A 72,089-nucleotide genomic window follows, 5' to 3' on the forward strand; every position below is an offset into this window, starting at 1 on the left:
TAGTTTTGCTTATTTTTGCTCAGTTTATTTCTCATAAGATCTTTTCTGATTCATAACTTGGTTTGCTGATGTGATGTTTGTTTGCAGAGATGATTAAAAATAATGAATCCATGAAGGCCTTTAAAAGGGCAAGGAAGGCTACTGTAGCTCAAAACATCTCGGCCAAGGCAGTCGGGGAGGGATCATCTCAGGTTCAGTCGAAGCCGGCCGTATTGAGCTCACCAGGGGCGAGAAAGGTAATCCCTACTCCCCGGGTTCGTTTGGTTGATCCTCCGCAAACTTCTATTGCTACCTCTGGCGCTCCTCCAAACAAAAAACAAAAAACAATTGAGCCTTTTAACCTTGATGCCCCTAACTTTGATGCGATTGAGTTTGTCGATCAGCAGATTGGTCCTTATGGTACCATCCCTACTGACGATGTTTCTCTCCTTCGCCATTTGGATTTTATTACTCAGAGCAGCATTAAGATGGCACATATGGGAGCTGCCATGTACCGAACTGCCCAAGATCTTCCCCTTCATGCCACCAAAGACTTTATGGAGGAGGCTAAGCAGAAGTTTGACAGAATGAAGGGTTTGAAGGAGGAGCTCCAAGTGAAGGTGACCAAGCTAGAGAAGGAGTTGGAGGGCAAAAAAGCTAGTTCAATTGCCTTGACGGCTTCTGTGAGGTTGGCTGAGGACACGGCATTGAGGCACAAGGATAGCTATGTCACGACCTACAGGGAGGTGATGCGTCTTAGGGAGGAGTTGGAGTCTGCTCGGGCTGATTATGCCGAGCTCCAAGGTCACCTTGTAGGCAGCGTAACTGCTGCTTATAAGAACCTGAAGGAGCAGGCTCGGGTTCTTGCCCCCGAGCTTGACCTTACTCTTTTCAGCCTGGACAATGTGGTAAAGGATGACCAGATTGTTCCTGATGACCCTGATGAGGATGATGTTGCGCCCCCTTCTGTGCCTGCTGCCAAAGCTTTTATTGGGCCGACTTCTTCAGTTCCTTCATCTGAGGTTCGTCATCCCGAATCGGAACCTGATTATCAGATCTTAAACAGGGATGACGGGACAGTGGATGCAGTGCCTATTCAGACTCGTCCTCCCTCACCCCGTGCTGATGCTTCCAAGAAGCCTTCGGATCTTTAAATGAATTTTCTAAATGTTTGTGTAAACAGCCCGGCTTGTGGGCTTTTGAACTCTTTATTTTGTAAATGATAGTTGTAACTCTGCTACATTCCTAGTTGCTTGTTTAGCAACTTTATTTTGAAAAACAAAGTAGTTTCCAAGCTCTTGGGGCTAATTTTGACAGCCTCTTGAGTTTGCTATTATAACTTTGTATTTTCTGTAATATATCTGTCTGTACTCGTCTTAGTACCTTTCTAGGTTTTGGGAGTTGTTGGAACTTTTGTTGTCCGACCTGTTTGGATTGGCTTGATTCCTTTGTGCCTTGGCCTGAAGTTATTTCTAGTAATTCGTTTTGTTTGGACCTTGTTCAGGTCTTTATTAGGAATTACTTTGTATAACGCTAAGGTTTTCGGGAGGCCAATTTCATCATGTCGGTTTTGTCTAAGTTGTTGTTAGTAATCCTCCTTTTTTGACCTTGTTCAGGTCTCTTTCAGGGATTACTTTTATAACTTTTATGTTTTGGGCCGACTTCATCGTGTCGGACCCTTCTAAGTTATTTTTGTAATCCTCTTTCTTGGACCTTGTTCAGGTCTCTTTCAGGGATGACTTTTATAACTTTTATGTTTTGGGCCGACTTCATCGTGTCGGGCCCTTCTAAGTTATTTTTGTAACCCTCTTTCTTGGACCTTGTTCAGGTCTCTTTCAGGGATTACTTTTATAACCTTTATATTTTGGGCCGACTTCATCGTGTCGGGCCCTTCTAAGTTATTTTTGTAATCCTCTTTCTTGGACCTTGTTCAGGTCTCATTCAGGGATTACTTTTATAACTTTTATGTTCTGGGCCGACTTCATCGTGTCGGGCCCTTCTAAGTTATAGTAATCCTCTTTTATAGGGCTGGCCAGACCTCTTTCCAGGGATTTTCTTATAACTTTGGTTATTGCGACTGGTCCGACTTCTTTATGTCGGCCAGTCTTTAAGTTATTTTTTTAGCAATCCATTTTATTAAGACCTCGTCAGGTCCTTTCTATGGATCACTTTCGATAACTTCTTGCATTATTCTATTTTTATCTTTGCCGATTTTGTAGGAATTGGGTTTAATCCTCGTTTGGTCGACCTTTTAATGAATTTGGTTTTCATCTCAGTTGGTCTTTATCGTGATCGTGCAGTGAATTTGATTTTCACTTTTTACCGATCTGTAGCTTTATAATCGGGCGATGAATTTTTAGTGTTTAAGATTAATGCATCTTGGGAATTTTGTAGGAACTCCAAAAAACTTTATTCAAGTGAAAATGCCGATATATACATGTTGGGATTTTATCCCTCTAAGTCGGGCAACTTTTAGATCTTTGGTTTGGCACCTCATTAAAAAACCTTTTCAGGAAAAAGAGTGTGCCTTGTCCTAAGATCCTTTATTACCCCTAACAATAGTACCTTCTTAGGTTGCAGGCATGCCATGACCTAGGAAGCTCTCGCCCATCGTGTTCGGATAGTCTGTAGTAGCCCTTTCCAAGTACTTCTATGACTCGATAGGGCCCTTTCCAGTTTGCTGCCAACTTTCCTTCCCCAGGTCGAGTTGTTCCGATATAATTTCGGATTAGGATGAGGTCATTTTCATCAAAACCTTATGGCACGACCTTTTGATTGTATCTTGAAGCCATTCGACGTTTTAATGCCTCTTCCCTGATCCGAGCTCTTTCTTGGACTTCTGGAAGCAGGTCGAGTTCTTCCCTTGGAAGTTGGGAGTTGGCTTCTTCATTATAGTTGATTACTCTAGGTGACCCTTATTCAATCTCCACTGGGATCATTGCCTCCATTCCGTATGCTAATCGGAAGGGTGATTCCTTTGTGGTGGAATGTGGCGTTGTTCGATATGCCCATAGGACTTGTGGGAGCTCTTCAGCCCAGGCTCCTTTTGTGTCCTGTAATCTCCGTTTTAGCCCAACCAATATGACTTTGTTAGCAGCTTTGGCTTGTCCATTGGCTTGGGGATCTTCTACGGAAGTGAACTGGTGTTTTATGTTCAAATCGGCCACTAACTTTCTGAAGCCTGCATCGGTGAATTGGGTGCCATTGTCTGTGGTGATGGAGTATGGAACTCCGAACCTTCTCTCAATGTTCCTGTATAGGAATTTTCGACTTCTTTGAGCAGTGGCGTTAGCTAGAGGTTCTGCCTCGATCCATTTTATGAAATAATCTACCTTTACTATGAGGAATTTAACTTGTCCCGATCCCTGAGGGAAGGATCCGAGAAGGTTGAGTCCCCATTTTGCGAATGGCCACGGTGAGGTCACGCTGATGAGTTCCTATGGTGGGGCGATGTGAAAGTTGGCATGTTTCTGACATGGTGGACATATCTTTACGAACTCCGTGGCTTCTTTTTGTAGAGTTGGCCAATAGAACCCTGCCCGGAGTACTTTCTTGGTAAGTGCTTACGCTCCGAGGTGATTGCTACAGATGCCACTGTGTATCTCTTCTAGGACTTCTTTTGTGTTGGAAGTCGGTACACATTTTAACAATGGTATTGAGATTCCTCTTTTGTATAGGGTATTGTTTATGATAGTGTAGTATTGTGCCTCCCGTTTTAACCTCTTTGCTTCCTTTTTATCTGTAGGAAGTGTTTCTGTTTTGAGATAGTTAATTATGGGAGTCATCCATCCTTGATCCAGACCTGTTATGGCTAGTACTTTTTTTTCTTTCGAGATTGACGGGTTTTGCAGCATTTTCTGGATGAGGCTTCTATTGTTGCCCCCTGGTTTAGTGCTGGCTAGCTTTGAGAGTGCGTCAGCTCGAGCATTTTGTTCGCAGAGTATGTGGCAGATCTCATACTCCCCAAGATGTCCGAGCTGTTCCCTGGTTTTATCCAAATACTTTTTCATGGTGGGATCCTTGGCTTGGTAGCTCCCTGTTATTTGTGAAGTGACCATGAAAGAACTGGAGATTGATGGTTTAGAAGTTATAGTAAACTATCGTTGCAAGTATAGTTACTAAACCAAGCAATCAACCTTTCTTCCAAACGTTTTGGTTGTCACAAGTAACAAACCCCTAAATAAATTAATAACGGAAGTATTTAAACCTTGGGTCGTCTTCTCAAGGAACTGCAGGAAAGTATGTTCTTATTATCGGTTATGGAGATTGTAAATCGGGGTTTTGAAGATGAGGAGCAAGTAATTTAAATTGCAATTGAAATAAGTAAAAGACTGTAAAGTAAATAAATAACTGTAAAATAAACTTTTGGCAAGGTATGAGAAATTAGAAGTCTTATCCTAGTTATCCTTATCAATGATGATGAAGATTGAATCTTAATTCCACTCAGTTAGTCTTTACTAAAAGTAAAGAAAAGTCAAGTGACTAATTAGTTAGATCCTCAAATCCTAGTTAATCCCTAAGGAAAGATTGGGATTATTGAAGTTCAATTCAATTAGCAAAGATAACAATTATCAATCATGTTTGAGTTTGATAACTCATGAGTTACTGATTTCTTAACCAAGTACCTCAAGTAACATTAATTCAAAAGAGTAATATGTAACATAGAAGAATTCATAAATTAAGTTGAAAAGATAAATAAAAAGGAATGCTGAACCTGATAGAAAGAGATAATCCTGAAAGCAATTAAAATCCTAAATCTAAATCCTAAAAGAGAGAGAGAGAGAGAACCTCTCCCTCAAAACTACATCTAAATCATGAATAGTAACTAATTGGAGACTCTCCTCTGAATGGATGCATTCCCCCACTTCATAACCTCTGATCTGTGCTTTCTGGACTTGGAGTTGGGCCAAAAAGGGCTTCAGAAATCGTTGGGAGCGTTTTCTGTAATTTCTGGTGCATGGCCTATGTCACGCGGCCACGTGGGTCACGCGGTCGCGTCAATTGGAGTTTTCCTTGTCGCACAGTCGCATCAGGCATGCGTCCGCATCATATACGTTTCACTTAAGGCGCGCGATCGCGTCAAGCACGCGGTCGCGTCGCTGTTAATTTGCGCTGGCATGCGGCCGCGTCGTCCATACGATCGCGTCGCTTCCTGTTTCTTCAAAAACTCCGTTTTATGCTTTCCTTTCAATTTTGTATGTTTCCTTTCCATCCTTTAAGTCATTCCTGCCTTAGACGATCTGAAATTACTCAACACACGAATCACAGCATCGAATGGTAATAAAGGAAAATTAAAATTATTACTTTTAAAGCATAGGAAACATGTTTTTTACATACATCACATAATAAGGGAGGGAAAGTAAAACCATGCAATTAATATGAATAAGTGAGTGAAGGATTAAATAAATCACTTAAATTAGGCACAGAATATATCATAAAATATGGGTTTATTAACCTCTCCACACTTAAACAATAGCATGTCCTCATGCTAAATCCAAGATAAAGAGTAAGGTAAGGTTGAAGCGGTGGAATCTCATGCAATGCAATCTATTCTTAAATGCAACTACCTAAATGCATCATGCAATTCTAATTATTTTAATTCACTTGTATATAAAGCTCACATGTAGTTGAATTAATTCACATTTCTCAAGGAATCATATATGCCAGACCTCAGATAATGATAAAGCACTTTTACAATTGAGATGGGAAAGAAATATTTTATAAACTTGCAAGACGATTAATAATTCAAGCAGAGATATATGTTAATGAGACCCTCACTGAATTTTGTATTTACTCTCTGGTCACTCAGTGTTTATTGGGTTAATCACTCTATTCTTCTTTTTATCCTTACTTTCTATAACTTTGTTCTTCACCTAACCAATGAACAATTATAGAATATAGGCATACAAAAGTCATGAGGTCTTTAATTAAGGTTGTAATGGGCCAAGGTAAAGGTAAGGGTATATGTATAAGGCTAAGTGAGCTAATTGAGCGAATCCTTGATTAGTCTAAGATCTCACCTAACATACATACTTTGTAAAGTAAAGCTTCTTTACCTATTTTACCCATATTTTCCCACTTTTGATGTTACATGCTAATGCATTAGTTTTAATTTTGTCCCATGTGCATTGCTTTATTTTGCATTTGGGGAATTCTTTTGTATCCCCTTTATTCAAATACTGAATATATATATATATATATATATATATATTTTGATCCACATGGTAACTCAAAAAATTTTTATTTTGAATTATTTTGTTCTTTTCAACTTTCTACCCTTTGTTTTTATCATCCATGTTCCCAATAGGTTTTCCACACTTGAACAATTACACAATTTCTATCTTAAGCTAACCAAGGATTTAATGTGGGATTTTTATTTTATTTTTCTTCTTAAGGCTAGTAATGTGGTTTGTAGAATAAGAGGGGATTTAAAGGCTCAAGGGGGCTAACAAGGGTGATGTAAAAGGTAGGCTAATTTGGGATAAGTGAGCTAAAATCAACAATGGCCTCAATCACTCTCTTGGTATGTATTTCTATTCTATAATCGGACATATAGATTAAAACAAAGTAAAGAACACCAGAATAAATAAGAAGGGTGGAACACACAGGAATAAAAATTATGGTTTGAATGTAACCATACAATTAAGCGCAAAACTCACAGGCTATATGTTCTCTAACTCAGAAATCATATATCAGTTATATATGTCATGCAAGTAAAAATCAAGAGTTCCCATTATTCTCAATGTAAAATTTATTTTGAATGGCTTTAAAGTTTGTGTTTCTCCTTAATAAAATGTTGTTAACTAACTAACATGGAATGCTATATATACAAGGTGTGGGTTGTTTCTATTATGTTCAAGTCTCTAGTTTACTTCCTTTTTATATTTTCAAATTAAACTAAGTTATCTTATGCTAAAAAAAAAGGGTAAACTATACTAATCAATCCACAATTTCTATAACTAATAAGTTAGAATTGCAACTAACTAAATAGCTAAAATATAAACTAAGGTGCAACATAAAGAAATAAAGTCAAAATACATGAAAATAGCAATGTATAAGTACTGAGAAAATAAAAATAAAAATAAAAGAGAAAAATACAGAAAAAGTAACAAAATAAAGTAAAAAGAGTCTGTAGTGGTTCACCAAAAAAAATATGCCAAAGATGGCGACCTCCCCACACTTAAAATGAAGCATCATCCCTGATGCTCAATCAAGCAGGGTGTGAAGGCGTATCATCACTGGAAGGGTGGGTAGCTGGAGTCTCTGTGGTGGTGGTCTAAGGGTCTGCCTGCTGCAGAGGTGGTGCAGACTGAATGGGAACTGATGCCAGGGCATCTTGGCCAGTTTCACTGACCTTTTCTTTACTGTTTTTAGGTTAGTTTCATGCATTTCCTTAGGAAATAAGCTAGTTTTGGGTAGATATTCACTTACACCTTGACTCAAGCATACATTGTGCATTTTACATTATTTCATGAGAATTTTGCATAAGTTTAGTGACAAATTGTATGTTGCATTGCCCATGACTTGGACTAGAACTTTGATGCACTCTATTGCTTGATTTCAGGACCAAAGGAAGCAAGGAAAGGGAGTAAACTTGCAAGGTTAACGAGAAAAGTGATTGCCAATGACACTCTCATAGCCATCATTGCCCACGTTAAGAGTCACGTTAACTAAGTTAACGTGAACTCTAACGTGGAAAAGGGAAGTTGAGCCAACGTTAGTGACACTTAACATTGTCACTAACGTTGGCAAACACTCATGAGTGGCCATGTTAGAGCCCACATTAACCTAGTTAACGTGGCCTCTAACGTTAAAGGGGGAAGAAAAGCCAACGTTAGTGACATTCAACAGTGTCACTAACATTGGCCTAAGGATGCAACACACAACATTAACTCCCACGTTAACTTGGTTAACGTGGGAGCTAACGTAAGAAGTGAGAGTTGTCGCCAATGTTAGTGACACTCAACATTGTCACTAACGTTGGAAGCAACCACACAACCCCCAAGGAGTCACGTTAACTTCCACGTTAACTTAGTTAACGTGGAAGCTAACAATGAGGAATGAATGATGAGCCAACGTTAGTGACACTCAACATTGTCACTAACGTTGGGATGGCTAAGAATGGCCACGTTAGAAGCCACGTTAACCTAGTCAACGTGGACTCTAACGTGAGATCTAGGGGCACATTGGAACGTTAGTGACAATATTGAGTGTCACTAACGTTCTCGAAGGTTGGCAAGGCCATGTTAGAAGCCACGTTAACCTAGTTAACGTGGAGCTTTAACGTGAAGCAAAAAGGGGCACACTGGAACGTTAGTGACAATGTTGAGTGTCACTAATATTCTCGAAGGTTGGCAAGGCCACGTTAGAAGCCACGTTAACATAGTTAACGTGGGCTCTAACGTGAGGCAAAGGGGTACATTAGAACGTTAGTGAAAATGTTAAGTGTCACTAACATTCTCGAACTTATACTTTCACTAAATGCTAACACCCCTAACGCCCTAAGCTGAAGTCTCTGCCCACTTAGCACTTTCTCTCTGCAAGTAAAGCCAAGCCCAAATAAAGAAAAGAACTGCTTCAAACTCAAGATCCAAAGGCCCAAGACTTGAAGAGCAAACTAGAAGCTGAGAAGAGTAGTATATATAGGAGTATCTTTGAATTATAAAAGGAGTTCTGGAGGCTGGAAAAAGAGAACTACTCTCTGTATTTTACTTTCTCTGCATTTTCTAGTTTTATGATGTATTTTCCATCTTTGTTTTCATTTTCAAGAGCTATGAACAACTAAACCCCTTTCATTGGGTTAGGGAGCTCTGTTGTAATTTGATGGATCAATACTAATTTTCATTATTCTTCTTCTATCTTTTCTCTTGATTTTACTTGAAAGCTTTCCATCTTCATCCAATTGAGTAGTTATCTTGGAAGAGAAGCTATTCAAACTTGGATCTCTTTTGAACCTTGAAAGAGGAATGAAGAGATCAAGCTAGAAATACTTTCTCATGCTGGACCAAATTGGATTTGGATGGGTATGTGACTATAACCCTCTCAATACTTGATTTGGGAAATGCATGTGGTATAATCAGTGACCATACTTCATCTCTTCTCATGAGTAATTGACCAAGGAATTGGCTATTGATCAAGATTTGGGAGATTGAATTGCAAGAAATTGTAATTCAATCACTTAAGATTGCCAAGGAGATCAACGAGTGCATTGATTGAGGAAGAGATGAAAATGAACTTGATCCGGAGAATTGCAACATCTCCTAAGCCCAATGAACTCCCCATTTCTGATCTTACCCATTCTCTTTAATTTCTGCCATTTACTTTTATGAGCAAATCCCCCATTCCCATTTACAATTCTGCAATTTATTTTCAGTCATTTACTTCCAGTCCTTTAATTCTAGCATTTACTTTTCTGTTATTTACATTCCCGCCATTTTATTTTCTGCAACTCTCAACCTAAATTCTGGATTCGCTCAACTAGAACATTCTTCTAATTAAAGTTGCTTGATCAATCAATCCCTGTGGGATTCGACCTCACTCTATTGTGAGTTTTTACTTGACGACAAATTCGGTACACTTGCCGAAGGGAGATTTGTTGTGAGACAAGTTTTCCGTGCATCAAGTTTATGGCGCCGTTGCCGGGGATTGATTGTGCATCAACAATGATTAAATTGGAAGATCACTAGATTGAGCAATTTTATTTTGTGAATTTCATTTTCTGTTTGAGTGATTTACTTTTTGTTTTAGTTAAACTTCTTCCCTTCCCCGTCTACTCTTTTATTCTTCTTTGTTATTTTCAATTCTGTTTGCTAACCCACTAACTGTTTGATATATTGTATCACCCACAACTAACAGTAATTCTGACACAAATACTTTCTGCACCTATCTTTTCTTGCTTGCACTTGATGGTTGTATGACAGGGAGAAGAAGCGGGGCTTCAACTTCCTTCGATTCTGAACCTGAGAGGACCTTCCTTAGATTAAGAAGGGAGGCAAGAGGAAAGAAAGTGGTTGATGCTGAGGAAGAAGAGGAATTCTTTGAAACAAACATAGAAGACAACATGGAAAACCATCATGAAGAAGAAGATAACAACCATGGGGGAGGAGGTAGAGCAAATCATGCTGGGGAGGATAGAAGAGTTTTGGGCTCTTACATCAATCCAAACCCAGGCAATTGTGGAAGTAGCATCCAAAAGCCAACAATCCATGCCAACAACTTTGAACTTAAATCAACATTTAACCACCTTCCTAAGAATATGTGACACAGTGAAGTCTAATGGTGTTCATCCTGACGCCTATAGACTGCTCTTATTTCCGTTCTCACTCAGGGACAAGGCAGCCAAATGACTGGAATCTTTCCCAAGGGAAAGCTTGACAACTTGGGAAGACGTGGTGAACAAATTCTTAGCAAGATTTTACCCTCCTCAATGAATCAATAGGCTGAGAGCTGAGGTCCAAACTTTCAGGCAACAAGATGGTGAGACTCTATATGAAGCATGGAAGAGGTTCAAGGACTTAACAAGGAGGTGTCCACCTGACATGTTCAACGAATGGGTGCAGCTGCACATTTTCTATGAAGGGCTCTCTTATGAGTCAAAGAAGGCCGTAGACCATTCATCTGGAGGATCTTTGAACAAGAAGAAGACCATTGAGGAAGCCATAGATGTTATTGAAACAGTAACAGAGAACGACTACTTCTATGCTTCCGAAAGAGGGAACACAAGAGGAGTAATGGAGCTAAACAATGTAGATGCTCTGTTGGCCCAAAACAAGCTCATTACCCAGCAGCTGGCTGACCTCACCAAGAAGATGGAGATGAACCAAGTAGCAGCAATCTCCACTTCATCAACAATCCAAGAAGGAGTGAATGAAGAAGCAGAGGGGAGTCAGGAGCAAGCCAACTACATTGGGAATTCACCAAGGAAAAACTATGATCCATACTCCAAAACCTACAACCCTGGATGGAGAAACCACCAAAACTTTGGGTGGGGAAGTGAGCAAGATCAAAACCAAGACCAGAGACGTAACAACTCCAACAACAATGTAGCTCACCAGCAATTCACACAGAGGACGTCTCAACACCCCCACAACAACACTTCTTCATATGCTTATCAAAACCAAAATAGCACATCTGCTCCGAATCACCCATCAATTGATGACAAGCTCTCTAAGATCGAAACCTTAATTGAAGGAGTATGCAGAGACATTCGAGACAGTAAAGCATTCAGAGAAGAAGTGTAGTCCAACATGCAGAATCAAAATGCTGCCATCACGAAACTGGAGACACAAATCAGCTATCTGTTTAAGCAGCTCCCTAACCACAACTTTTGCTTTGATGCCCATTCAAGCAAAAGGGAGGAGTGTCAAGCTATCACACTTAGGAGTGGGAAGAAACTGAAGGAACGTCCCCAAAAACCACAAGAAGAAGGCTCAAATGAAAAGGGAGAAGAGCAAGATAGAGTTCAACCTCCCACGCCAAGTCTGCAGAAAGAAAAAGGGATGCCCCAACTGAACATCTCAAGAGCTCCATATCCCCAGCTATTGAAGAAAAAGGAATATGACAACCAGTTCTTGAGATTTTTGGAAATCTTCAAGAAGCTACAAATCAACATACCCTTTGCTGAAGCCATAGAACAAATGCCACTCTATGCCAAGTTTTTGAAGGAGCTAATGACTAAGAAGAGAAGCTGGAAGAATAATGAGACGGTGATACTAACTGAAGAGTGCAGTGCTATCATTCAGCATAAACTACCTCAGAAACTGAAGGATCCTGGGAGTTTTCAGATCCCTTGTATTATAGGAGAAATCACAGTAGAGAAGGCTCTTTGTGACTTAGGGGCCAGCATCAATTTGATGTCAATAGCTATGATGAGAAAGATGAAAATTGAGGAGGCTAAACCAACAAAAATGGCCCTACAACTGGCAGACCGATCGTTCAAATTTCCTCACGGGATAGTAGAGGATTTGCTAGTAAAAGTGGGAGATTTTATATTTCCAGCATATTTTGTGGTGCTGGACATGCAGGAGGACGCCAAGACCTCCATCATCCTGGGAAGGCCATTCTTGGCCACTACTGGAGCTGTCATTGATGTTCAGAAGGGTGACCTCACACTGAGATTACACAATGAAAAGATGACATTCAATGTGTTCAAGGCCATGAGTTATCCACCAGAACAATTGGGGGAATGCATGAGGTTAGATGCACTTGAGGACGAAGTGCAGGAGAATTTTGAAGAAGAAGAACCTGAAGAGGACGAGAGATTGGTGGAGGAAGAATCTGAATCAAGTGAAGAGGTAGCCGCAGCAGAAATGCATATACCAGATGCACCAAAGGGAGGGAACGAAAAGTCAGAAGCACCCAAACTTGAACTCAAAGCACTGCCACCCACTCTCAAATATGCATATCTAGGAGAAAATGAAAACTACCCAGTGATCATAAATTCATCCCTCAGTCAAGATCAAGAGGACGAGCTACTCAAGGTGTTGTGGGAGCATAAGGATGCCATTGGATGGACCCTTGCTGACTTGAAGGGAATCAGTTCAGCCATATGCATGCATAAAATACTGTTGGAAGATGATGCCAAGCCATCCAATTCAATCCCAAAGAAGGCTGAACCCAATCATGAAGGAAGTAGTACAGAAAGAGGTTATGAAGCTTTGGCAAGGAGGGGTCATATACCCAATTTCGGACAGCCCTTGGGTTAGCCCCATACATGTTGTGCCCAAGAAGGGAGGAATCATTGTGGTCACCAATGAGAAAAACGAGCTCATACCCACAAGGACTGTCACAGGATGGCGGATGTGCATAGACTACAGAAAACTCAATGAGGCTACACGAAAAGACCACTTTCCCCTTCCATTCATGGATCAGATGTTGGAAAGACTTGCAGGGCACGCATATTATTATTTTCTTGACGGTTATCCAGGATATAACCAAATAGCAGTTGATCCGAGAGACCAAGAGAAAACCTCATTTACTTGTCCGTATGGAGTGTTTGCCTATAGGCGCATGCCATTTGGATTGTGTAATGCCCCTGCAACTTTCCAACGCTGCATGCTTTCTATCTTTTCAGATATGATAGAAAAATTCATTGAAGTTTTTATGGATGATTTCTCGGTATTCGGAGATTCTTTTCCTAGTTGCCTACATCACCTCGCCTTGGTATTGAAAAGATGCCAAGAGACCAATTTGGTATTGAACTGGGAAAAATTCCACTTCATGGTGACAGGAGGAATAGTCCTTGGTCACAAGGTCTCTCACCAAGGCATTGAGGTTGATAGAGCTAAAGTAGAACTTATTGAAAAACTACCCCCACCCAGTGATGTCAAGGCAATTAGGAGTTTTTTAGGGCATGCTGGTTTTTACAGAAGGTTCATTAAAGATTTTTCAAAGATAGCCAAGCCCTTAAGCGATCTCCTTGTATCTGATACACCATTTATCTTTGATGAAACATGCATGCTAGCATTTGCACATTTGAAAATGAGGTTATCCTCTGCTCCTATCATTTCCCCACCTGATTGGAACCTACCATTTGAATTGATGTGTGATGCATCTGATTTTGCAGTTGGGGCAGTGTTAGGACAAAGGAAAGATAACCTAGTTCGTGTGATATACTATGCTAGCAAAGTCCTTAATGAAACTCAAAGAAATTATACCACTACTGAAAAGGAGTTGCTAGCAATAGTTTTTGCATTTGACAAATTTAGATCATACCTCATTGGTGCTAAAGTGATTGTTTTTACAGATCAGACAGCACTTAAATATTTGTTTGCCAAGCAAGAATCAAAGCCAAGACTAATAAGGTGGATCTTACTGTTGTAGGAATTTGATATTGAAATCAGAGACAAGAAAGGAGTGGAGAACAAGGTGGCAGATCACCTATCCAGAATCCCTCATGATCAAGGTGGAGAAAATGATACAAATGTGAACGAGCTCTTCCCTAATGAGCAGTTGATGACAGTTCACAAAGTACCATGGTTCGCAGATATTGCAAATTTCAAGGCAACTGGGGCATTACCCCCAGGGATCAATAAACATCAAAAGAGGAAGCTCATGAATGATGCAAAATACTTTGTCTGGGACGAGCCATATCTCTTCAAGAAATGTTCAGATGGAATCCTTAGAAGATGTGTTTCGGAAGAGGAAGGGAGAGAAGTCCTGTGGAACTACCACGGTTCATGTTATGGCGGGCACTTTGGAGGGGACAGAACTGCAGCAAAGGTGTTACAAAGCGGATTCTTTTGGCCCACCCTTTTCAAGGATGCCAAGGAACTAGTAAAAAGCTGCAATGAATGCCAAAGATTTGGAAACCTGCCCAAAAGAAACGCCATGCCACAAAATTTCATCTTGGAACTGGAACTATTTGATGTGTGGGGAATAGATTTCATGGGACCATTCCCAACCTCATATGCAAACAAGTACATCCTGGTAGCAGTGGATTATGTTTCCAAGTGGATAGAGGCTATTGCAACCCCAACTAATGATAACAAGGTAGTCATGAACTTCCTCAGGAAGAATATCTTTAGCCGATTTGGAGTCCCAAGAGCCCTCATCAGTGATGGAGGGAGCCAGTTTTGTAACAAACCACTAGAAGCTCTCCTTCTACGATATGGGGTAAAACACAAAGTAGCCACACCTTACCACCCTTAAACAAGTGGGCAAACTGAGATATCCAACAGAGAACTGAAGAGGATCCTGGAAAAAACTGTGGGTGCATCTAGAAAGGATTGGTCGAAGAAGCTGGATGATGCTCTTTGGGCATACAGAACAGCATTCAAAACTCCACTTGGAATGTCTCCATATTAACTGGTCTATGGGAAGGCTTGTCACTTACCACTGGAGCTGGAACACAAAGCTCTCTGGGCTATCAAGATACTAAATTTTGACAGCATTGCTGCTGGTGCAAAAAGGATCTTGCAGCTACAAGAGATGGAGAAATTCAGGTCACAAGCCTATGAAAACACTAAGATGTATAAAGAGAAGGCAAAGAGAAAACATGACATGCATCTGGCGCCAAGAAGTTTTGAAAAGGGGCAGCGAGTACTCCTTTACAATTGTAAATTAAGGCTGTTCCCAGGAAAACTCAAGTCAAGGTGGTCCGGACCTTTCTTGGTTACGAAAGTATCACCATATGGCCACATTGAAATCACGGATGAAGGTTCAGAGAGGACTTTTACAGTGAATGGACAAAGACTCAAGCATTATTTGGGCAACATGGGGGAAAGCCCCAGAGTAAAGTACCATCTCAAGTAATTAAGGACTCGTCGAGCTAGCAACGATAAAATAGCGCTCTGTTGGGAGGCAACCCAACCTCAGGTAGTTTCACTTTCATCTTTATTTCAATAAAAATCACAAGTCGTTTCCCCTGTATTGTAAGGAGCTAAGTTTGGTGTTCCACACCAGAACAATCCAAGAGTGATGGTATAATTCTAAGTTTGGTGTTCCACCAAAGGACATTGGTTAGAATTACACTCCACTCCAGAAGAACATTGCTAGCTCCATCCAATCAAGAGAAACCACTTAGATGTAGTTAGACTATAGGTGATCATTGCTTTGTTGACAATAAGATATGGGGTTCTCTGAATATGTGCAATGTTTGCACTGGGCAAGGAACTAAGTTTGGTGTTCACACACCAAATTGAGTTCAAAAAGCACCAGCATACATGCAAGCTAACTATGTCTCAAGTGCTTTGGGAACAAGCAACTTCCAGTCACCTTGCAGGAATCTTATGAGGAAATGGTGCACCTCTACCCAAAGAAGCGAGGCAGCCAAAAACTAGGATGATGACAAAGAGAGAGAGCAACCAGAAATCATCACCCGAAGGTTGTATTGTTACTTAATTCCATTGTACGCAGAATGGTTGAAAGTTGGAAGTCCGAATGCACTTTTGATTTGTGGCTACTTGTAGTTGAATTTTTTTTCTGTCTTTTAAGTTCTGAGTAGGTCTGTGTGCTAGTCTTTATGTCACTGCATCCTTACTTAACTTACTTGTATGCTTGTTCCTTTTGAATTAATGAAGAGAGAATGATTGTTTTTAAAAGACCAGAGTAGAGTTCATAATGTGGAAGTGCATTCATGAATCTTTGGGGTAGTCATAAGTAGCTAAATTGGTTCAACCACAAGGTTAGGAGGACAACTATTTATCCTGAATACTTGACTTTGGATATACCCATGAGACTAAGTAGATGACAAGATCCTAATAAGAGAAAAGGAAAAGAATAATGGAAGTGAAAAACAAAAGAAAAAGAGTAAGCAATAAGGCTAGGCACCAATGGTTTGGACCTTGAGACAAGTGTCTGTGGTGCTCCTGTGTGAGGGATCTACTTGGATGAATAAGCTCTCAGGGGTGCTTTATCACTTGGTAACTTGGGTTAACTAACCCGGGATTATCAGCTGAAAATCCACTATCAAGAGTAACCCTCACTGCAGAGCATTTAGTAACCCAAAGAGGTGCTGGACACCAAGGTCACAAGAAAAGAAAATAAACAAACTATATGCCTGTGGTGTGTATGTATGGGGGAGAGACTTGAGGGAGTAAGTCCTTAGGGGTGCTTCAACACCTAGCACCTTGAACCAACTGGTTCGGGAGTGTTGGCTGAAAACTTATCTTAAAGAGTTGCCCCCTTACAGAGCACTTAGCCTAAATAACACAAATAACCCTTGAGATAACAATAAAAGGATCAATGAATAAAAGTCTCATGGGATATAAACAAAGTAAGTGGTTAGGGACATGATAAAGGTCTGAAAGCCAGTAATGGAATGAACCTAAGTTGCTATGCATGAAACCACCATAAAATCAGTAACATGACTTCCACAAGAATGACTCATTCCTCTGGATATTCCATTCATCATTCTCTTGTTCCAGTACTTGCTTAGGGACAAGCAAACTTTAAGTTTGGTGTTGTGATGCCAGGGCATCTTGGCCAGTTTCACTGACCTTTTCTTTACTGTTTTTAGGTTAGTTTCATGAATTTCCTTAGGAAATAAGCTAGTTTTGGGTAGATATTCACTTACACCTTGACTCAAGCATACATTGTGCATTTTACATTATTTCATGAGGATTTTGCATAAGTTTAGTGACAAATTGTACGTTGCATTGCCCATGACCTGGACTAGAACTTTGATGCACTCTATTGCTTGATTTCAGGACCAAAGGAAGCAAGGAAAGGGAGTAAACTTGCAAGGTTAATGAGAAAAGTGATTGCCAATGACACTCTCATAGCCATCATTGCCCACGTTAAGAGTCACGTTAACTAAGTTAACGTGAACTCTAACATGGAAAAGGGAAGTTGAGCCAACGTTAGTGACACTTAACATTGTCACTAACGTTGGCAAACACTCATGAGTGGCCACGTTAGAGCCCATGTTAACCTAGTTAACGTGGCCTCTAAGTTAAAGGGGGAAGAGAAGCCAACGTTAGTGACATTCAACATTGTCACTAACGTTGGCCTAAGGATGCAACACACCACGTTAACTCCCACGTTAACTTGGTTAATGTGGGAGCTAACGTAAGAAGTGAGAGTTGTCGACAACGTTAGTGACACTCAACATTGTCACTAACATTGGAAGCAACCACACAACCCCCCAAGGAGCCACGTTAACTTCCACGTTAACTTAGTTAACGTGGAAGCTAACGATGAGGAATGAACGATGAGCCAACGTTAGTGACACTCAACATTGTCACTAATGTTGGGATGGCTAAGAATGGCCAAGTTAGAAGCCACGTTAACCTAGTTAACGTGGACTCTAACGTGAGGTCTAGGGGCACATTGGAACGTTAGTGACAATGTTGAGTGTCACTAACGTTCTCAAAGTTTGGCAAGGCCACGTTAGAAGCCACGTTAACCTAGTTAACGTGGAGCTTTAACGTGAAGCAAAAAGGGGCCCATTGGAACGTTAGTGACAATGTTGAGTGTCACTAACGTTCTCGAAGGTTGGCAAGGCCACGTTAACATAGTTAACGTGGGCTCTAACGTGAGGCAAAGGGGTACATTAGAACGTTAGTGAAAATGTTAAGTGTCACTAACGTTCTTGAACTTATACTTTCACTAAATGCTAACACCCCTAACGCCCTAAGCTGAAGTCTCTGCCCACTTAGCACTTTCTCTCTGCAAGTAAAGCCAAGCCCAAATGAAGAAAAGAACTGCTTCAAACTCAAGATCCAAAGGCCCAAGACTTGAAGAGCAAACTAAAAGCTGAGAAGAGTAGTATATATAGGAGTAGCTTTGAATTGTAAAAGGAGTTTTGGAGGCTGGAAAAAGAGAACTACTCTCTGTATTTTACTTTCTCTGCATTTTCTAGTTTTATGATGTATTCTCTATCTTTGCTTTTATTTTCAAGAGCTATGAACAACTAAACCCCTTTCATTGGGTTAGGGAGCTCTGTTGTAATTTGATGGATCAATACTAATTTTCATTATTCTTCTTCTATCTTTTCTCTTGATTTTACTTGAAAGCTTTCGATCTTCATCCAATTGAGTAGTTATCTTGGAAGAGAAGCTATTCAAACTTGGATCTCTTTTGAACCTTGAAAGAGGAATGAAGAGATCAAGCTAGAAATGCTTTCTCATGCTAGACCAAATTGGGTTTGGATGGGTATGTGACTATAACCCTCTCAATTCTTGATTTGGGAAATGCATGTGGTATAATCAGTGACCATACTTCATTTCTTCTCATGAGCAATTGACCAAGGAATTGGCTATTGATCAATATTTGAGAGATTGAATTGCAAGAAATTGTAATTCAATCACTTAAGATTGCCAAGGAGATCAATGAGTGCATTGATTGAGGAAGAGATGAAAATGAACTTGATCCGGAGAATTGCAACATCTTCTAAGCCCAATGAACTCCCCATCTTTGATCTTACCCATTCTCTTTAATTTATGCCATTTACTTTTATGAGCAAATCCCCCATTCCCATTTACAATTCTGCAATTTATTTTCAGTCATTTACTTCCAGTCCTTTAATTCTAGCATTTACTTTTCTGTTATTTACATTCCTGCCATTTTATTTTCTACAACTCTCAACCCAAATTCTGGATTCGCTCAACTAGAACATTCTTCTAATTAAAGTTGCTTGATCAATCAATCCCTATGGGATTCGACCTCACTCTATTGTGAGTTTTTACTTGACGACAAATTCGGTATACTTGCCGAAGGAAGATTTGTTGTGAGACAAGTTTTCTTTCCATCACACACCATAGGAGGGTGATCATAGTGGCAGGTAGCTCCGTCCCGTGAGTACTCAGCATAATAAAGTTGCTTAGGATCTAATGCCATAGCCGAGCCTCATCGTTCAAGTATGCCCGCTTGATTCCCTTAGGCATGGTGGAGTTTTGACCCATGACCCATGGGACAGTCGGGTCAAGGGCTATCCTAGCCTTGACTACATCCCAGTCAAAGATCAAGAAGCGCATGTCCTCCTCAGCCTTTTGATATCCATCTGGCTGATTGGATTTAGGCAGAAGCTTCAGAACATCCTCTATAGCCTCTTCAGTAACCAGAATCTGCTTCCCTCTTAGGTTCACTGCATCTAGGGAAGTTTTGAAGTAATTGCAGTAGAATTCCCTAACCCAAGATGCATTAACCTCAGTCAGGTTTCTCTCCAGGAAGAACCAGCCTCTTTGTTTGATCTGATCAGAGGTGTATTGCTGGAGTTCTTCCGGGATCTTCAGAGTCCTTTCCAGGTACAGGTTCCTGGAGTTTGCAAACACCGAATACTTCAACTCGCAGTATCGGTTGGCAAATTTAATGGGATCAGTAGCAGGGAGTAGTTGGTCAGCCTTCTCCTGCGGGGTAAAGTGTTTCTCCCGCCAGGAGTCATCATGCATGAGGTCCAGTATGGACATGAAGGCTTCTCTTCTTTTTCGTTTGCCAGTTGTTGCCTTTCCTTTTCGTTTTCTTTGGGTGTCAGACATCCTGAAAAATAGAAAACCAAGATATAATAAAAATAGGAAAGCAGGTAGGCAAATAATCGAAAGAAGCATATAATGGCAAAGGAGCATTAGAATAATGAAAAGGAGTTAAGTAAATATGCATTAAGGATTGGATAGGAGTTAAAAGTCCGAAAAAAAAATTCACAATTCAAAATGTAAAAGGATTCATGTTAAGTAGGAAAAACGTCTGTCATGCCTTGGTTAGAATGTTAGAGAGAATAGTGAAAAACCAGAAGAGATGTTTTGAAAGGTAAGTGGGTTAGGAATGAAAAAGAGGTTAGGGAGTTAAAATTAGTGAATTAGTAAAAAGTAGCTTAGAGTAAGTGGCATGAAGAGCATTTCCTAAATAACGAGAATTCACAAATTAAAGCAACAGATAACTCAAATTCAAACAAGGAAGTTAAGGATGAATCAAATGAATATAGCAAAGAGTGGAATTGAATCATCCAAGATGCAATTTATAAACCAGAAAATGAAAAAGAATAAGGAAGCTTGCCCTGTCATTCATGAAATGGTTTGGTAAAAACAGAGTAAAGTAAAGTCCAAGTTTGCCAAAACCAAAATAGGAATGAAAATCAAAACAATTTACAGAAATTTGGGGAGCATCCCGGCTAAAATTGGATGTTCCCAGAAAATAAATAGCAATCAGAATAGCTCATATGAATTAAAATATAGCTGCAATTACATAAAGGGAATAAGAACATGGAAAAGCAGTGTAAAAAGCAGCATGAAACAAGAAATTACAGCATATGAATAATACTAATATCACAGCAATAGCAGAATTACGAAAATTAGAAAACAAGAAACATGAACAGCGCAATTAAACAGGCCTAAATCCACTAACCACATCCTAGGCTACCTAACAACCTAGAATCCACTACAACATGCATAACTAACTAGCCTAAATACGAACATAAATAGAAAATTAGAAAATTAACGATGAATGGGAGGAAGGGTGGCGTTCAGCGGAACCTGGAAGGCGTAGGAATGAAAGTGGGGCAGAGAGGAGGCTGGGGGTGGTGGCTGTGGCGGCTGATGCGGCGGTTGAGGGTGGTACGGCGGCGGTGAGGGCTTGCGGAGGCAGGGAAGGTTTGGGGTAGGGTAATGTGGGTAGGGGGAAGGGAAGGAAGGGGGTGTGGGTGGTGGTGGGTGGTGCGGTTGTGACGGCGGCGCGGTGAGGGGGTGACGGCGGCGCGGTGAGGGAGAAGAGGAAAGAAGAAGAAGAAAGAGGGGGAAGGAGGAAGGGGGTGGCGTGGCGGTGGCTTCTGGGTGGTCGTCGGGGGTTGCGGTGGGCGGTGGTGGTAGCTGGAAGTTGTGGGTGGTGGTTGTGGGGAGAAGAGAGGAAGGAGAGGGGGCTGGGGGAGGGGCGCGAATGGGTAGGGTTTCGCGTGGTTGGGGGTTATTAAATTTGAATCCACACGATCGGGTAGGGCATGCGGTCGCGTGGCCGGGGTGAAATGGGAGTCGACGCGATCACGTGGGTGGCGCGATCGCGTGGAATGGGTAAATTATGTATGACGCGGTCGCGTGAGGCATGCGACCGCGTCGCTGGAAATTGTGCTAAATGCACAATTCCAGCGTCGTTTCAGCGCAACTCTCTATCTCCTCTGGGGTGGTGGTGCAATCCATGCGACGCGATCGCATCGCTCACGCTATCGCGTGGGATTGGTGTTGTGCAAGTGACGCGATCGCGTCAGGGACGCGACCGCGTCGGTCGTTTTGTGCGAAACGCACAATGGCCGCACGGTTCCAACCTAACTCTCTAGACGTTGGGGATTTACGCTGATCTCCAGATCACGCGGCCACGTGAATGACGCGGACATGTGGGTAGTGTTTTTCGCAAGTGACACGATCGCATGAGTGGTGTGGTCGCGTCGCGCACCCTTTTTTTTTGGGCAGGTATGCAAGTATGCAGTATGCAATGCGAATGAATAATATTCAGTTTCAATTGAAAAAGGAAATAAAAATAAAAATAAATAACACGAAATAAAGCTGAAAAAGAAACGACCATACCATGGTAGGTTGTCTCCCACCTAGCACTTTTAGTTAAAGTCCTTAAGTTGGACATTGGATGAGCTTCCTGTTATGGTGGCTTGCGCTTAAATTCATCCAGAAATCTCCACCAATGTTTGGAATGCCAATAGCCTCCGGGGTCCCAAACTAGGCATGTGAAGCGTCTGAGCAGCTTCAAACATATTCTCAGGCTCCCGGGGTGACGAATGTCAGAATAGATTCCAGGATCCCAAACCTTGCTTTTAAATCCGCCTTCGTCTTGATTTATATTTTTCCATCCGGGTGGTTTAGAAAGTAGATTTTCACCAAGGTGACCAAACCTTTTCCGAGATCCATTCAATAGATCATGATGCCAATCCGCACACTTCAAGTTGAAGCGTTGAACCTTATTGAACCTTGTGCACCAGCTCTAAGTACGAGCCATTTCCCTCTTACTCTTAAAGCCGCAGAGAGCTCTAAGCTGGCCATCTGTTTCAAGCAAACCATATTCAAGTGGGAAAATAAAGCTAAGGGTTAAGGATTGTACCCACTTGAAGCTTGTATTGGGTGGCAATGGCCTTGGGATAGGTGTTTCTAGTGGTTCTGTAAGTTTTACTTCCTTGTGCTCTTCTGTGAATTTCTTCACATCCTTGCAGACTTCTTCAATGGCATCCAAGTCCTGATCAAAGCCTTCTATGTCTTCCTCGTCACTTAAGTCATAAACGGGAGGTTGAGAGAAATCTACCTCCGCATCGTCTTCGCATTCACTTGGGGAAGATTCCTCGATCTCAGAGAATTCACTTGCTGATGCAAGTTCATTACTAGGAGAACTTGACTCGAGATTATCATCATCAAGGAAACTTGCTTCTTGGAGTGTTCCGTCTAGTTCCTCATAAAAGACTTGCCTTGGGGCTGTGTACTATCCTCCTTAGCATTAATTGTAACATCCTTGATAGAATTCTCCACAACTCTGGATTCCCATGGAGGCTCAGCGTCTCCTAGGTCTTCAACCAACTCTTCTTCTTGGGTAATGACAGCTTCTGCTACTTGTTCCAGTACGAAGTCATGCTCTGTTCTGTCCACTGGAGTTTCTAGTATCTCCTTCATGCTACGCTCATCATTAGATTGTCCACACGGAGTTGTGGGAGGTCCTTGAATGTTCGAACGTCTAGAAGATAATTGACTTATTGCTTGCTCCAGTTGATAAAGGGTTGTTTGAAGTTGATCTACTGTTTCCTTGAGGCGAACCTCCGATTCTCGGGGTGCTAGATTTGGATGTGGTACGTTGGGAAGTGGTGGTGTTTGGGAGTAATTGGATTGGAATCGGGGTAAATGAGGATCGTATGGTGGCGAATGGTGAAAAGAAGCTTGTGAGTGTGGTAGTTCAAAGTTATGTTGAGAGGATGGCCTATAAGCACAGGGTGGGACTTGTTGGTAACTACAAGGTTATCCAGCATGTCTATTTGCTTGGTATGCATTGTAGAATGGTCTTTGTCCATGATATCTTGGAGGGTGTTGTTGCCTAAAGGGTTGATCAGATCCTCTTGGCTCCATCCATCTTTGATTGCTCTGACCTTGATGCATGTTCCTGTTATAACTTTCACTCCTTTCAACAATATTAGAACCAAACTCGAAGCGAGAGGGGTGAGAATTCATAGTAGCTAATGGAAATAAAAAGGGAAAATAAAGACAAATAAACAAGTAAAAGAAAAATATTTACAATAACCAATAATAAGGCACACAATTGCAGTTCCCCGGCAACGGCGCCATTTTGAAAGAACTGGAGATTGATGGTTTAGAAGTTATAGTAAACTCTCGTTGCAAGTATAGTTACTAAACCAAGCAATCAAACTTTCTTACAAACGTTTTGGTTGTCACAAGTAACAAACCCCTAAATAAATTGATAACCGAAGTATTTAAACCTCAGGTCGTCTTCTCAAGGAACTGCAGGGAAGTATGTTTTTATTATCGGTTATGGAGATTGTAAATCGGGGTTTTGAAGATGAGGAGCAAGTAATTTAAATTGCAATGGAAATAAGTAAAAGACTGTAAAGTAAATAAATAACTGTAAAATAAACTTTTGGCAAGGTATGAGAAATTAGAAGTCCTATCCTAGTTATCCTTATCAATGATGATGAAGATTGAATCTTAATTCCACTCAGTTAGTCTTTACTAAAAGTAAAGAAAAGTCAAGTGACTAATTAGTTAGATTCTCAAATCCTAGTTAATCCCTAAGGAAAGATTGGGATTATTGAAGTTCAATTCAATTAGCAAAGATAACAATTATCAATCATGTTTGAGTTTGATAACTCCTGAGTTACTGATTTCTTAACCAAGACCAAAAAGGGAAAAAGTAAATCTACCGAAATAAAAATGTCTTCAGATTGGAAGCAACAGTAATATAAATAAAGGAGAGCAATAATAAACTGAAGTACCTCAAGTAACATTAATTCAAAAGAGTAATCTGTAACATAGAAGAATTCATAAATTAAATTGAAAAGATAAATAAAAAGGAATGCTGAACCTGATAGAAAGAGATAATCCTGAAAGCGATTAAAATCCTAAATCTAAATCCTAAAAGAGAGAGAGAGAGAGAGAACCTCTCCCTCAAAACTACATCTAAATCATGAATAGTAACTAATTGGAGACTCTCCTCTGAATGGATGCATTCCCCCACTTCATAACCTCTGATCTGTGCTTTCTGGACTTGGATTTGGGCCAAAAAGGGCTTCAGAAATCGTTGGAAGCGTTTTCTGTAATTTCTGGTGCGTGGCCTCTGTCACGCTGCCGCGTGGGTCACGCGGTCGCATCAATTGGAGTTTTCCTTGTCATGCGATCGCATCAGGCATGCGTCCGCGTCATATACGTTTCGCTTAAGGCGCGCGATCGCGTCAAGCACGCGGTCGCGTCGCTGTTAATTCGCGCTGGCATGCGGCCGCGTCGTCCATGCGATCGCGTCGCTGCCTGTTTCTTCAAAAACTCCGTTTTATGCTTTCCTTTCAATTTTCTATGTTTCCTTTCCATCCTTTAAGTCATTCCTGCCTTAGAAGATTTGAAATTACTCAACACACGAATCACGGCATCGAATGGTAATAAAGGGAAATTAAAATTATTACTTTTAAAGCATAGGAAACATGTTTTTCACATACATCACATAATAAGGGAGGGAAAGTAAAACCATGCAATTAATATGAATAAGTGAGTGACGGATTAAATAAATCACTTAAATTAGGCACAGAATATATCATAAAATATGGGTTTATCAGACCACCTATGAGTCGCTGAAGATGATGAGTTTTTGAGCTCCAACCTCTTTAGCCAGCTTCAAACCAGCTAGTAATGCCTCATATTCAGCTTGGTTGTTTGAGGCAAGGAACCCAAATTTGTGGGAAAGTTCGATTTGGGTTCCTTGGTTGCTTTCAATTATCACACCTGCGCCGCATCTATTCTTATTCGAGGAGCCGTCAACGTAGAGATTCCATTCTGTGGGGGTTTCTGGGGTGTCTGTAAATTCTGCAATGAAGTCGGCCAGGTATTGTGATTTGATGGCTGTCTGTGCTTCATATTGAAGGTCGAATTCAGATAACTCTACTGCCCATTGCAAGATTTTTCCCGCTAGGTTTGTTTTCTACAATATCCCTTTTATGGGTTGGTTGGTCCGAACCGTAATGGTGTGGGCTTGGAAATATGGGTGAAGTCGTCGAGATGTTAAGATGAGGGCGTAGGTGAATTTTTTTATTTTTTGGTAGTTCAGCTCAGATCCTTGTAATGCTTTACTGATGAAGTATACGGGTTGTTGCCCATTGTCGTCTTCTCGAACTAATGCTAAGGCTACTGCCCGACTTCCTACCGCGAGGTACGATATGAGTGGTTCTCCTTCTCGTGGCCGAGATAAGATAGGTGGCTATCCTAGGAATCTTTTGAAATCTTGGAAGGCCTGTTTGCACTCCGTTGTCCATTTGAACCTCTTTCCTTTCCTTAGAGTAGCATAGAAGGGGAGATATCTTATCGCTAATCCTGCTAGAAATCTGGACAAGGCTGCCAGTCTTCCATTGAGTTGTTGTACCTCTTTGATGCAAGTCAGGCTTTTCATATCGAGTATGGCCTGACATTTATCCGGATTTGCCTCGATTCCTCTTTGTGTGAGCATAAAACTCAAGAATTTGCCAGCTTCTACGGCGAAGGTGCATTTTGCAGGATTGAGTCGCATGCCATGCCTTCTTATAGTGTCGAATACTTGGGTCAGGTCAAACAATAGCATTTCTTCACTTTGTGTCTTTATTAACATGTCATCCACATAGACTTCCATGATTTTTCCGATGTGATCCATAAAGATCTTATTCATTAATCTCTGATAAGTAGCTCCTGCGTTTTTAAGACCAAAAAGCATGACGATGTAGCAGTAGTTTACTTTTGGGGTTAAGAATGAAGTTTTTTCTTGGTCGGGAGCATACATTGGGATTTGATTGTATCCCAAATATGCGTCCATAAACGAGAGGTATTTATATCCGGAGGAGGCATCTACCAGAGCGTCGATACTTGGGAGTGGATAAGGATCTTTTGGGCAGGCTTTGTTGAGATCAGTGTAGTCGGTGCATATTCGCCACTTCCCATTTGATTTTTTCACCAAGACGACGTTAGCTAGCCATAGTGGGTACTTGACTTCTCTTATGAATCCTGCCTCCAGTAGAGCTTGTACCTGCTCTTCCACAGCTTGGGATCATTCTGGTCTAAGCTTTCTTCGTTTCTGTTGTACTGGTCGAGATCCTGGGTAGACCGCCAGCTTGTGGCACATTAACTTGGGGTCTATTCCTGGCATGTCTGCAGCCTTCCATCCAAAGAGGTTGACATTATCTCGTAAGAACTGTACGAGGGAATCTTTTATATCTCCTTTTAGGATTGTACCGATATTGGTTGTTTTGTCCAGGATGTTTCCGATCTGGACTTTCTCTACTTCACCTTCGGGTTGTGGGCGGAATTCTTCACGCCTCCGAACTCCACCAAGTTCGATTGTGTGGAATTCTTCTCCTCTACCTTTGAGGTTTAGACTATCATTGTAATAGTGGTGCGCCGTCCTCTGGTCTGCTTTTATTGTAGCTATCCCTTCTGCAGTTGGGAACTTCATGCATAGATGTGGAGTCGAGAATACTGCGCCAAGCTGATTTAATGTTGTGCGACCTATTAAGGCATTGTAGGCTGAACTCAAGTCGACCACGATGTAGTCTATCTTGAGTGTTCTTGATTGGTTTCCCTTTCCGAAGGTTTTGTGTAGTGAGATATATCCGAGTGGTTGAACTGGGGTGTCTCCCAGTCTGAACAGGCTGTTCGGATATGCTCTGACTTCTTTTTCTTCCAGGCCGAGCTTGTTGAAGGCAGTTTTGAACAAGATGTCGGCGGAGCTCCTTTGGTCTATCAGTGTGCGGTGGAGATTTGCGTTTGCCAGTATAATAGTGATGACCATGGGATCGTCGTGTCCTGAGATGATACCGGCTGCGTCCTCTTTGGTGAAAGTAATTGCGGGGATGTCGGGTGCTTCCTCCTTCCCCTCGACATGATATACTTCTTTAAGATATCTTTTGCGAGATGATTTGGAGATTCCTCCTCCCGCAAATCCGCCGTGTATCATGTGGACATGTCTTTCGGGTGTACGAGGTGATCGCTCAGTTCGTCCGACATCTTCGTCTCTTCTTCTTTTTCTTTGCTCATCGTCTCGGGTGGCCAGGTACCGATCTAATTTCCCTTCTCATACTAGTTTTTCTATGACATTCTTTAAGTCAAAACATTCGTTGGTAGAATGCCCACAGATTCGATGGTATTCACAATATTCGGTCCGATTTCCTCCTCCTTTTTTGTCTTTGAGTGGTCGAGCTGGGGGTATTTTTTCGGTGTGGCAGACTTCTCTGTAGACATCCACAAGGGACACCCGGAGATGGGTATAATTATGGTATTTTTTGACTTTTTTCCCATGTTGTTCTTCCTTCTTTTTGGACTCTTTATCCTTATCCTAGGAGGGGTAGGTGAATCCAGATTTTGAGGTCTCTCCTAAACGAGAGTTTTCCTCCATGTTGATGTACTTCTCTGCTCGCTCTTGCACTTTGTTTAGAGATGTGGGGTGTTTTTTTTATATAGATTGGCTAAAAGGTCCCTCTTGCAAGCCATTGATGAGGCCCATAATAGCGGCCTCCGTTGGTAGGCTTTGTATATCCAGGCATGTTTTGTTGAATCTTTCCATGTAGTTGCGAAGACTTCCTGATCTCCTTGCTTGATTCCTAATAGACTTGGTGTAACATCCCGCATTTTTGAAAAATCTAAATATAAATAAATTGTGATTTTACCTTATTGAGTTTAAACTTTATAATTTTAGAAATTATTTTATTAGAAATAATTAAATAGATTCGGAGATAATTTCGTTTTAAATCAAGAAAAAGATTCTTAAGTAATTTTATTATAATTAAATATTTTGTAAAATGTTAGTAATTGAAAAATAAGAAAGAATTGTATAATTTAATTCAAGTAATTTTTATTCTAAAAAAAAGTTACGATTTATTTTATTAATTTGATATCTTATTTTATAAATCAATTAAGAATAATTTAATTAGTTTTATTAATATTTTGAGTTAAGTTAATTAATATTTTTGTGTAAATTTTTATAATTGGTTATTTTATATAATTTCAAATTAGAATTCAGTCATGGAAGTGTTATATAATTTAATTTAAGAAAATTGTATTATGATTAAATTATGGTTTATTTTATTAATTTGAGCTCTTAGAGATTAATTTAATAGAAAATGATTAAATTGATTTTTATAAATACTTTGGGTTTAAGTTAATTAAGATTTATGTACAATTTTTACTATAATTAGTTATTTTATATAAATTGGAATTAATGTTTTGGTAATAGGAAAGTAATGAAAAATTATATCGTATAATCTAAATAATGGATATTTTTGGGATTTAAACCGTATTTTATAAAATGTGATTAGTATGCTTATTTTATAATTTAAATTACAAATAATTATTTGAACTCGTTAATAGATAGATAGATAAAATCTTATGCGTTTTAAAATTAATCTTTATAGCATTATATTTAAATTCTAAATTTTTTTCTAACATAAATATTTTGTAAAATTGTTAGATTACTCGTATATATATTTTTCCTAGTCTTATGTTTTTTATTTTATACGTACTGTTAGTATCTAATACATAAACTCCTTGACCAATTACACTAACAAACTTACACTACCACCCATCCTTTCTCCAGAGATCCACGTATTGCTTTATTATGAGCCATTCATCCATAGCTAATGTAAACCACAAATTTCTAAATGAAAATCAGAATTTGATTCAAAAAATTAGAGAAAGAAAGATCGAGAGAGAGCGAGACACAGAGGGAGAAAGGGGGAAAACAAAAACAGAAAGGGTCAAAGGGAGGAATGAAGATCAGAGCTCACGGAAGGAAGAAGGCTTCGATCTCACTATCCTCGTGCACCCGTCGCTGCTACTATTATCAATCGAAGCTATTGCGCGTAGAGAGAAGAAAAGAGCGACGAATAGGGAGACGCGTAGCTGCTGTTGACATTTACTGGAGTTGTCGCGCGTAGAAGAGAGGCTACCGCCGATTCCGTCCAGGATCATCGTCGCCGCCGCTACCATTAACGAAGTCGGCGCCATCGAAGGGGCCACGGGTGGGAGGAACCCTAACTGTCATCGTTACCATCGAACAGGGCAGATAGGGTAGGAGTGACGTGATGAGAGAAGAGAGTCGTTCTGCCACTGATGCACTTGCTAGTGCTGTTGAGGGAGTCCGCCGTCCGAGAAGCATCATCCGCGTTGTTGCTGTGAACTATTTCAGTCCTGCCCTGGTATTGCTCGGTTACCACAGCCTCCTTCATCCTTGTATCTGAATCTGTATTATTCACAACCTATTTTGATTATTGTTATCTCTGCTTGCCGCTTCATTGTTATAGGAAAAATGCCCAAAAATGTTTTTGTTTCGGTCTTGCCACCATTATCGCGATTATTGATGACATCGTTGCTGCAGAGGGTCTTCGATATCACTGTTGCAGTTGCTACCACGAATTAGGAATAAAGGGAATTGCTGTGTTAAATCCTGCGATTACGACATCGAGGTAGGGGGTTTAAAACGATTTCAATTTAAGAATGCCTACAAGGTTTATTGAATAACTGCAAATAGATTTAATAGCTGTGAGTAATTGATTGATTATGTAATTATTGAATTGTGGCTGAAATTGTGATTGGAATGGTTGAGATTGTGATTTGGAATTGTTGCTTTGTGATATTGATTGATTATGTGGATTGGGAATTGCTTGATGACTGATTATTGAGAATTTCTGAATTTTAATGGGTTATGTTGGATTTGTTGCCGTTGAGTTGTTATTTGGTATATTGTAATGTTAATGAACTTGGTCGGTGATTGATTTGGAATTGGTTTTGAGGGGTTTTGAAGGGTTGGATTTTGAATACTAAATAGATTGCTGAAAAACTGATTTTTGAAATTAAAAGGTGACTTTGGAAGTGAATCAGTTATTCAACGATAATCGAAATGATATAAGAGCAAAGGCTGAGTAAAGTATAATAAAAGTTGTTGTTGGGACTCAATTTTGAGAAGTTTGAATTAATTATAGAACTAGTTATGATTTTTCAAAGTTAAAATGTAAAACTTGATTTTCTGCATTATTTTTAAAGGAAGCCGGAAACTTTGAAGAACGATAACTATTTCTGTGATTATCGGAATTGCGTGGGACCAAGTCCGGATTGAGCTTGGGGATATAGGGAACTGGATTGCTGAATTTGAGACTTTTTCACTAAGTTTATGATTTATGATGAATTTTTGAATCATGGATGTCAAAACTGGTTTTTCTGCAGAACGTTTAACGCAGCAGCAACTTGATTCCTCTATTGGAAATTCTGCAGTTTGAATTTTGAAATGGAACCAATTTTAAATAAAACTTTATTCCTATTATTTAAATGCCGTAAAATTTCAGAACAATTGGACTTGTAGTTTTAAAGATATGAATTTTTGAAAGATGATGCATTATGCAGAAAAAGCCAGATTCTGTTTTCTTAAATTAGTAACTTTGGGAGTTTATAACTTTTGATCCTGGATAGATATTGAGATGCAACTAATTGGAGGTGAAAATTAAGTATGTTTAGTATATGTGATTTAAATTTCAGGATTTTCCATGTTTTAATAAGTGAGTTATGGGACTTGGAAGAGGTTGTGTTCAATGATTTGTAAAACAGAATTCTGCAGAAAATTACCTAAGTTTCAAGCTACGTAACTCCTTCATTAAAAATGGTATGACTCTGGAACCAATTTATAAAGAAATTTCGATGAGTTATGTTTAACCACATTAATTTTGAAGGTGGTTGGATTTAATTTGGATTTTATATGAAATTTCAAATGTTGTATGGTGCTGCTGTCTTTTGGATTTAAAATACTGCAGAACAGTCACGGTTTTGCTTATATTCCCGAAGCTAGAGACAACGAAAAATTATGATTTTTGATTTAATAGAAAGTTTAATCCGAGATGGTCGCATGGATTTAAAGTTTGCGTAATTCCGAATTCATTTGATATTTTAAAAACAAAATGGAAATCAGGCTGCCAAGTTGTGTTGGTAATTATTTTGGATATGGAATTTAAGAAATAGATTTTCTATTATCAAATATTTTTGGGAATATATTGCTGTGGCAAATGCTGAAAGAGGCTGATGAATTGTTGAGAAAGAAGGAACCCGTAAAGGTGGATAAGTCCTATTTTTAAAGGAGATTATGTCCAAATTTTATAAAAAATATAAGGACTTGATCAAAATAAATATTTAAGGCTTATTTAATGATAATAACTTCAATGTTTCTTTTGAGAAAAGAATATTTGGTTTATGAGATTGTTGGTATGGGCGTGGGTCCAGTCCCGCTTGTTCAGTGCGTAAACCATTGTGCAGGGATGGTGGTTTTGTCCCGCCTGCAGTGAGGACGGTGGTTTTATCCCGCTCACGTATTGATAAATTGTTCAGCAAGGACGGTGGTGTGATCCCACTTGCATATTATTTTATGTACCCAGTAAGGATGGTGGTTTAATCCCGCTTACTGTGGAGGCAAGGACGGTGGTTTAATCCCGCTTGCGTGTTCCGGGCAAGGATGGTGGTTTAATTCCCGCTTGTCTATGGAACCTACGGATAAGGATGGTGGTCTAATCCCGCTTATCCGAGTCGGGTCTGGCAACATAACCGACGCGTGAGCTCATGGCCAGTAGGACAGGCATGCATTATATGCATCTATGTGACATTGTTTGGGTTTGTATATTGTAATTGGTTTGCCTATGTGAATAATTATGTTTAACTGCTAATTGCTATACTTGATGTAATTGCTCTTGATTGTGTTTGAATCTCTTTACTTGTGGTTGTATCTGATTGGCTGGGTTGTAGTGAATTGGGTGTTGATTGAATTGCTTGGGCCTAAGGCCATGATTGGTTTGTGTTTGAGGTTTAGTAAAGTATGAAAGATTGAGCTGGTTCAGCATAGACTTAATGAACCTATGCTTGGAACAAATTAGTCATTCATACAGTCTAGGAAAACTTTTAAGACGTATATAAAGTAAAATATGGGTTTAGGATTTTGAGTAATTAATTGATGCTTCTAAGAAGGTTTTAGATTTTTGAAAGTTGAGCCATTGGTTTTCAAAAGAAGTTTATATAAGGCGAGCGATGAATACTGCGAATGAAAATAGTTTTCTTTTCAATGTCTCTAAATGAAATTAACTATTTGCGCTTTATTCTTTACTTTCACGGCATTCTCGACCTCTACTGAGAACATGTGGTTTGGTTTTCATCCCCAAATTTTCCACCCTTTCAGCGACAGGTTTGAAGACGCAATTTGAAGCTGCGAGCGATCAGTAGGCTTTCTTTATGGTCTTAATTGCTTTCATAGAGTCCCCTCGCTATTGTCCCTTGAGAGTTTATTTTACATAGAGGGGTAGATTTAGTATATTGTATTTGAGTTTTATTTGGTCTCTTTTGTATAAGAATTATTATCAATAATATTTATGTGATTATTATTATTTGTGAATGTTTGAATTATGACTTTAATGAATAAAAGAACAAAATTTTCTAGAATTTTCTTAAAATTGAAACGCGAACTCGATACAAAGGCTCGATAATTAAGTAGTTAATACTAGAGAAGGTTACGTAATGTTCTTTCTAGTGGAAATACCCTGACTTAAGCAAGGTATTTTACTGGACGGGACGTTACACTTGGGGCGTGCTTAGCCTTATCTTTTTGGATGGAGAACCTGGCCAAAAACTTCTTGGCTAAGTCGTCGAAGCTTGAGATGGACCTAGGAGGTAGGTTGTCGAACCATCTAATTGCTGTCTTTGTTAGAGTAGTCGGAAAGGCTTTGCAGCGAACTACATCTGAGGCATCGGTGAGGTACATTCTACTTCTAAAATTGCTGAGATGATGGCCAGCATCTGTAGTGCCATCATACAGAGTCATGTCGGGAAGTTTAAAGTCTTTTGGGATTTTAGCCTTCATAATCTCTTTGGTGAATGGATCTTGGTCCTTACGGGAGTCGTTTTCGTGACCGGATCGAGTAGTCTTGGTTTTGAGATCGGCTTCGAGTTTTAGGAGCTTGTCCTCTAACTCATGGCATCGTCTAACTTCCCTTCGTAGGTCTCTCTCAGCTTGTCGTTGATGCTCTACCTCCTTTTCGAGTTGCTTCAAGCGATCTTGAAGTGCTTCCATGACTGCTGATAAACCACTATTTTATGGTTTATAATGTGTTTAATTGTGTGACTTTATCATGATCTTTACCCGCTTATTCATATAATTAGCATGCATTTATATTTCCTTACTAAAATTATTACATGATTGAAAACTTGCTTCCTAGACACTTTTAATTATGTATTTTAATTCTCCTTTATTCTATTCGATGCCGTGATCTGTGTGTTAAGTGTTTCAAGCTTTATAGGGCATGAATGAGTTGGAGATTGGAAAGGAAGCTTGCAAAAATGGAAGGAACATAAGAAATTGAGGAGATGACCAACGAGAAGTGATGCGGCCGCATGGCTCACGCGACCGCGCGGAAGAGAGGAAATCGCAGTGACGCGGCCGCACGGCTCACGCAACCGCGCGGATTGGAATAGCACAGGTGACGCGGAGGCGTGGACGACGCGCTCGCATGGCAGGGCAAAACGCCAAATGATGCGTCCGCATGAATGACGCGATCGCGTGACGTGCGCGATCTGCATAATCTGCAGAATTCGCTGGGGGCGATTTTGGGCCCTGTTTTGACCCAATTTTCGGCCCAGAAAAGCAGACTAGAGCCAGAGAACATGCAGAAACCAACAATAACATTCATTCTACACAATTTTAGTTTTTTTAGATCTAGTTTTACTCCTCCTCTAGGTTTTCTCTCTACACATTCATAGTTCTTAGGATTTAAACTTCTATTGCTCTTTGCATTGGGATATTGAGAAGAGTTATTACCTCATCAAGACTTTGTCATTCTAGTTCGTTTTCTTTACTTGGCTTTACTCTTCCATGTCCTTTAATTTACTCAATTTTACTATTGGATTATTTTAGAATTTATTAATACAAGAGTTACTTTTATTTTTAATTGATTTCCTTGAGTTTTATTTACATGTCTTTCTTTAATTCCCTTTCCTATGTTATGAGTTCTACATTCACAATGAGCGAGTAGTTTCCTAACTTGATGGAGAGTTGATTGAAAGGAACCCTTGAGTTGGAATGCTCAAAAGAGAAATTGTAATTGGGTTTATTGTTGGATTGCTCTCTAGTCACTAACGCCAGTCCTTCCAAGTAAGCGGATTGGGACTTGTGAATAGAAACATCATTCCAACTTGTTTGAGTTTCCCTTACCTAGTAAGGGATAACTAAATAGAACAACCTTCAATTATCAATTAATCTTGAGAGTACTGCAACAAGAATATGGCTTCCAACTAATCTACTCCCAGTCAAGGCTTTCATCTAAATTACTTAATTTCTCCAATTTAATTTCCTGTTTATTCAACTCAAACTCTTTTTGAAAACATCTGATTAATAAAATAGCACACCTTTCTGCAACTCGTTCGGAGACGATCTGGGATTCATACTCCCAGTATTTTAATTTTAATTTTTGTGACAACCCTTCTAAATTGATAAGCGGAATTCTGGTTGGTTAAGAACTATACTTGCAACGCATATTTTATAACTATCCTTACGAGTGGCTTGGTTGAGATGCCTGTCAGGTAAATCACATTATTGCTTTTTAGATGGTTAAACATGATATTTCTAGATTCATATAGCTCCTGAGGATCAGGAAAAGACTACTTTTACATGTCCTTTTGGGACTTATGCTTACAAGAGAATGCCCTTTGGCCTGTGCAATGCACCAGCTACCTTCCAAAGGTGCATGATGAGTCTTTTCTCTGATCTTATTGAGGACTGTATGGAAGTTTTTATGGATGACTTTAGCGTTTATGGTGATTCTTTTAGCCTTTGCTTAGATGGATTATGTAGAGTATTAGATAGATATGTCAATACAAACCTTGTATTAAATTTTAAAAAATATCACTTTATGGTTAAACAAGGGATTGTACTAGGACATGTTGTATCTAATACTGGCATTTCTGTAGATCCAGCAAAGGTGGATGTTATTTCTAGTTTACCTTACCCCTCCTCTGTAAGGGAAGTCCGTTCGTTCCTAGGCCATGCAGGTTTTTATAGGAGATTCATTAAGGACTTCAGTAAGGTAGCACTTCCCTTATCTAGACTACTGCAGAAGGATATTGAGTTCGAGTTCAGTGAGGATTGCATACAAGCATTTGATAAGCTGAAGACCGCCCTGACTCAAGCTCCAATTGTGAGAGGACCAGACTGGAGCCAACCATTTGAAATAATGTGCGACGCTTCCAACCATGCAGTAGGAGCAGCACTGGCTTAGCGTGAAGGTAAGGACCCCTTTGTTATTGCTTATGCGTTTAAAACTTTAGATGCCGCTCAGTCCAATTACACTACTACTGAGAAAGAGCTTCTTGCTATTGTTTTTGCTCTGGATAAATTCCGAGCCTATTTACTTGGTACGACGGTAGTAGTGTACTCAGACCACGCAGCTCTAAAATATCTATTAGCTAAAAAGGAGTCCAAACCAAGGCTTATACGTTGGATACTGCTATTACAAGAATTTGATTTAGAAATTAAGGATAGGAGTGGTAACCAAAATTTAGTGGCAGACCATTTAAGTCGCCTTGAGCACATTACAGATGATCCCACTCCTATAGCTGATAATTTCCCATTTGATAACCTGCAAGCAGTATCTGAGGTAGTCCCTTGGTATGCACCTGTAGCTAATTATCTAGTTAGCCGCACCTTTCCTCCAAACTTTTCTAAGCATCAAAGAGACAAGCTGAAAAGTGAGTCTAAATATTATATGTGGGATGACCCATATTTATGGAGATGTGGCGCTGACCAGGTAATTAGACGGTGTGTGCCTCAATCAGAATTCCAGTCCATCTTAGAGGCCTGTCACTCATCTGAGAGTGGAGGACATTTTGGCCCTCAAAGAACAGCTAGAAAAATCTTAGACTGTGGATTCTGGTGGCCTACTCTTTTTAGAGACACTGCTGAATTTTGTAAATCTTGTTTCCCATGCCAAAAATTTAGTAATATATCCAAGAGGGATGAGATGCCTCAACAAATTATGCTTTTCTGTGAAATTTTTGATGTTTGGGGCATTGACTTCATGGGTGCATTTCCAAATTCTAATGGTTATTTTTATATATTGTTAGCTGTGGATTACGTTTCCAAATGGGTGGAAGCAATTTCCACCCACACTAATGATGCTAACACTGTTGTTTCCTTTGTGAGAAACCACATTATTTGTCGCTTTGGATCACCACGAGCAATCGTGAGCGATCAAGGCACCCATTTTTGTAACAGGAGACTAACAGGATTAATGAAGAAGCATGGAATAATTCATAAGGTTGCAACAGCCTACCATCCTCAGACTAATGGGCAAGCCGAGGTGTCAAACAGAGAGATAAAGCGTATCTTGTAGAAGATAGTCAAACCTCATAGAAGAGATTGGAGCACCAGGCTACAAGATGCACTCTGGGTATATAGAACAGCATACAAAACACCCATTGGGATGAGTTCTTTCCGCTTAGTTTATGGAAAAGCTTGTCATCTCCCTGTTGAAGTAGAGCACAAAGCCTTTTGGGCAGTAAAGGAGTGCAACATGGGAATTAAGAATGCCGGAGCTGAAAGGAAATTACAACCGCAAGAACTGGAAAGCCTTTGCGTAGAAGCTTATGAGAACTCAAGACTATACAAGGAGAAGATGAAGGCTGTACATGATCAGCACATCAAGAGAAAAGAGTTCCAACCTGGGGACTTAGTCCTCCTTTACAAATCTCGACTGAGGCTCATGCCAGGCAAGTTGAGATCAAGATGGGAAGGTCCATACAGAGTAGAGAAGGTCGAACCGTACGGAGTTTATCACCTAAGCCATCCTTCAAGCTTTGAACTTATCAAAGTCAATGGACATCGTTTAAAGCTTTACCATGGCGAGCAGATGAAGAAAAACAAGGAGCTCGAGATCTTCCTCTTGGAAGATCCCCACATAGCCAAAGCCTGAGCTAGTGGAGCGTCCAACTTACAGATGTTAAAGCAAAGTGTTAGGTGGGAGACAACCCACCATGGTATGATCGTTCTTTTCTTTATTTTTAGTTTTCCTATTCAATAACTCTTCTCCTTATTAGTGCATTTCATGCATCTGCATTTCCATACTTTTATATATAAAAAAAAATTTTTACGGGACGCGACTGCATCATTGACGCGTCCGCGTCGCAGGTGGATCAGAAGTATAAGAAAGTGAACAGAGAGTCACGCAGGAGTGTGGCTGGAGGCGTGCCAGTGGCACAAATCGTCCCACGCGACCGCGTCGCCGACGCGTTCGCGTCCCATGGGAACATTGGCCTCTCACGCGACCGCGTGACCCATGCGACCGCGTGCCCTGGATTTCGACGTAAAAAGGGTGCACGACCGAAAGTTGTGCTAGAGTGGTGCTGGATTGGTGCTGAACGCACAATTCTTCCCACGCGGTCGCGTGACCGACGCGACCGCGTCATATCCCTCTAATGGCCACTCACGCGATCGCATGCCCCACGCGATCGCGTCACCCCAGATTTGGCGAAAATAAAATTTTGAACAGAGAGTTGTGCGAGAGCGAGGCTGCCCTCGCGCTAGTGGCATAAAACGGGTCACGCGATCGCGTGACCGACGCGACCGCGTCAATCAGTATAAGCGCCAGTTGCACGACTGCGTGCCCCACGCGACCGCGTCGATTGTGCCGCACAGCTTCCCTGATTTGCCACTTATCTTATCTTTTTCCCCCCCGAATCCTATTTTCTCTTTCCCCTCCTTATTTCTTCCTCCTCCCTTCTTCCTTCTTTCTTCTTTCTCACTTTTTACACTCTCACTCTCTCTCTCACCCCCATTAACAAGGTTTTTCTTTTTTCTTCTTCCCTCTTTAGTTTTCTACTTTTCTTCTTATTTTTATATGTTATCTTCTTTTCTTTTCTTTTTACTTTCACTATTCCTATTTTCTTTTTCTTTCTTTTTCCTTTTTACTTGGTGTTGGAAATTTATTTGAGTCATTATTTCTCATTATATGCTTGTGGATTGTTGTTAAATTGTTTGACAATTATATATATATATTTTAAAAGGATTGCTTGCATGTTCACTTTCATACTTTCCATACCCTATTTACCATGCATGCTATGTATTTGTGAAAAAGCCCATATGGCATTATGCATTTTTCTATATTATCCTACTATTCAATGCTTGCTTTTCACAAATTCCCTTTACTATTGTATTAATTAAAATTAATTGTCAATACAAACGTGATGGTTTGTTACGAGTGATGCTTTATCTATGCTACTCATGCCTTTGCCAACATGCCAATAAACATCTTGCATTCACTTGTCATCATATGCACTAACTATTTTCCGTTGATGACTTTTCACATGTAGTCATGACCATGTGTTAACATCATTTACCTTTTAATGTGCATTCATAACCACCCTTTTCCGTTCTCTTCCTTGCTCTATCTCTTTGAATTTTATTTACTTTCTCTTCTCTTTTTCAGAATGGCCACCAAGAAGGGCAAAGAGAAAGCTACTCCCAAATCTACAGCAAGGAGAGGAACAAAGAGAGCACTAGTGGCAGAGCCCTCTTCAACTGCGGTTATACCCTCAACAAAAAGAACTAAGAGGATTATAAAGGTTGATGATAAAGAAAAAGCCTTCCCAGCAAAGGACACTGCGCGATTTCCCAATCGCTAATGTGAGCAGATGTTCCCCATCCTGGCAGAAAGGAGTTACAACAACGAATACCTTCTTCTCTTTCCAAACCATATTGCTACCTTTGTTGAGCCGCAAATTACACAAAGACAATGGGGTTTCCTACAGAGACAGCCGAGGCAGGTCAATCTTTCTTAGGTAGTCGAGTTCTACTCCAACTTCTACCTGCCAACCCTGCAGTCTGTCTTTGTCCATCAGAAGCAAGTCCCCATTACAGAAGAGGCCATTCAAAGAGCTCTAGGTCTTCCCCCTATTCCAGAAGGATTGGACGCCTTTCAAGAAGCCGCACTCAAGCGCCAGATATACCAATTTGACTGGGACGCTGTTCTCAGAGTTATCGCATTACCTGGCAGCAGATGGATCTACAGATACCATCATACCCGCCCTAAGGGAATTTCGGCTTCAGCACTTACCTTGGAGGCTCACGTATGGGCACAGATCATGTCCCATTACGTCTTTCCGAGCACTCACGAGTCCTCCTTCACTGCAGACATGGCCGTCCTACTATGGTGCATCCTTACAGACCAACCTCTGAACCTACCAAGACACATCCGGAATGCCATGGGACATGTACAAATTGCGGACAACTTACCTTTTCCCGCCTTGGTCTCATATCTTGTCTCAGTAGCCGGAGTCTCCTTCAGAGCAGGGGACACCAAAGCCATGCTCCCACGGGATGATCAGTATGTCCCTAACGGGAAATACATCAGACCTCCACCAGCCACCACAAGCCATCCTACTAAACTGGTTGCAGATATTTCTTCTTCAACACCACAAGCACCTACAACAGACCAACTGCTCCATCAGATACTCAAAAGGTTGGATCGGCAAGAACACAAAGCTAAGATGAGAGAGCGCCGTAACAAGCACCGATTTACATACCTCAAGGAGCTGATTTTGGGAAAATTCAAGGACTCAGACACCCCGGACTCCACGTCCTTTACCAGCACAGGAAGCCATGATGGCCCCGACTATGGAGATACTGCTACCAGCCCACCTTTGTTTCTGACAGATGGCACCGAGGACGGTGCAAAGCCTTAAGTGTGGGGAGGTCGATCAGTACCTGACTTTCGGAGGTAATTTCTCTTCCCTAAACACCAATAAATTAGGATATTTAGTTAGTTTTTCTTTTATAGAATAGGATAAATTGCATAGTAATAGATTAGTTGCATGCATGTTCTACTTGATTGAAAAGACAATAAGTTTCTTCTAAGACTCTATTTTTGGAACAAAATTTCACTAATTTTAATTAAAATTTTTATGTTAAATTTGCTTGAAGTTGTATTTGGAACATGATTTTTGAGCTAAAGAACACACAACCTGTGAGATTTGAGCCTTTATGCATGGTTACATTATTTAACCATAATTATTTTATTCTTGTGTGTTTGCTTCTCTATGATTGTAATCTATATTTTGTTTCATCCTATATGTCCAATGTTTATTATATTTATATGTTTGCATATGATTGAGGCCATTATTTGTTTAGCTCACTTATCCAAATTAAGCCTACCCTTTCAATTACCTTTGTTAGCCACTTTGAGTCTTTAAATCCCATTTGTTCTATATTTTACCATATTACTAGCCTTAAGCGGAAAAACAATTATATATCCCAAATTGAATCTTTGGTTAGCTTAAGATAGAATTGTGTGTGCTAATTAAGTATGGGAAATTGTGGGAACAAAAGATAATAAAGAAATGTGTCATGATAATATAATGGAAATTTGGATACCTACTCATGTGAAACTATAAGAATTAAAAATCTATGTGCATTGATAAGCTATGTTTATTTTTATGCTTATATTAAAAAAACCAAAAATATTCAATAAATAAATCAGGGGACAAAATTACCCCAATGTTAAGTTAAGAATTCAAACATCAATGCATGTATGATAAAATTAAAATAGAAAGTTGATACATGAGTATAGAATGTGAAAGGGAAATTCTGGGTAGCTAGGTATGAATTCTAAAGTTATATAGAATATATATATAGGTTATGTTAAGGCTTGGGTTAATTAAAGATTCAGTTTATAAGCTTACTTAGCCATATGTGTATCCTTACCATTACCTTGGCCCCATTACAACCTTGAAAAGACCTCATGATGTTTGCATTGGTATATTAAATGTTGTTGATTGATTAGGAGAAGAACAAAAATTAGAGAGCATGATTAGAGAAGGATAGAGTGATTGCCCTATACACTAGAGAGATTAGAGCGTACATACACCGTCAGTGAGGGTTCAATGCTTGAAATTCTATGTTCCCTGCTTTCATGAGCTGCCTTCTTGCATTTTTGTCTGTTCTTACTGTATGAGAATTGAATTAGTAGAATTTGATTTGTAATTGTTTTGAAGAGCTTATTTACTATTGATCAAGTGGACAAGAATCATATAGTTGCATTCACATATATAGGTTGCATTGCATTACATGAGTTTTACATGTTCCTGCTCATCTGTTTTATCTCCTTCAACTAAGCATGAGGACATGCTAATGTTTAAGTGTGGGGAGGTTGATAAACCACTATTTTATGGTTTATAATGTGTTTAATTGTGTGGTTTTATCATGATCTTTACCCATTTATTCATATAATTAGCATGCATTTATATTTTCTTCCTAAAATTATTACGTGACTGAAAACTTGCTTCCTAGAGACTTTTAATTATGTATTTTAATTCTCCTTTATTCCATTCAATGCCGTTATCTGTGTGTTAAGTGTTTCAGGCTTTATAGGGCATGAATGAGTTAGAGATTGGAAAGAAAGCTTGCAAAAATGGAAGGAACATAAGAAATTGAGGAGATGACCAGCGAGAAGTGACGCGGCCGCATGGCTCACGCGACCGCGCGGAAGAGAGGAAATCGCAGTGACGCGGCCGCACGGCTCATGCAACCACGCGGATTATAATAGCACAAGTGACGCGGAGGCGTGGATGACGCGCTCGCGTGGCAGGGCAAAACGCCGAATGACGCGTCCGCATGAATGACGCGATCGCGTGATGTGCGCGATCTGCATAATCTGCAGAATTCGCTGGGGGCAATTTTGGGCCCTGTTTTGACCCAGTTTTTGGCCCAGAAAAGCAGACTAGAGCCAGAGAACATGTAGAAACCAACAACAACATTCATTCTACACAATTTTAGTTTTTTTAGATCTAGTTTTACTCCTCCTCTCGGTTTTCTCTCTACACATTCATAGTTCATAGAATTTTAATTTCTATTGCTCTTTGCATTGGGATATTGAGAAGAGTTATTACCTCATCAAGACTTCGTCATTCTAGTTCATTTTCTTTACTTGGCTTTACTCTTCCATGTCCTTTAATTTACTCAATTTTACTATTGGATTATTTTAGAATTTATTAATACAAGAGTTACTTTTACTTTTAATTGATTCCCTTGAGTTTTATTTATCATGTCTTTCTTTAATTCCCTTTCCTATGTTATGAGTTCTACATTCACAATGAGCGAGTAGTTTCCTAACTTGATGGGGAGTTGATTGAAAGGAACCCTTTAGTTGGAATGCTCAAAAGAGAAATTGTAATTGGGTTTATTGTTGGATTGCTCTCTAGTCACTAACGCCAGTCTTTCCAAGTAAGCGGATTGTGACTTGTGAATAGAAACAGCATTCCAACTTGTTTGACTTTCCCTTACCTAGTAAGGGATAACTAAACAGAACAACCTTCAATTATCAATTAATCTTGAGAGTACTGCAACAAGAATAGGGCTTCCAACTAATCTACTCCCAGTCAAGGCTTTTATTTAAATTACTTAATTTCTCCAATATAATTTTCTGTTTATTCAACTCAAACTCTTTTTGAAAATATCTGATTAATAAATAGCATACCTTTCTGCAACTCGTTGGGAGACGACCTGGGATTCATACTCCCAGTATTTTAATTTTAATTTTCGTGACAACCCTTCTAAATTGATAAGCGGAATTCTGGTTGGTTAAGAACTATACTTGCAACGCATATCTTATAACAATTCTTGACTCGCCAATTTCCGCCACTTCAGCTCCCGTATTTGGTGAATCATTGTTTTTGTTAATGTGAGAAGTATTTTTTGGTGTAGTGTCCGCGTTCTTGTGCGGCGTTCTATCTTCTAGATCTGAATCGTGGTTGTTGTCATGGTCGTCCGCCATGGTGGTGGGATGACTTCCAGGTTCCCCGGCAACAGCGCCAATGTTCTGAGGGTTACCTGAAACTATAGGTCGATCTCGGACGAGATCTCTGGTACTGGTCGGAGCTGTTGTGTCCGACTTGTTGGGCTTAGTGGCAGTGTTGATCCTTCGTCACCGGAGGATGGTGGTACCTGGGTGCTCCAGTGTATTTATAGTAGTGTGAAGTGACCTTTTTAGATAAGATAAGTTAGTTATATTATCTTATATTTATCTTTGAGTGAGGTCATCTTATCTTCAAGGGAACCGCCCTTATCTCTATAGGCTTGGGCTGCCTTTGGATTTGGGTCGTGTTCCTCTATTTGGGCCCTTTATTGGGCTTTCCTGGCAATTTGGCCGAGCTCTTTGAGAAGAGGTCAGATAGTCTAACCTGAAGAGGTCAGTCGCTTTGTCGCTAAACATCCCAGGTCGGATAACTCGACCCAGGGTATGAACAGGTGGCTTGTGCTTAAAGCTATCCTTGAACATCAACCAATGCTTGAGTCTCCAATAAGCTCCATTCTTCAATCTTAATATCTTCAAGCTTTGATGGAGTTCTTCACAAACCATTAATGCACGAAAACTTATCTCTCAATAAATTTCCCTTGGCAAGTATACCGTATTATCGTCAAGTAAAAACTCACAATAGAGTGAGGTCGAATCCCACAGAGATTGATTGGTCAAGCAACTTTAATTGGAGGAATGTTCTAGTTGAGTTAAGCAGAATTTGATTGGAGAATTGCAGGAAATTAAATGGCGGAAAGTAAATGGCAGGAAATGTAATTACTGGAAATAAAGGACTGAATGTAAATGATGGAAAGTAAATTGCAGAATCTTAAATGGGAAATGGGGAAGATGAACATAAAAGTAAATGGCAGAAAGTAAAGAGAATGGGTAAGATCAGAAATGGGGAGTTCATTGGGCTCAGGAGATGTTGTATTCTCCGGATCAAGTTCATTTTCATCTCTTCCTCAATCAATGCATTCATTTATCTCCTTGGCAATCTTAAGTGATTGAATTCCAATTCCTTGGTAATTCAATCTCTCAAATCTTGATCAATAGCCAATTCCTTGGTCTAGTTGCTCATGAGAAGAGATAAAGTGTGGTCACTGATTATACCACATGTATTCCAAAATCAAAATGTTGGTAGGATTATATGTCACTATATCCATCCAAACCCCAATTTGGTCCAACATGAGAAAGCATTTCTAGCATGATCTCTTCATTCCTCTTCCAAGGTTCCGAAGAGATCCAAGTATGAATAGCTTCTTTTCTAAGACAACTACCCAATTGGATGGAGATTGAAAGCTTTCTAGTAAAATAAAGAGAAAAGAAAGAAGAAGAATAATGAAAACTATTATTGATCCATCAAATTACAACAGAGCTCCCTAACCCAATGAAAGGGGTTTAGTTGTTCATAGCTCTAGGAATGGAAAGCAAAGATGGAAAATACATTTTCAAAGTAAAACTAAAAGTTGCAGAGAAAGTAAAATTATACAGAGAGTAGTTCTCCCAATGGCCAAAAGCTCTCCCTCTCTAGTTCAAAACTACTCCTATATATACTACTCTTCTCATCTTCTAGTTGGCTCTTCAAGTCTTTGGATATGGGCCTTTGGATCTTGAGTTGAAGCAGTTTAAAATCTTCAGTGGGCTCAGCTTTACTTGCAGAGAAAGTGTGAAGTAGGCATGGACTTTAGCTAGGACGTTAGTGGCGTTAACGTTTAGTGAAAATGTGGGTTCGAGAACGTTAGTGACAATCACCTTTTTCACTAACGTTCCTAGCCCAACATGGTTCATGTTAACTTCAACGTTAGTGGCACTAACGTGACCACTAACGTTGCCTCTTGGTCCATCGCAAGCGTTATTGGCGTTTACCTTTGCCAATAACATTGCTCTTAGCCCCCCTTTTCTCACGTTAGAGTCCATCTTAGTATAACTAACGTGGCTCTTAACGTGGGCATGCCTCAGCCTCGAGAGCGTTGGTGACACTTACCTTTGTCACTAATGCTCCAAACGCCCCTTCTCACGTTAGTGCCTCACGTTAATTGTCTTAACGTGGCCACTAACGTGGTGGTGATTGCCATCTCCAACGTTAGTGACAAAGGTGAGTGTCACTAACGTTGCCTCATCAATTCTTTCCTCCACATTAGCTTCCACGTTAATACAATTAACGTGGCAACTAATGTGGCTCATAGTGGCTTGGTCCAACATTAGTGACAAAGGTGAGTGTCACTAACGTTGGCGATTCCTTACTCCTCCCACGTTAGAGTTCACGTTAATGTAGTTAACGTGACTCTTAACGTGGCCAATTGGGCTTAGTCCAACGTTAGTGACAAAGGTGAGTGTCACTAACGTTGGCATTGTCTTTCCTTTCCACGTTAGAGTTCACGTTAACTGAGTTAACGTGACTCTTAACGTGGCCAATTGCCAATTTGGAGCATTAGTGGTATTCACTTTTACCACTAACGCTGGAGCTCCCTTTCTCTCCACGTTAACTACCACGTTAATGTAGTTAACGTGGCAATTAACGTGGGCCATGATGGTTTTGAAGGCGTTATTGGCAATAACTTTTTTCATTAACATTGCAAGTTTATTCTCATTCCACGTTAGTGGTCACGTTAATTAGATTAACGTGGCTGCTAATGTGGCTCTTCCTTGCTTCCTTTGTCCTGAAACCAAGCAAATAAAGTGCATCAAAGCTCTAATCCAAGTTATGAGACATGCATTATCCAATTTGTCATTCAATTCATGCATGATTCTCATAAAATCACATGAAATTCACAATGTTTGCTTGAATCAAGATGTAAGTGATTATCTACCCAAAACTTGCTTATTAACTAAGAAAATGCATGAAACTACCATAAAACAGTGAAGAAAAGGTCAGTGAAACTGGCCAAAATGCCCTGGCATCACAACACCAAACTTAAAGCTTGCTTGTCCCTAAGCAAGTACTGAAACATGAGAATGATGAATGAAATGACAAGAGAAATGAGTCATTATTGTGGAAGTCATGTCCTTGGTTTTATGGGGTTTCATGCATAGCAACTTAGGTTCATTCCTTCATTGGCTTTCAGAACTTTACCATGCCCTGGAATACTCACTTGATTACAACCTATGAGACTTTTGTCTTGTCAGGGTTTGATTGTGTTCTTTAGACTAGGTGCTTTGTAAGGGGACGACTCTTTAAGATAAGCTTTCAGCCAGCACTCCCGAACCATTTGGTTCAAGGTGCTAGGTGTTAAGACACCCCTAAGGACTTACTCTCTCAAGTCTCTTTCCCCCATACATTCACACCCCAGGCACATGGTTTGTTATTTTTCTTCTTGAGACCTTGGTGTCCAGCACCTCTTTGGGTTACTAAGTGCTATGTAGCAAGGGTTACTCTTGATAGTGGACTTTCAGCTGATAATCCCGGGTTAGTTAACCCAAGTTACCAAGTGATAAGGCACCCCTGAGAGCTTATTCATCCAAGTATATCCTTTCCACAGGAGCACCATAGACACATGCCTTAAGATTCAACCCTTGGTGCCTAGCCTTATTTCTTACTCTTTTTCTTTATTTCTCAACTTTCATTTTCTTTCCCTTTTTCTTATTAGGATCTTGTTATTTAGCTAGTCTCATGGGGTGTGTTTCAAGCATATGATTTAGGATAGATAGTTGGCTTCCTACCTTGTTGGTGAACCAACTTAGCTAAGTAATTACTACACCACAAGCTTAAGAACTTACTCCACAAATTGAACATCACTCTGGTCTTTCATAACATCTCTTTTTATTTGACTTAAAGGACAAGCATACAAGTAAGCAAGGTGAAAATGCAATAGTGACATTAGACTAGCAAGCATAGACCTACGCAATGAAAACTTAAAGGCAGAATTTAAAATCCTAAACTTCCATGGAAACATGTTCTATTTCATACATGATTTTCCTTATTTAAAACTTGAAAAAGATGGAACAAAGAGGGAACTCCACAACCTTTTACTCACGGGGGTGCCCATGCTCTCTCTCTTGTTTGTCCTCTTCGTGTCTTTCTTGAGTGCTTGAATCCCCACTTCCCTTGCTTTTTCCAATCAACTTTTTCTAGAAGCCAGCATCTTCCATCTTCTTTTTCAATGTTTCCTTCTGCTGTTTCACTTTCCTTTCCTCTTGTTCTGTTAGATCTTTTTGGATCCCGATGCATTCCTCTTGAGGACACGTGTATAGTCCTCTGCTTTTGTGGTGGCCGAACCCTCCTCCTTCAATTGTCCCATCAATTCTCCTACAAAACAAAAGGGATGTGATTAATGGAATTGTGGAAAATGGCGGCAAAATTTAAAAAATTTTTGGGATAACTACTTTTTAAAGTTTTTATTTCTAACTAACTAAGTGCTATTCATGAATGCAAACCAACTGACTTTTTAATTGTTTATGTATGCAACATTGGTGACACCAAACTTAGTTTGTGTCCATGTGGTGTACAAAGTTTTGTTCAAGGCTCTAAGAGTAACATGAAATGAATTGCATTTATGCTCTTCTTAGTATGCCTTGAACACCAAACTTGTTCTTCACTATGTGCTGCATAAAAGGATTCATTCAAGTATATGTCAAAGTTGATTTGGACTTCATGAACCTTGCATTATTAACTACTTTAAAGCATATAAAACATGGGTTGCCTCCCATGAAGCGCTTCTTTAGCGTCACTAGCTTGACGTTCTGACTTTGTCAGGGTGGTTGGTAATGCTTCAAATCTCCCCCTCGCAGTAAATCTATCTCCATTGGCTTCATCAAGGATCTCCACATGTTCTAAGGAGAGAATCCTGTTGATGGTGAAAACTTTAGGTAGCTGAGATGGGATGGTGGGGAGATGAGGTGGATATCTGAGAAATAAGCTGAGATCACTTTATCCCCTGGAGAAAAATCCTCTGTAGGGATCTTCTTGTTCCACCATCTCCTTGGTTCCTTCTTCTTTGTTCCTTTTGATGTTGCCCTGCTCTTTGTGATCTCTTTTTCCAAGGAAGTTTTGTTGCTGGTCTCATATGGCTCTGGTGGTTTAGGTTCCTCTTGGTTTTCCATTTGCTGTGACAACTGCCGACTGTCTTGTTCATCAACCAAAGGGATTCCCAAGTGCAAAGCTTGTGCTTCAATGCTTGTTTCTTCCACCAGTGCTTTGTCGTGCTCTCCCCTTGGTTCCTTGCTTTCCTGATCTGCTTCTTGTGAGGGTTTGAAGACATTGAATGCAAGTTGTTCGTCATGTATCCTCAGTATTATCTCTCCTCGCTCCACATCTATGAGCGCTTTGGCTGTAGCTAGGAATGGTCTTCCCAATATGATTGGGTGAAGGTGACTCTCTTCCATTTCCAATATGACAAAGTCTGTGGAAAGGAAGTAGTTCCCAACCTTTACCAACACGTTTTCAACCACTCCTACTGCTTGTTTTTGAGTTTTGTCAGCCAGTCTAATGACTACGTCTGTGGGCATTATCTCATTGATCTGCAGCTTCTTCATAAGGGATAAAGGCATTAAGTTGATGCTTGCTCCTAGGTCACAGATTCCTTTGTCAAACATTGTTTCTCCTATGGTACAGAGGATGTGAAAACTCCCTAGGTCTTTCCTTTTTGTAGGCAACTCTGGTTGAATGAGAGCACTGCACTCCTTATTCAGCATTATTGTTTGCCCTCTTTTGAATGAGCTTTTCCTGGTCAGCAGCTCTTTCATACACTTAATGTACGAGGGCATTTGTTGGAGAGCCTTGATGAATGGTATGTTTACATGGAGAGATGCAAACATATCAAGGAACTTTGAGTATATTCTCATTTCCACACCACCCTTGAGTCTTTGGGGAAAAGGTGCATAGAGTTTCAGCATCTCCTTTTGTGTAATTTTGGTTTCTTGGTCACCCTCTTCCTGCTTCTCCACTGAAGTATCTCCAGAGTGTTCGAAGGGTTTGTTCAGCTCTTCCTCAGTCCCCTTATCACTTATAGTGACCATCTTGCATTCTTTCCATCTTACTTTCTTTGCTTCACCTCTCGGGTTTTTCTCTGTGTCACTTGGAAAGCTGTCAGTAGGTTTGGGAATCTTCTCAGAGAGGTATCCCAATTGAAATTCTAGCTTCTTAATGGTATCTCCCTGGTTTTTGATATTGGCTCGCACCTCCTCCTTGAACACCTTGTTCTCTTGGAGTTCCTTACATATGCCTTCAAGTAGGGTCTCAATCCTTGAGAGTCTATCTTCAGATGATGGTGAGTTGGAGTTGGAGGGATGAGAATGGCCATTTTGGTTTTGATATGGATGTTGAGAGGTGTTGGTGAGCCGCATTGTTGTTGGGGTTGTGTCGTCTCTGATCTTGGCCTTGATCTTGTTGATTCCCCCACCCAAAGTTCGGGTGGTTTCTCCAACCAGGATTGTAAGTTTTGGAGTATGGATCATGGTTCTGCCTCGGTGAATTTCCAATGTAGTTGGCTTATTCCTGCTCACCCTCTACTTCTGCATTCACTCCTTCTTGGGTTGCTGATGAGGTGGTGATTGCTGCTACTTGGTTCCTCTCTATTTACTTGGTAAGGTCAGCCAACTACTTGGTAATCAGCTTGTTCTGGGCCAGCAATGCATCCACGTTGTTTAGCTCCATCACTCCTCTAGTGTTGCCTCTTTCAGAAGTATAGAAGTACTCATTCTCAGCTACAGTCTCAATGACATCTATGGCTTCTTCAATGATCTTCTTCTTGTTTAGAGATCCCCCAGATGAGTGGTTCATTGCCTTCTTTGATTCGTAAGAAAGACCTTCATAGAAAATATGTAACTGCACCCATTCATTGAACATATCTGGCGGGCACCTTCTTGTCAAGTCCTTAAACCTCTCCCATGCTTCATAAAGAGTCTCACCATCTTGTTGCCTGAAGGTTTGTACCTCAGCTCTCAACCTGTTGATTCTTTGAGGAGGGTTGCCAAGAATTTATTTATCACATCTTCCCAGGTTGTTAAACTCTCCTTCGGGAAGGACTCTAGCCATTTGGATGCTTTGTCCTTGAGTGAGAAGGGAAACAGAAGCAGTCTATAGGTGTTAGGATGAACACCATTAGACTTCACAGTATCGCATATCCTCAGGAATGCAGTGAGATGTTGATTGGGGTCTTCTTGGATGCTTCCTCTGAATGAGCAGTTGTTCTGAACAAGGGTGATGAGCTGTGGCTTTAGTTCAAAGTTATTGGCATGTATGGTTGGCTTTTGGATGCTACTTCCACAGTTTCCTGGGTTTAGATTTATGTAGGATCCCAGAACTCTTCTCTCTTGCCCAGCATGATGCACTGGATCTTCTCTGCCATGGTTGTGAGCCTCTTCTTCATGATGGTTCTCCATATTCTCATCCATGTCTGGTTCAAAGTACTCTTCCTCTTCCTCAGCACCAACAACTCTCTTTCTTCTTGCTTCCCTCCTTAATCTAAGGAAGGTCCTCTCAGGTTCAGAATCAACAGAAGTTGAAGCCCCGCTTCTTCTACCTGTCATACAACCAACAAGGACAAAACAAAAGGGAGATAGAGAGTATTCTTGTAAAAAATGCTGTTAGTGTGAGTGATACAATATATCAAACAGTTAGTGGGTTAGTGAACTAAATTATAACAAATAAGAGAACACCACAAATGGGTAGGGGTAACGGGAAGAAAATAACTAAAACTGAAAGTAAATTACTCAAACAGAATTTAAATCAAACAAAAGAAAAATGCTCAATCTCTTTATCCACCAATTTAATCATTGTTGATACAAAATTAATCCCCGGCAACGGTGCCATAAACTTGATGCACGGAAACTTGTCTCTTAACAATTTTCCCTCGGCAAGTTTACCGAATTGTCGTCAAGTAAAAACTCACAATAGAGTGAGGTCGAATCCCACAGGGATTGATTGGTCAAGCAACTTTAATTGGAGGAATGTTCTAGTTGAGCTAAGCAGAATTTGATTGGAGAATTGAGGGAAATTAAACGGTGGAAAGTAAATGGAAGGAAATGTAATTACTGGAAATAAAGGACTGAATGTAAATGACGGAAAGTAAATTGCAGAATCTTAAATGGGGAATGGGGAAGATGAACATAAAAGTAAATGGCAGAAAGTAAAGAGAATGGGTAAGATCAGAAATGGAGAGTTCATTGGGCTCAGGAGATGTTGTATTCTCCGGATCAAGTTCATTTTTATCTCTTCCTCAATCAATGTATTCATTGATCTCCTTGGCAATCTTAAGTGATTGAATTCCAATTCCTTGGTAATTCAATCTCTCAAATCTTGATCAATAGCCAATTCCTTGGTCTAGTTGCTCATGAGAAGAGATAAAGTGTGGTCACTAATTATACCACATGTATTTCCAAATCAAAATGTTGGTAAGATTATATGTTACTATATCCATCCAAAACCCCAATTTGGTCCAACATGAGAAAGCATTTCTAGCATGATCTCTTCATTCCTCTTCCAAGGTTCCGAAGGGATCCAAGTATGAATAGCTTCTTTTCCAAGACAGCTACCCAATTGGATGAAGATTGAAAGCTTTCTAATAAAATCAAGAGAAAAGAAAGAAGAAGAATAATGAAAACTATTATTGATCCATCAAATTACAACAGAGCTCCCTAACCCAATGAAAGGGGTTTAGTTGTTCATAGCTCTGGGAATGGAAAGCAAAGATGGAAAATACATTTTCAAAGTAAAACTAAAAGTTGCAGAGAAAGTAAAATTATACAGAGAGTAGTTCTCCCAATGGCCAAAAGCTCTCCCTCTCTAGTTCAAAACTACTACTATATATACTACTCTTCTCATCTTCTAGTTGGCTCTTCAAGTCTTTGGATATGGGCCTTTGGCTCAGCTTTACTTGCAGAGAAAGTGTGAAGTAGGCATGGACTTTAGCTAGGATGTTAGTGGCGTTAACGTTTAGTGAAAATGTGGGTTCGAGAACGTTACTGACAATCACCTTTTTCACTAACGTTCCTAGCCCAAGATGGTTCACGTTAACTTCAACGTTAGTGGCACTAACGTGACCACTAATGTTGCCTCTTGGTCCATCGCAAGTGTTATTGGCGTTTGCCTTTGCCAATAACATTGCTCTTAGCCCCCCTTTTCTCACGTTAGAGTCCATGTTAGTATAACTAACGTGGCTCTTAACGTGGGCATGCCTCAGCCTCGAGAGCGTTAGTGACACTTACCTTTGTCACTAACACTCCAAACGCCCCTTCTCACGTTAGTGCCTCACGTTAATTGTCTTAACGTGGCCACTAACGTGGTAGTGATTGCCATCTCCAACGTTAGTGACAAAGGTGAGTGTCACTAATGTTGGCTCATCAATTCTTTCCTCCACGTTAGCTTCCACGTTAATGCAATTAACGTGGCAACTAACGTGGCTCATAGTGGCTTGGTCCAACGTTAGTGACAAAGGTGAGTGTCACTAACGTTGGCGATTCCTTGCTCCTCCCACGTTAGAGTTCACGTTAGTGTAGTTAACGTGACCCTTAACGTGGCCAATTGGGCTTAGTCCAACGTTAGTGACAAAGGTGAGTGTCACTAACATTGGCATTATCTTCCCTTTCCATGTTAGAGTTCACGTTAACTGAGTTAACGTGACTCTTAACGTGGCCAATTGCCAATTTGAAGCGTTAGTGGTATTCACTTTTACCACTAACGCTGGAGCTCCCTTTCTTTCCACGTTAACTACCACGTTAATGTAGTTAACGTGGCAATTAACGTGGGCCATGATGGTTTTGAAGGCGTTATTGGCAATAACCTTTTTCATTAACGTTGCAAGTTTATTCCCATTCCACGTTAGTGGTCACGTTAATTAGATTAACGTGGCTGCTAATGTGGCTCTTCCTTGCTTCCTTTGTCCTGAAACCAAGCAAATAAAGTGCATCAAAGCTCTAATCCAAGTTATGAGACATGCATTATCCAATTTGTCATTCAATTCATGCATAATTCTCATTATCCAATTTGTCATTCAATGTTTGCTTGAATCAAGATGTAAGTGATTATCTACCCAAAACTTGCTTATTAACTAAGAAAATGCATGAAACTTCTGTAAAACAGTAAAGAAAAGGTCAGTGAAACTGGCCAAAATGCCCTGGCATCACAACACCAAACTTAAAGCTTGCTTGTCCCTAAGCAAGTACTGAAACATGAGAATGACGAATGAAATGACAAGAGAAATGAGTCATTATTGTGGAAGTCATGTCCTTGGTTTTATGGGGTTTCATGTATAGCAACTTAGGTTCATTCCTTCATTGGCTTTCAGACCTTTACCATGCCCTGGAATACTCACTTGATTACACCCTATGAGACTTTTATTCATTGATCCCTTTGTCTTGTCAGGGTTTGATTGTGTTCTTTAGACTAGGTGCTTTGTAAGGGGGCGACTCTTTAAGATAAGCTTTCAGCCAGCACTCCCGAACCAGTTGGTTCAAGGTGCTAGGTGTTAAGACACCCCTAAGGACTTACTCTCTCAAGTCTCTTTCCCCCATACATTCACACCACAAGCACATGGTTTGTTATTTTTCTTCTTGAGACCTTGGTGTCCAGCACCTCTTTGGGTTACTAAGTGCTATGTAGCAAGGGTTACTCTTGATAGTGGACTTTCAGCTGATAATCCCGGGTTAGTTAACCCAAGTTATCAAGTGATAAGGCACCCCTGAGAGCTTATTCATCCAAGTATATCCTTTGCACAGGAGCACCACAGACACATGCCTTAAGATTCAACCCTTGGTGCCTAGCCTTATTTCTTACTCTTTTTCTTTATTTCTCAACTTTCATTTTCTTTCCCTTTTTCTTATTAGGATCTTGTTATTTAGCTAGTCTCATGGGGTGTGTTTCAAGCATATGATTTAGGACAGATAGTTGCCTTCCTACCTTGTTGGTGAACCAACTTAGCTAAGTAATTACTACACCACAAGCTTAAGAACTTACTCCACAAATTGAACATCACTCTGGTCTTTCATAACATCTCTTTTTATTTGACTTAAAGGACAAGCATACAAGTAAGCAAGGTGAAAATGCAATAGTGACATTAGACTAGCAAGCATAGACCTAAGCAATGAAAACTTAAAGGCAGAATTTAAAATCCTAAACTACCATGGAAACATGTTCTATTTCATACATGATTTTCCTTATTTAAAACTTGAAAAAGATGGAACAAAGAGGGAACTCCACAACCTTTTACTCACGGGGGTGCCCATGCTCTCTCTTGTTTGTCCTCTTCGTGTCTTTCTTGAGTGCTTGAACCCCCACTTCCCTTGCTTTTTCCAATCAACTTTTTCCAGAAGCCATCATCTTCTATCTTCTTTTTCAACGTTTCCTTCTGCTGTTTCACTTTCCTTTTCTCTTGTTCTGTTAGATCTTTTTGGATCCCGATGCATTCCTCTTGAGGACACGTGTATAGTCCTCTGCTTTTGTGGTGGCCGAACCCTCCTCCTTCAATTGTCCCATCAATTCTCCTACAAAACAAAAGGGATGTGATTAATGAAATTGTGGAAAGTGGCGGCAAAATTTAAAAAAATTTTGGGATAACTACTTTTTAAAGTTTTTGTTTCTAACTAACTAAGTGCTATTCATGAATGCAAACCAACTGACTTTTTAATTGTTCATGTATGCAACATTGGTGACACCAAACTTAGTTTGTGTCCATGTGGTGTACAAAGTTTTGTTCAAGGCTCTAAGAGTAACATGAAATGAATTGCATTTATGCTCTTCTTAGTATGCCTTGAACACCAAACTTGTTCTTCACTATGTGATGCATAAAAGGATTCATTCAAGTATATGTCAAAGTTGATTTGGACTTCATGAACCTAGCATTATTAACTACTTTAAAGCATATAAAACATGGGTTGCCTCCCATGAAGCGCTTCTTTAGCGTCACTAGCTTGATGTTCTGACTTTGTCAGGGTGGTTGGTAATGCTTCAAATCTCCCCCCTCACAGTAAATCTATCTCCATTGGCTTCATCAAGGATCTCCAAATGTTCTAAGGAGAGAATCCTGTTGATGGTGAAAACTTTAGGTAGCTGAGATGGGATGGTGGGGAGATGAGGTGGATATCTGGGAAATAAGCTGAGATCACTTTATCCCCTGGAGAGAAATCTTCTGTAGGGATCTTCTTGTTCCTCCATCTCCTTGGTGCCTTCTTCTTTGTTCCTTTCGATGTTGCCCTGCTCTTTGTGATCTCTTTTTCCAAGGAAGTTTTGTTCCTGGTCTCATATGGCTCTGGTGGTTTAGGTTCCTCCTGGTTTTCCTTTTGCTGTGAGAACTGCTGACTGTCTTGTTCATCAACCAAAGAGATTCCCAAGTGTACAGCTTGTGCTTCAATGCTTGTTTCTTCCACCAGTGCTTTGTCGTGCTCTCCCCTTGGTTCCTTGCTTTCCTGATCTGCTTCTTGTGAGGGTTTGAAGACATTGAATGCAAGTTGTTCGTCATGTATCCTCAGTATTAGCTCTCCTCGCTCCACATCTATGAGCGCTCTGGCTGTAGCTAGGAATGGTCTTCCCAATATGATTGGGTGAAGGTGACTCTCTTCCATTTCCAATATGACAAAGTCTGTGGGAAGGAAGTAATTCCCAACCTTTATCAACACGTTTTCAACCACTCCTACTGCTTGTTTTTGAGTTTTGTCAGCCAGCATAATGACTACGTCTGTGGGCATTAGCTCATTGATCTGCAGCTTCTTCATAAGGGATAAAGGCATTAAGTTGATGCTTGCTCCCAGGTCACAGAGTCCTTTGTCAAACTTTGTTTCTCCTATGGTTCAGAGGATGTGAAAACTCCCTGGGTCCTTCCTTTTTGTAGGCAACTCTGGTTGAATGAGAGCACTGCATTCCTTATTCATCACTATTGTTTGCCCTTCTTTGAGTGAGCTTTTCCTGGTCAGCAGCTCTTTCATATACTTAATGTACGAGGGCATTTGTTGGAGAGCCTTGATGAATGGTATGTTTACATGGAGAGATGCAAACATATCAAGGAACTTTGAGTATATTCTCTTTTCCACACCACCCTTGAGTCTTTGGGGAAAAGGTGCATAGAGTTTCAGCATCTCCTTCTGTGTAATTTTGGTTTCTTGGTGACCCTCTTCCTGCTTCTCTGCTGAAGTATCTCCAGAGTGTTCGAAGAGTTTATTCAACTCTTTCTCAGTCCCCTTATCACTTATAGTGACCATCTTGCATTCTTCCCATCTTACTTTCTTTGCTTCATGATGAGCGGATATTTTATACGCTTTTTGGGGATAATTTCATATAGTTTAGAGTGTGTTTTAGTTAGTTTTTAGTCTATTCCTAGTAGTTTTTAGGAAAAATTCATATTTCTGGACTTTACTATGAGTTGTGTGTTTTTCTGTAATTTCAGGTATTTTTCTGGCTGAAATTGAAGGAGCTGAGCAAAAATCTGATTCAGGCTGAAAAAGGACTGCTGATGCTGTTGGATTCTGACCTCCCTGCACTCAAAGTGGATTTTCTGGAGCTACAGAACTCGAAATGGCATGCTTTCAATTGCGTTGGAAAGTAGACATCCAGGGCTTTCCAGCAATATATAATAGTCCATACTTTGCACAAGGATAGACGACGTAAACGGGCGTTCAACGCCAGTTCTCTGCCCAATTCTGGCGTCCAGCGCCAGAAAAGGATAAAAAACTGGAGTTGAACGCCCAAACTGGCATAAAAACTGGCGTTCAACTCCACAAATGGCCTCTGCACGAAATCTCAGCCCCAGCACACACCAAGTGGGCCCCGGCACACCAAGTGGGCCCCAGAAGTGGATATCTGCATCATCCATCATAGTCCACTCATATTTTGTAACCCTAGGCTACTAGTTTAGTATTTAAACAACTTTTAGAGACTTATTTTGTATCTCATGACATTTCAGATCTAAACTTTGTATTCTCTGACGGCATGAGTCTCTAAACCCCATTGTTGGGGGTGAGGAGCTCTGCTGTGTCTCAATGAATTAATGCAAGTATTTCTGTTTTCCATTCAAACACGCTTGTTCCTATCTAAGATGTTCATTCGCGCTTAACTGTGATGAAGGCGACGATCTGTGACATTCATCACCTTCCTCAAACCATGAACGTGTGCCTGACAACCACCTCCGTTCTATATCCGATTGAATGAGTATCTCTTAGATTCTTTAATCAGAATCTACGTGGTATAAGCTAGAACTGATGGCAGCATTCATGAGAATCCGGAAAGTCTAAACCTTGTCTGTGGTATTCCGAGTAGGATTCAAGGATTGAATGACTGTGACGAGCTTCAAACTCCTGAAGGCTGGGCGTTAGTGACAGATGCAAAAGGATAGTAAATCCTATTCCAACCGGATCGAGAACCAACCGGTGATTAGTCGTGCTGTGACAGAGCGCGTGAGCGTAGTTTTCACTGGAAGGATGGAAGGTAGCCATTGACAACGGTGATCCACCAACACACAGCTTGCCATAGGAGGATGTGCGTGCATGAATCAGAAGACAGAGGAAAGCAGAGATTCAGAAGACAAAGCATCTCCAAAACTCCAACATATTCTCCATTACTACACAACAAGTAACTTTTAATTTATGCTTTACTGGTTATTCATAATTCAACTGATAAACATAATTGATTTCCTGACTAAGATTTACAAGATAACCATAGATTGCTTCAAACCAACAATCTCTGTGGGATTCGACCCTTACTCACGTAAGGTATTACTTGGACGACCCAGTGCACTTGCTGGTCAGTGGCACGCGTTGTGAAAAGTGTGATTCGTGATTTGTGCTACCAAGTTTTTGGCGCCGTTGCCGGGGATTGTTCGTGTTTGAACAACTGACGGATTATTTTGTTGCTTAGATTAGGAAAAATCTTTCTTTTTTTGTTGTTTAGAGTCTTTTATTAATTACCCCTTGTTAAAATACTTTAAATTTATAGCTCAGTTATTTAGAACGTGGTGTTTATGTTCATGATAATTGGCTATCATATTTAAAAAAAAAAAAACCTTTCTCAAAAATAATTTTTCTATTAAATCCTGTGCCAAACTTTAAGTTTGGTGTTTTCAAAAATAATCTTTCTTAAAATTTTTGAAGGTCCCATAACTCATTTGGCTACAACATTAATTTGATTGGGTTAGAATCTTTTATGCTCCTTTCAAAACCTTCTTTTTCAAAAATATTTTTTTTATTAAATCTTGTGCCAAACTTTAAGTTTGGTGTTTTCTTGTTGATTCCCCTTTGATTTTCGAAAATTTTGGTTTGGTTTTCTAAAAATTTTAAGTTTGGTGTTCTTCCTTCATGTTCTTGTGTTCTTGTGAGTCTTCAAAGTGTTCTTGAGTTTCCTTGTGTCTTGATCTTAGAATTTTTAAGTTTGGTGTTCCTTGGTGTTTTCCCTCCAAATTTGTCAAAAACAAGGAGCATTAGATCTAAAAATTTTAAATCTTGTACTATCTTATTGTTTTTCTCTTTCCTCACTAAATTCAAAAATATCTTTTCAAAATATCTTTTCTAACTTCCTATCTTTTCAAAATTTGTTTCAACTAACTAACCAACTTTTTGTTTGTTTCTTAACTTTTTCAAAACTACCTAACTAACTCTCTCTCTCAAATTTTCGAAAATATCTCCCCTCTTTTTCAAAAATTTCGTTTTTTTTAACTAATTATTTTTAATTTTTTTTTTACGAAAAAAAAAATTTTAAATTAAAAAAAAAATTATCTCAAAATTCAAATTCTTTTTAGTTATTTTATTTTATTTAAGTATTTACTTCTTATAAAATAAAATAAATAAAAAGGTAAATCAGTCCAAGTTATATCCATAGATCCATCATGGACATAAGTGGAGATGGACAGTCCAGGAGGACTTTGGGGTCATATTCTAACCCCTCTACTGCTTCATATGGGAGTAGCATCTGCATACCCTCCATTGGAGTTAGTAGCTTTGAGTTGAATCCTCAGCTCATTATCATGGTGCAGCAAAGTTGCCAGTATTCCGGTCTTCCACAGGAAGAACCTACAGAGTTTCTGGCACAATTTTTACAAATTGCTGACACAGTACATGATAAGGAAATAGATCAGGATGTCTACAGACTATTACTGTTTCCATTTGCTGTAAAAGATCAAGCTAAGAGGTGGTTAAATAACCAACCCAAGGCCATCATAAGGACATGGAAACAGCTGACAGAAAAATTCCTGAATCAATATTTCCCTCCAAAAAGGATGACACAGCTGAGACTGGACATCCAAGGCTTTAAACAAGGAGATAATGAATCTCTTTATGATGCCTGGGAGAGATACAGAGAGATGCTACGAAAATGCCCCTCTGAAATGTTTTCAGAGTGGGTTCAGTTAGACATCTTCTACTATGGGCTTGCAGAAGGAGCTCAGATGTCTTTAGATTACTCAGCTGGTGGATCTATCCATATGAGAAAGACAATCGAAGAGGCTCAAGAGCTCATTGATACAGTTGCCAGGAATCAGCATCTGTATCTAAACAGCAACCCTTCCATGAATGAAGAGGTTAAAACAGTAACTGCTGAATTCAGTACTGTAAAATAAGCTGCTGAATTCAATCAGCAATTAGATTTTCTAACAAAGCAGCTAGCTGAATTCAAAGACAGGTTACAGGAGACAAGGATAGCTAATATACATATGGAAGAACAGTTTAAGCAAACAAAGCAGCAGCTATCAAAGCAAATAGCAGAAGAATGCCAAGCAGTTCAATTAAGAAGTGGGAAAACATTAAATACCCCACCTCAAGGCATCAAAAATTCAAGAAATAAGCAACCCACCAAAGATTCCTCTGAGGACAGTAAGAGCCCAGGGAAAAATAATTCTGGCACTAAAACGCTAGAAAATGGGTGGAAGGCTGGCGCTGAACGCCCAGACCATGCCCAAAACTGGTGTTCAGCGCCAGAAACAAGGCAGGATTGGCGTTCAACGCCAGAAATGGGCAAGAATCTGGCGTTGAACGCCCAACAGGGGCACATTTCTGGCGTTCAGGCGCCAGGAATAGACAGTGAGTTGGCGTCTAACGTCACTCCAGCGTCTAACTCTGGTACGCAATTGCCAGTGAGGGATCAGACACACATAAGTGCTGATAACAACCCCTCTAAAAAGGCTTCTTTAACCACTAAGGTTGAGGAATATAAAGCCAAGATACCTTATCCTCAAAAACTCCGGAAAGAGGAGTAGGATAAGCAATTTGCTCGCTTTGCAGATTATCTAAGGACTCTTGAAATAAAGATTCCATTTGCAGAGGCACTTGAGCAAATACCTTCTTATGCCAAGTTCATGAAAGAGATCTTGAGTCATAAAAAGGAGTGGAGAGAAACAGAAAGAGTTCTCCTCACTGAAGAATGCAGTGCAGTCATTCTGAAAAGCTTTCCTGAAAAGCTTAAAGACCCTGGGAGTTTTCTGATACCATGCATATTAGAAGGTGATTGCACCAAGACAGCTTTATGCGATCTTGGGGCAAGCATCAACCTGATACCTGCATCCACTATTAGAAAGCTTGGCTTAACTGATGAAGTTAAACCAACCCGGATATGTCTCCAACTTGCTGATGGTTCCACTAAATACCCATCAGGCGTGATTGAAGACATGATTGTCAGAGTTGGGCCATTCGCCTTTCCCACTGACTTTGTTGTGCTGGAAATGGAAGAGCACAAGAGTGCTATTCTCATTCTAGGAAGACCCTTCCTAGCAACTGGACGATCCCTCATTGACGTCCAGCAAGGGGAAATAACCCTGAGAGTCAACGATGACGAGTTCAAGTTGAACGCTGTCAAAGCCATGCAGCATCCAGACACATCAACAGACTGCATGAAAGTTGACCTTATTGACTCTTTGGTAGAAGAGATCAACATGGCTGAGAGTCTCGAATCAGAGTTGGAAAACATCTTTAAAGATGTTCAGCCTGATTTGGAGGATTCAGGGGACATGAAAGAGCCTCTGAACTTTCTTCTGAAAGAGGAAAAACCTCCTAAACCAGAGCTCAAGCCACTGCCACCATCCTTGAAATATGCATTTCTAGGAGAAAGTGACACTTTTCCAGTGATCATAAGCTCTGCCTTAAATTCACAGGAAGAGGAAGCACTTATTCAAGTGCTAAGGACACACAAGACAGCTCTTGGGTGGTCCATAGGTGACCTTAAGGGCATAAGCCCAGCTAGATGCATGCACAAAATCCTATTGGAGGATAATGCCAAACCAGTGGTTCAACCACAGAGGCGGCTAAATCCAGCCATGAAGGAAGTGGTGCAGAAAGAGGTCACCAAATTACTAGAGGCTGGGATTATTTATCCCATTTCTGATAGCCCCTGGGTGAGCCCTGTTCAAGTCGTCCCAAAAAAGGGAGGCATGACAGTGATTCATAATGAAAAAAATGAACTGGTTCCTACAAGAACAGTTACAGGGTGGCGCATGTGTATTGACTACAGAAGGCTCAATACAGCCACCAGAAAGGATCATTTTCCTTTACCATTCATAGACCAGATGCTAGAGAGACTAGCAGGTCATGATTATTACTGCTTTTTGGATGGCTACTCAGGCTATAACCAGATTGCAGTAGATCCCCAGGATCAAGAGAAAACAGCATTCACATGTCCATCCGGAGTGTTTGCTTATAGAAGGATGCCCTTTGGGCTATGCAATGCACCTGCAACCTTCCAGAGATGCATGCTCTCTATTTTCTCTGATATGGTGGAAAAATTTCTGGAAGTCTTCATGGATGACTTCTCAGTATATGGAGACTCATTCAGCTCCTGTCTTGATCACCTGAAACTTGTTCTGAAAAGATGCCAAGAAACCAACCTAGTTTTAAACTGGGAAAAGTGTCACTTCATGGTGACTGAAGGAATTGTTCTTGGGCATAAAATCTCAAACAAGGGAATAGAGGTGGATCAAGCAAAAATAGAGGTAATTGAAAAATTACCACCACCTGCCAATGTTAAGGCAATCAGAAGCTTTCTGGGGCATGCAGGATTCTATAGGAGGTTTATAAAGGATTTTTCAAAAATCGCAAAACCTCTAAGCAATCTGCTAGCTGCTGACACGCCATTTGTGTTTGACACAGCATGCCTGCAGGCGTTTGAAACGCTGAAAGCTAAGCTGGTCACAGCACCAGTCATTTCTGCACCAGACTGGACATTGCCATTTGAGTTAATGTGTGATGCCAGTGATCATGCCATTGGTGCAGTATTGGGACAGAGGCATGACAAGCTTCTGCATGTCATTTATTATACCAGTCGCGTTCTAAATGATGCCCAGAAAAATTACACAACCACAGAAAAAGAACTACTTGCAGTGGTTTACGCCATTGACAAGTTCAGATCATACTTAGTAGGATCAAAAGTGATTGTGTATACTGACCATGCTGCTCTTAAATATCTACTCACAAAGCAGGATTCAAAACCCAGGCTCATCAGATGGGTATTGCTTCTGCAAGAGTTTGATATAGAAATAAGAGACAGAAAAGGGACAGAGAACCAAGTGGCTGATCATCTGTCCCGGATAGAGCCAGTGGAAGGGACGTCCCTCCCCTTCCTTGAGATCTCTGAGACGTTCCCTGATGAGCATCTATTTGCCATTCAGGAAGCACCATGGTTTGCCGATATTGCAAACTATAAAGCTGCAAGGTTCATACCCAAGGAGTACAATAGAATACAAAAAAAGAAACTAATTACTGATGCAAAGTACTACTTGTGGGATGAGCCCTATCTCTTTAAGAGATGTGCAGACGGAATTATCCGTAGGTGTGTCCCCAGAGAGGAAGCACAGAGAATCCTATGGCATTGCCATGGATCTCAATATGGAGGCCACTTCGGAGGTGAGCGAACAGCCACCAAGGTCCTCCAATGTGGCTTCTATTGGCCCACACTCTATAAAGATTCCCGAGAGTTTGTACGTAATTGTGACAGTTGCCAAAGAGCTGGTAATCTGCCTCATGGTTACGCCATGCCTCAACAAGGAATCTTGGAAATAGAGTTGTTTGATGTATGGGGAATTGACTTCATGGGACCTTTCCCACCATCATACTCAAACACTTATATTCTGGTGGTAGTTGACTATGTATCAAAATGGGTTGAGGCTATCGCCACTCCCTCCAATGATACTAAAACAGTGCTGAAATTCCTCTAGAAACATATCTTTAGCAGGTTTGGTGTCCCTAGAGTGTTAATCAGCGATGGGGGCACTCACTTCTGCAATAAACAGCTTTACTCTGCCATGGTTCGGTATGGAATTCGCCACAAAGTGGCCACTCCATATCATCCACAAACCAACGGGCAAGCTGAAGTCTCTAACAGAGAATTAAAGAGAATCCTGGAATGGACAGTAAATACCCGTAGAAAGGATTGGGCAAGGAGCTTGGATGATGCTCTGTGGGCTTACAGAACAGCATTCAAGACCCCTATAGGGACCTTTCCATACCAACTCGTGTATGGTAAGGCATGCCACTTGCCCGTGGAACTGGAACATAAGGCCTATTGGGCAACCAGATTCCTAAACTTAGATGCCAAATTAGCAGGAGAAAAACGATTGCTCCAGCTAAATGAGCTAGAGGAATTCAGATTCACAGCTTTCGAAAATGCCAAGCTTTATAAAGAAAAATAAAAAAAATGGCATGACAGAAAGCTGTCATCTAGAATCTTTGAACCAGGACAGAAGGTCCTGTTGTTTAACTCTAGACTCAGGCTATTTCCCGGGAAACTGAAATCCCGGTGGAGGGGACCATACGTGATTACAAGTGTGTCACCATATGGTTATCTGGAGCTTCAAGATATTGATTCTGATAAGAAGTTCATTGTCAATGGACAGAGAATCAAGCATTATCTTGAAGGCAACACTGAGCAAGAATGCTCAAGGCTGAAGCTAGATTAAAAGCTCAGCAAGGTCCAGCTAAAGACAATAAAGAAGCGCTTGCTGGGAGGCAACCCAGCCATGGGGCAACAATCCTCAAAGTATTTTGCCCTATTTCTATCTTTATATTTTATATATAGTTCATTGACAACAAGGTAAATAATCATTTACAGAAGACCTCGGCACACAAAACAGAGTAAAAGAGCTCAATGGCAAGAAAACGCCAGTAAAGGGGCATTTTGGGCGTTCAGCGCCCAAAATGGGCATCCACTGGGCGCTGAACGCCAGTAATGGCAGCATTTGGGCGTTCAGCACCAGGAATGGCCACCCACTGGGCGTTGAACGCCAGTAATGGCAGCAACTGGGCGCTGAACGCCCAGGAGATCAGCATTTGGGCGCTGAACGCCCAAAACAGGCAGTGTTTGGGCGCTCAAACGCCAGGAGGACAGGGAGGAGCCATTTCCAGTGATTCCACACGAATTTCCAATTTAATTTTAAAATTTGAATGCTTCAATGCATGATTTTTACATGAATATATCAAGAACCCTGATTTCTAAAATCCTTAATTTTTAAAAAAAATCCAATTTTCCAAATTCAATCTAACTCTTTTCAAAATCTTTTCTGAAAAATCTATCTTTTTCAAAATCTATCTTTTTCACTCAAAAATCTTTTCAACTAATCCATATCTTTTTCAATATCTTTTTCATATTATCTTTTTCAAAATCCAGAATTATCTTTTTCAAAAAAAAAAAAAAAAAAAAAACTATCCTATCTTTTCAAAATTAAACTATATCTTCTATTTTATCTTTTTCAACTCAATCTTTTTATCTTATCTCCTCCAATTTTTCGAAAATCCACCCCTCCCCCCTTTTTAAATTGAGTTCGGCCTCCCCCCTCCTTCATCAACAAGTGCTACTCAATCTCCTTCTATCCCTCTCCTTTCTCTTCTTTTGCTTGAGGACAAGCAAACCTCTAAGTTTGGTGTGTTTTTCCGAAATCACTAAGATCATGGCTCCCAAAGGGAAACAATACACTCCTAGAGACAAGAAAGAGAGCATTCCAAAACCACTTTGGAATCAAGGGAAGTTCTTATCTAAAGAACATTCAGACCATTATCTTAAAGTAATGGGTCTGAGATCAGTGATCCCGGAAGTTAGATTCGATCTGAAAGAAGATGAATATCCGGAGATCCAGGAGCAAATTCGAATCAGGAACTGGGAAGTCCTAGCTAATCCTGAAACAAAAGTAGGAAGGAACATGGTCCAGGAGTTCTATGCTAATATGTGGCAGACTGACAAGCAAAGACTATCTGGAACAGCCTGCTACGAATTTCGGACTATGGTCAGGAGAAAGATTGTTCATACCACCCCTGACAAGATCAGAGAGATACTAAAGCTACCTCAGCTAAAGGATGATCCAGGCTCCTTCAACAGGAGGATGATGAGAGCAGACATTGGCCTGAATAAAATTGGGGAGGACATCTGTATTCCTGGAGCCAGGTGGACCACCAACACAAAGGGCGTCCCAAATCAACTCAAGAGGGAGGATCTCAAACCAGTTGCCAGAGGATGGCTGGACTTCATTGCGCGTTCTCTGTTGCCCACCAGCAACCGTTCTGAAGTCACAGTTAAAAGAGCAGTAATGATTCATTGCATCATGATGGGAAAGGAAGTGGAGGTTCATCAGCTGATTTCAACAGAGCTCTATAAGATTGCTAACAAAAATTCAAGAGAGGCCAGGTTGGCTTATCCAAGCGTGATTTCTCTGCTCTGCAAGGACGCTGGAGTCAAGATGGGAATAACTGAATATATCCTAATTGAAAGGCCAATCACCAAAGCATCAATGGAGAGACAACAAGCACAGGAGGATCCTATAAAGAAAAGAGCACAGGAATTCCTTCCAGAGATTCCTCAAGCAGAATATTGGGAACATCTTGAGACGTCTGTCACCAAGATACAGGAAGCTATGGAGCAAATAATAAAACACCAGAAGGAACACAGTCAAATGCTAACCCATATGCTTAAAGAACAAGAGGAGCAGGGACGTGACTTAAGGGAACTGAAGCGCCAAAAATCTTCTGTGATACCAAGCCTCCCAAGGATCAGAGGAACCCCCATACCCCCAGATAAAGGTTGTTAATTTCCAATTTCTGCCTTAACTCTGTGACAGTGTCCTTATAAAAAGTTTACCTTAGACGTCATATAGTAGTAATTAGTATCTATTTTGATTTTATCTCCAATTAAGCTATAGTTTATTTTTCTCATCATCAGCAAACATGAATAAAATAGTAGATCTTTTGAATAAGAAGCAATAAAATTTCGAGTTTAAATAAAATAAATTCTAATTAGTTAAATGTGGTGGCAATGCTTTCTGTCTTCTGAATGAATGCTTGAACAGTGCATATGTCTTTTGAATTTATTGTTTAAGACTGTTAAATATGTTGGCTCTTGAAAGAATGATGAACATGAGACATGTTATTGATAATCTGAAAAATCATAAAAATGATTCTTGAAGCAAGAAAAAGCAGCAAAGAACAAAGCTTGCAAAAAAAAAAAAAAAAAAAGCAAGCAGAAAAAGCCAATAACCCTTAAAACCAAAAGGCAAGGGCAATTAAAAAGGATCCCAAGGCTTTGAGCATCAGTGGATAGGAGGGCCTAAAGGACTGAAATCCTGGTCTAAGCGGCTAAACCAAGCTGTCCCTAACCATGTGCTTGTGGCGTGAAGGTGTCAAGTGAAAACTTGAGACTGAGCGGTTAAAGTCAAGGTCCAAAGCAAAAAGAAGAGTGTGCTTAAGAACTCTGGACACCTCTAATTGGGGACTTTAGCAAAGCTGAGTCACAATCTGAAAAGGTTCACCCAATTATGTGTCTGTGGCATTTATGTATCCGGTAGTAATACTGGAAAACAAAGTGCTTAGGGCCAAGGCCAAGACTCATAAAGAAGCTGTGTTCAAGAATCATCACACTGAACTAAGAGAATCAATAACACTATCTGAATTCTGAGTTCCTATAGATGCCAATCACTCTGAGCTTCAATGGATAAAGTGAGATGCCAAAACTGTTCAGAAGCAAAAAGCTACTAGTCCCGCTCATCTAATTAGAATCTGAGCTTCAATCAAAAACTCTGAGATATTATTGCTTCTCAACCCATTAGTCTTCTATTTTATTTGTCTAGTTGCTTGAGGACAAGCAACAGTTTAAGTTTGGTGTTGTGATGAGCGGATATTTTATACGCTTTTTGGGGATAATTTCATATAGTTTAGAGTGTGTTTTAGTTAGTTTTTAGTCTATTCCTAGTAGTTTTTAGGAAAAATTCATATTTCTGGACTTTACTATGAGTTGTGTGTTTTTCTGTAATTTCAGGTATTTTTCTGGCTGAAATTGAAGGAGCTGAGCAAAAATCTGATTCAGGCTGAAAAAGGACTGCTGATGCTGTTGGATTCTGACCTCCCTGCACTCAAAGTGGATTTTCTGGAGCTACAGAACTCGAAATGGCATGCTTTCAATTGCGTTGGAAAGTAGACATCCAGGGCTTTCCAGCAATATATAATAGTCCATACTTTGCACAAGGATAGACGACGTAAACGGGCGTTCAACGCCAGTTCTCTGCCCAATTCTGGCGTCCAGCGCCAGAAAAGGATCAAAAACTGGAGTTGAACGCCCAAACTGGCATAAAAACTGGCGTTCAACTCCACAAATGGCCTCTGCACGAAATCTCAGCCCCAGCACACACCAAGTGGGCCCCGGCACACCAAGTGGGCCCCAGAAGTGGATATCTGCATCATCCATCATAGTCCACTCATATTTTGTAACCCTAGGCTACTAGTTTAGTATTTAAACAACTTTTAGAGACTTATTTTGTATCTCATGACATTTCAGATCTAAACTTTGTATTCTCTGACGGCATGAGTCTCTAAACCCCATTGTTGGGGGTGAGGAGCTCTGCTGTGTCTCAATGAATTAATGCAAGTATTTCTGTTTTCCATTCAAACACGCTTGTTCCTATCTAAGATGTTCATTCGCGCTTAACTGTGATGAAGGTGACGATCTGTGACATTCATCACCTTCCTCAAACCATGAACGTGTGCCTGACAACCACCTCCGTTCTATATCCGATTGAATGAGTATCTCTTAGATTCTTTAATCAGAATCTCCGTGGTATAAGCTAGAACTGATGGCAGCATTCATGAGAATCCGGAAAGTCTAAACCTTGTCTGTGGTATTCCGAGTAGGATTCAAGGATTGAATGACTGTGACGAGCTTCAAACTCCTGAAGGCTGGGCGTTAGTGACAGATGCAAAAGGATAGTAAATCCTATTCCAACCGGATCGAGAACCAACCGGTGATTAGCCGTGCTGTGACAGAGCGCGTGAGCGTAGTTTTCACTGGAAGGATGGAAGGTAGCCATTGACAACGGTGATCCACCAACACACAGCTTGCCATAGGAGGACGTGCGTGCGTGAATCAGAAGACAGAGGAAAGCAGAGATTCAGAAGACAAAGCATCTCCAACACTCCAACATATTCTCCATTACTACACAACAAGTAACTTTTAATTTATGCTCTACTGGTTATTCATAATTCAACTGATAAACATAATTGATTTCCTGACTAAGATTTACAAGATAACCATAGATTGCTTCAAACCAACAATCTCTGTGGGATTCGACCCTTACTCACGTAAGGTATTACTTGGACGACCCAGTGCACTTGCTGGTCAGTGGCACGCGTTGTGAAAAGTGTGATTCGTGATTTGTGCTACCACTTCACCTCTCGGGTTTTTCTCTGTGTCACTTGGGAAGCTGTCAGTAGGTTTGGGAATCTTCTCAGAGAGGTATCCCACTTGAAATTCTAGCCTCTTAATGGTATCTCCGTAGTTTTTGATATTAGCTCGCACCTCCTCCTTGAACACGTTGTTCTCTTGGAGTTCCTTACATATGCCTTCAAGTAGGGTCTCAATCCTTGAGAGTCTATCTTCGGATGATGGTGAGTTGGAGTTGGAGGGATGAAAATAGCCATTTTGGTTTTGATATGGATGTTGAGAGGTGTGGTTAGGTGGGTGCTGATATGATCTCTGTGTGGAATGTTGGTGAGCCGCATTGTTGTTGGGGTTGTGTCGTCTCTGATCTTGGCCTTGATCTTGTTGATTCCCCCACCCAAAGTTTGGGTGGTTTCTCCAACCAGGATTTTAAGTTTTAGAGTATGGATCATGGTTCTGCCTCGGTGAATTTCCAATGTAGTTGGCTTGTTCCTGCTCACCCTCTGCTTCTGCATTCACTCCTTCTTGGGTTGTTGATGAGGTGGTGATTGCTGCTACTTGGTTCTTCTCCATTTACTTGGTAGGGTCAGCCAACTGCTTGGTAATCAGCTTGTTCTGGGCCAGCAATGCATCCGCATTGTTTAGCTCCATCACTCCTCTAGTGTTGCACTCTTTCAGAAGCATAGAAGTAGTCATTCTCAGCTACGGTCTCAATGACATATATGGCTTCTTCAATGGTCTTCTTCTTGTTCAGAGATCCCCAGATGAGTGGTCCACTGCCTTCTTTGATTCGTAAGAAAGACCCTCATAGAAAATATGTAACTGCACCCATTCATTGAGCATATCTGGCGGGCACCTTCTTGTCAAGTCCTTAAACCTCTCCCATGCTTCATATAGAGTCTCGCCATCTTGTTGCCTGAAGGTTTGCACCTCAGCTCTCAACTTGTTGATTCTTTGAGGAGGGTAGAATCTTGCCAAGAATTTATTTACCACATCTTTCCAAGTTGTTAAACTCTCCTTCGGGAAGGACTCTAGCCATTTGGATGCTTTGTCCTTGAGTGAGAAGGGAAACAGAAGCAGTCTATAGGTGTCAGAATGAACACCATTAGACTTCACAGTATCACATATCCTCAGGAATGCAATGAGATGTTTATTGGGGTCTTCTTGGATGCTTCCTCTGAATGAACAGTTGATCTGAACAAGGGTGATGAGCTGTGGCTTTAGTTCAAAATTATTGGCATGTATGGTTGGCTTTTGGATGCTACTTCCACATTTTCCTGGGTTTGGATTTATGTAGGATCCCAAAACTCTTCTCTCTTGCCCAGCATGATGCATTGGACCTTCTCTGCCATGGTTGTGAGCCTCTTCTTCATGATGGTTCTCCATATTCTCATCCATGTTTGGTTCAAAGTACTCTTCCTCTTCCTCAGCAGCAACAACTCTCTTTTTTCTTGCTTCCCTCCTTAATCTAAGGAAGGTCCTCTCAGGTTCAGAATCAACAGAAGTTGAAGCCCCGCTTCTTCCACCTGTCACACAACCAAAAAGGCCAAAACAAAAGGGAAATAGAGAGTATTCTTATAAAAAATGCTGTTAGTGTGAGTGATGCAATATATCAAACAGTTAGTGGGTTAGTGAACTAAATTGTAACAAATAAGAGAACACCACAAATGGGTAGGGGTAACGGGAAGAAAATAAGTAAAACTGAAAGTAAATTACTCAAACAGAATATAAATCAAACAAAAGAAAAATGCTCAATCTAGTTATCCACCAACTTAATCATTGTTGATACAAAATTAATCCCCGGCAACGGTGCCATAAACTTGATGCACGAAAACTTGTCTCTTAACAATTTTTCATCGGCAAGTTTACCAAATTGTTGTCAAGTAAAAACTCACAATAGGGTGAGGTCGAATCCCACAGGGATTGATTGGTCAAGCAACTTTAATTGGAGGAATGTTCTAGTTGAGCTAAGCAGAATTTGATTGGAGAATTGTAGGAAATTAAACGGCGGAAAGTAAATGGAAGGAAATGTAATTACTGGAAATAAAGGACTGAATGTAAATGACGGAAAGTAAATTGCAGAATCTTAAATGGGGAATGGGGAAGATGAACATAAAAGTAAATGCCAGAAAGTAAAGAGAATGGGTAAGATCAGAAATGGGGAGTTCATTGGGCTCAGGAGATGTTGTATTCTCCGGATCAAGTTCATTTTCATCTCTTCCTCAATCAATGCATTCATTTATCTCCTTGGCAATCTTAAGTGATTGAATTCCAATTCCTTGGTAATTCAATCTCTCAAATCTTGATCAATAGCCAATTCCTTGGTCTAGTTGCTCATGAGAAGAGATAAAGTGTGGTCACTGATTATACCACATGTATTCCCAAATCAAAATGTTGGTAGGATTATATGTTACTATATCCATCCAAAACCCCAATTTGGTCTAACATGAGAAAGCATTTCTAGCATGATCTCTTCATTCCTCTTCCAAGGTTCCGAAGAGATCCAAGTATGAATAGCTTCTTTTCCAAGACAACTACCCAATTGGATGAAGATTGAAAGCTTTCTAGTAAAATCAAGAGAAAAGAAAGAAGAAGAATAATGAAAACTATTATTGATCCATCAAATTACAACAGAGCTCCCTAACCCAATGAAAGGGGTTTAGTTGTTCATAGCTCTGGGAATGGAAAGCAAAGATGGAAAATACATTTTCAAAGTAAAACTAAAAGTTGCAAAGAAAGTAAAATTATACAGAGAGTAGTTCTCCCAATGGCCAAAAGCTCTCCCTCTCTAGTTCAAAACTACTCCTATATATACTACTCTTCTCATCTTCTAGTTGGCTCTTCAAGTCTTTGGATATGGGCCTTTGGATCTTGAGTTGAAGCAATTTAAAATCTTCAGTGGGCTCAGCTTTACTTGCAGAGAAAGTGTGAAGTAGGCATCGACTTTAGCTAGGACGTTAGTGGCATTAACGTTTAGTGAAAATGTGGGTTCGAGAACGTTAGTGATAATCACCTTTTTCACTAACGTTCCTAGCCCAAGATGGTTCACATTAACTTCAACGTTAGTGGCACTAACGTGACCACTAACGTTGCCTCTTGGTCCATCGCAAGCGTTATTGGCGT

The 72,089-nt window shown here is 40.3% G+C and overlaps 1 protein-coding gene, 1 long non-coding RNA gene and 2 other non-coding genes across 4 annotated transcripts; 3 read left to right on the forward strand and 1 right to left on the reverse strand.

Moving 5' to 3' along the window:
* Window positions 1-10,415: 10,415 nt before the first annotated feature.
* Window positions 10,416-10,519, reverse strand: LOC148553558 (small nucleolar RNA R71). Its single transcript, XR_015892870.1, has one exon. It is a non-coding gene; the product is annotated as a small nucleolar RNA R71 (small nucleolar RNA).
* Window positions 10,520-29,213: 18,694 nt separating this feature from the next.
* Window positions 29,214-33,175, forward strand: LOC107610012 (uncharacterized). Its single transcript, XR_001613362.3, has 3 exons — window positions 29,214-29,767; window positions 29,873-30,034; window positions 32,779-33,175. It is a non-coding gene; the product is annotated as an uncharacterized LOC107610012 (long non-coding RNA).
* A 6,550-nt stretch (window positions 33,176-39,725) lies between these two features.
* Window positions 39,726-40,325, forward strand: LOC148553559 (uncharacterized). Its single transcript, XM_088493219.1, has one exon. It carries the CDS (start codon window positions 39,726-39,728, stop codon window positions 40,323-40,325), a length of 600 nt encoding a protein of 199 aa, XP_088349345.1.
* A 9,889-nt stretch (window positions 40,326-50,214) lies between these two features.
* Window positions 50,215-50,321, forward strand: LOC148553560 (small nucleolar RNA R71). The gene has a single exon (XR_015893657.1). It is a non-coding gene; the product is annotated as a small nucleolar RNA R71 (small nucleolar RNA).
* Window positions 50,322-72,089: the final 21,768 nt, after the last annotated feature.

The sequence above is a fragment of the Arachis ipaensis genome, chromosome B7 (assembly GCF_059453495.1).
Source record: "Arachis ipaensis isolate K30076 ecotype BB chromosome B7, ASM5945349v1, whole genome shotgun sequence".
Lineage (NCBI taxonomy): Eukaryota > Viridiplantae > Streptophyta > Magnoliopsida > Fabales > Fabaceae > Arachis > Arachis ipaensis.

Bases quoted from the DNA above. Each gene is read 5' to 3' on its own strand.
- LOC148553559 (XM_088493219.1), top strand. From the start codon at position 39,726: ATGTCCCATTACGTCTTTCCGAGCACTCACGAGTCCTCCTTCACTGCA.